Below are 72,089 nucleotides of genomic sequence, written 5' to 3'. Positions count from 1 at the left end.
AGTCAAATAGGCAGTGGCATTAAGTAGGTGTTGAGATTTAGAGAAATAAAAAGTTTTTTTTTAAGTTTATTTTTTCAGTAATCTCTACACCCAACGTGGAGCTTGATCTTCCAACCCCAAGATCAATAGCCACATGCTCCTCCAACTAAACCAGCCAGCTGCCCCAAGAGAAATAAATAGGTTAATAGATGACTTTCATGTGTGGTACATAACCCCTCACAAAGGTATAGAGAGATTTTTTTTTAAAGCATCTGATTTGATTATCTATATTTTATTAAATTGACTTGTGCCTATATTACTAGTTTGGGACTTCCTTCTTTAATTATAAAATAAATTTCAATATCTATGATGATCATCATAATCAGATGATCAGGACCTAAACTATTATTTTTCCCTCTCCTCAGAGAATAATCTACTGACCTTGGCTTAAATGGATTTGGCCTTGGAAGACTTTATGAGACCCTAGGATTTTGGAATCTTGATAGTACAACTAGCCTACTTCAAGCAAAATCGCAGCTGTTGTAGCTGCCTCTGATGCCAGGGGTTACTTATCTCCAAGTATCAGGGAGCAAACAGAACAGATGGTCTAATATATCTCCAACAAAATCTTTTGGAAACAACTGCTAAATTTTGCTTATGGGCATCAGAAATAAGATACCTACACTGAGGTTAAAAAAAAAAAACTTCTATTTTATCCTCATCACTGAAACAAAAGTAAACTGTTTTACATGCAAATCTATGAAAGACTTAGACCATGTTAAAGTTTATGTAATCCTAAAACAATTACCAGAAGCAACTGTCCTTGTATGAGAATATTATTATTAAACATTACATTATCAATAAAAACAGTAAAAAATAAAACCATGCCCATTTTTAGAAGTTAAAAATGCACAGACCCTGAAATTCCATGCTTCACCAATTTTATTGTTGACCTTTCTATGGAGTTACATGATTGTGACTATATAATCTATTTGGGTTCTCAGTGTCTCTTAGGAGCACCTTCTGCCCAAAATCAATAGTATACAGCATTAACTTCATTGTGCTATATGGTCCTCAAATGTCTAAAACCTTGGATTCTTTGAGAAGAATATTGTGAAATCAAGTTCCCTAAAGTGTTCAGAAAAAAAAAGGAGAACTTTAATTTAGACTCAGTGTTTATTTACCCATTTATTAATACAATAAACATTTTTTGAACCCCTGCTATGTCAGTTGCTGGGATACAAACTTCTGTGTGTGTGTGTGTGTGTATTTTATAACTTTTAATGATGGTTATATTTTATGTGAATACAAGTGTTGATATTGAGTATATTAATTCTTGGTAGTTTATATTACAAATATAATTATTATTAGAGAGATAGAGGGCTGAATGGGACTAAACAGGGATTTTGACAACACATCATGTGCACTTATATCTATGCACTTATTATTTCATGTCCTCAGTGGATATCTGTTGTATCTATCTATCTATCTATCTATCATCTATCATCATCATTCTACCTTTGGAAAAGAGCATCCTATTTTCCCCAGAGAATTTCTTACTATACATGATCAGCTGATGTATGTTTTGGTGGTGATAGATATTGACCATTAAACTGTCACATCTCCTTTGGCTACAGGTTGAGCACTTCACTCAAACCTAGCCTCAGAGTCAAGAGGGTTGAGTTGCCATAAGGAATAAATGTAAGCCTAGAGTTCTGGCAGCCATTTTGTGCCATAAAAGAAGGCATACCTGAAAATGGAGTTGCTAGAAAAGAAAGCTGAGCTGAGAAAACGAAAGAATGAGACCATAATTTATGATATCATTTGAACCATTCAATTCAACCATGTCTAAAACATTTTGTACACTGAACATTTTTCAGTTAGGGCTTAAGATTATGTGCCAAAACCTACATTTGTGTCCTGGACTCTACCATTTAGTGGTTATAGAACATTCACAAAATACTATGTCTCAGTTCAGCATCTGTAAAATAGGAGTAATAATAGTTACCTCTTTGGGATCTTGAGACAATCACAGAACCTAGCACAAATCAAATTCTGATTTACTCCCTGTAAGCTGTCCAATTGAAAAATATAAGTAAATTATTATTCTATCCTTTTAGTTGTTATAGGGCAACACAAAGAATTGGAATACTTAAACTTACATTTGACATTTGACTTTTCTCTTTCATTCTTCACATGCAATTCAACAGTAAATCTCTCCAACTCTGTTTATTATATATTTAAACTCTGGTTACTTTTAAGCTCCTCTACTTTTACAAGCCTGATCCAAGCCATCATTGTCTTTTGCTTGGATCACTGCAGTAGACTCAGAACTGGTCTTCCTGTCTCCTGTCTTGTCTTACTATTCTCAACATAGTAGCCACAGCAGTGCATTTAAGATATGTCAGGTCAGACTAAAGTACGAATGTCCTTCAAGGCTCTATACCTTTGGCACTGCTCTTGAAGAGGTGTTCTGGAAAAGTGGGGGAAATTTTTATTATCACAAGAAATAGGGGTAGGATACTTCCACTGACATTTATTTAGCCAAATCTAAGGATCCTAGAAATTCTACAATATGTAGGGTGTAACCGGACAGTCCTGTCTCCCTCAATAGCTTTCAAATGGAATAACAATTTCATGAAAATGAAAACCTTGTTTATGTTTTTGAGTTTAGAAGTTGGTTTTATTTTACATATAGCCAAAGTATTTTCTTTTTTTTTTAATTTTTTTAACGTTTATTTATTTTTGAGACAGAGAGAGACAGAGCATGAACGGGGGAGGGCCAGAGAGAGGGAGACACAGAATCTGAAACAGGCTCCAGGCTCCGAGCTGTCAGCACAGAGCCTGACACGGGGCTCGAACTCATGGACCGCAAGATCATGACCTGAGCCGAAGTCGCCGCTCAACTGACTGAGCCACCCAGGCGCCCCTAGCCAAAGTATTTTTTAATAGTTTTCCTACATTGAATTTTCCAAGAACACCATGATTGGACTAAGATTATACTTAGTTCTGTTAGATAATTTAAGAAATAATGTTCACAACTTTAGAAGCTTGTATCACTGTAGTATCTCAGTTGCTAAAAAATGTGTTTGCATCTATAGCTATTATAAAGAAAGGAGTGTTGAATACAACAGGGTTGAGGACAGCTGCCTTATATGATCTTAACTTGTCCAACTTCATTCCTTGTATCTCCTTAGCATCAATTTCTGCTTCTCCCTCCTTCACTTCCTCTGCTCAGCTCGTTACGCAATCTTCCTTGAATATGCCAGATGTGGTACCTTTGCCTGGTATCCCTCATTATCCAATGTCTCACACTCTCTCACCTCCTTCAGGTCTTTGCTCAAATATCAACTTCTTGCTGTCTTATGTAAAATTACACTGTCCATCCCACTTCAGAATTTCCTATTCTCTTTGACAGCACTAGTTTTCTCTATAGCATTTTAACATATTTGTTCCATCATTTTTATCTTTTGCTCAGTTTCAATGAATAGAATGTAAACTTGACAAAAGTGGATGTGCAAACATTTATCTGTTTTGTTCACTGCTATACTCCAAACACATAATATTAACACTCCCTATAAATGTTATCACTTCAATAGATATTTGTTGAGTGAATAAGTAAATTAATGATTATTACTGCACAGAAAGCACTTATGGCAGTATCCAGTACTTAGGAAGGTCTCAAATAACATGCTATTATGAACAACAAATTTCATTTTGCTTAAGTCAGATTGCATCCATGTTGTCATTTCTACTTATATGATCCTAATAAAAAATCCAAAATCCAATATATATAACTAAAAATAATACTGTCTTATGACAACAAAGGAGCTATCAAGAAATCCTGTTGTAGATACTGTAGAATTGTGGGCTTCATTAAGTTCTACAGCTTAAATATATGAAGAAAAATCTGAGATAGTACTTGTTATTAAAAAATATTCTTAGTAAGAATTGGCACTACTGAAGTAAGATGTTTTAAACAATAGATAATTTATATGATATTGTGTCACAATTGGTAGAATACAAACCTAGTATGAAACAACAGAAGCAGTCATTCTGGAATAGAAAATTTTGTTTTGCCTATGATGAATTATTTGCAGGGATCTATCTCCATATCTATCTGTTATTCTATATTTCTAAAGGGAGTGTGGTAAAAAAGAATGAAAAATGTCACAGTAAGAAGACAGTCACAGCACAACAAATGATGCAGGTAAATAGTCTCTGCTAGCAGGTCAAAAACTTAGAGAAGCTTCAAATGAATTAGAAATATTGTATAAGGAAGAAGATAAGTGTTCAATAGTTATTCGGGGGATATATCAAAGAAGTATAAAAAATTACATTAGAATGGGTCAAACATCCTTAGATCACAAGAGGAAAGATAAAGAAATGATCAAAGAAAAGAATATAGGAATTAAGTGGCTTGAAAGTAGAAAGAGAAAAGGCATGAACATTTAACAATGACAAAAATGATCACAATACCTTTGAGGTACTGGATTTGAGGAAAGAGAGTTCTTTAAAGTAAGTGATAACTCTGATTATGGTTGAAAAAATGATTGCTTATTTCACTGCACAGATCTCAGACTTCAACTTTCTTATATCCCTCTTCTGAATGTATGTGTGTGTTTGTGTGTATGCTAGTTCTGAGATTTGTCACAAGTGTTTCTCGTCTATTACTTCCTCTTGCATCTTTGCAGTAATCTCTGTCACTTGGGATAACCTCAACATTGCTCTGATCTTTGATAATGACAGAGTCTAACAAACAGGGAAAATGTGGGGCTGTTCCCTAATGGAGGAAACTGAGACCGCTTATGATAAAGAAAGTGATAATAAAAGAAAGAACTGGTGGTAAACAGTACAGAAAGAACACTGTAGTGCCACAAGTTCTTTGTTGGTAGATCAAATGAGCAACTGAAGTTAACCATGTTAACTTCTTTATGTCATAAAGATGACATCCTAGATTTTCCAAGACCAACAAGTGAAGAATAGTATAAAGATTAGGCAAGATGGAAACTTGACTATAATTTTTATGGATGTGTAATTGGGATTATAGTACTTTTTTTTTTTTTTTACTTTGACCATTACTATAAGGACTTTGATACTTTGAGCAACAGTCCAGGTGACTCAGAAGTGAGCACATATGCAAAGACGAAAATAAACCAAGGAAACTTCTTAGTCTAGTACATTATACTGAATGCTCATTTAGGGTAGCATGCCCCATAACTAATGATAAATAGAGCGATTCCTAGAAAAAAGTACATTTCAAATGGGAAATTTGAAAAACTACATGGTTTCTTGATATCCATTACAACAAGAGTGTAAAGTTTTAAACACTGGAGTGATAACTTACAAGTGTTTAAACAGCAGGTTTAAGTGTCTTTTTAGAGCTCTATTCTTCTTAGCTTGAGTATACTTAAGGACAATGGAAACAAAGAGATGGCTTATTATCTCCCAGCAGCCATGGGAAAAGGACTTTAAAATTCAGAAATGGTAACACAACACAATATTGAGTAATGGCAGTGAGAACACGACAATATTTAGAAATATTTTCCCAGAGTGGGAAAAATAAAAATTATTTTATGGTAATGTAAAAAATATGTCTACTAATGGGAACATTAGACTGAGTTAAAAGATGTCACCTGGTAGATATCCTCTAGCAATGGAGAGTAGGTTATCCAAACACAGTAGAAACATATATCTATATATGTTTTAAATACTTATTCTCTTATCTGACCCATTTGGTAATTACGTATGCCCAAATATTATTCTATTCTCCCCTCAATATTTTTCAATATTATTATGAGTACATAGGTACGCTGACAGTCTATAAAAATTCCAAGTAATTACAGATTACATTGTTTAATGTTTTACATTTTACATTTTATTTTTTTATTCTGAGGTTCACCCCAGTTTCAGAAAATGGGCTTTCTTCTTAAGGAATGTATTTAGTATTTATGATAATAAATGAATAATGATAATTGTTTGAGCCAGGTGTTGTGGAAAGATACTGGAAATTAATCAAACAAAGAAGTCTACCAAGATCTATATACTTCTCAGGGCTCAGTTTCAGACTGCTTCTATTTCATCCTGGCTTCCTGTTTAATAGTGTCTAAAATTTGTGCCAAGACCTCAGAGAGATACCTTAAACTGTGATTAAAGGAAAAGATAATTTTAATCACTCCTTTAGGACATAAGGAATCTTCAAATTATTTTAGTAAAGTTCTCATTATTTAATATTTTGAACTTTTTTTCTTTTTTGGTGTCTTTCAATTTATAATTATTTCTTACCTTTTATATTTTACAAGATGGAAAGAATTGAAAACTAATGACTGCTTTGATCTATTATTTACTAATTGCTACTTGTCTTATCCAGGAATGGTAACATTTTTCAAGTTATTTTAAGATACTGAATCATATCAAGTTTTTACCATTTTATTGACATTTATATCATTTCACACTAATTCTTTTTTTTTTTTTTGAAAAACAAATTGGCTGAGATGCATGCATCATTTCTGGGCTGTCAGTCATAAGATAATTTCAATGTAAACATTGTTTCTAAGGCAGCTTGCAAACTCCTTCCTACTGTATCTCTGGCAATAAAATTAACTGCCTTCTTTCTATAAAGACTTTAGTGAGTATTTGGATTTTTAACAGGAACTATGTCACATTTTACTTATTGAGACTTACCTCTTTTTAAAATTAATCTTATGGGGTTTCCCTAATTATTTTCTATTGATTTATTTAAAGTTTTCTGAAAATCCAATAAATATCAAGATCTATCAATACAATTAACTGCAAGGGTCTCTAGTATGACTTGTTTGTTTTGCCATTTAACAAAGACCCTCTTTTAACCAAATCTGAGTCAGGCTCCTCTAAGTCCTCTTTCTGACTAGTCCCTGACCTTGGGCTTTGTTGTTATCCCTTTTACTCCATTTTTAGTAAGAATCCTGTTGGATCACTTTATTGATAAGCACCCATCTTTGATATCTATCTGATCATATTCCTTATCTCCACCCTCACATTCTTATCACCCTATCCTATCTTCAGCAAGAATCTTATTGAACTGGTTTACAAAGAATGCCCCTAGCCTTGATGTTTCCTCTTAGTAATTTTCTAGCCACTGACCCCCACACTTCTCCTTGGTTATAAATCTCCACTGTCCTTGTATTTGTAGTTAAGCCCGGTCCCTCTCCCATATTACAAAAACCCATTGTAATAATCTTGACAAAAGTCTGCCTTCCTGTCTTTAACAAGTGTCATAATAATTTTTTTCTTTAACATCTCAAAGGGATTTTGGGGAATTATAATTTAAATATTTGTTTGCTATACAATATCAGCAATTATTATTTAAAGTTTATCTCCATTTTCCTTCTGCCTCACTTTGACCACAGAATCTCTTCACTATTTACTATAAGTCTTTTTCTTAGTAACAAAACATAATTCATATTTCTCAGAAAAATTAAATTAAAACTTAGAACACTCAATAAAGTGTGAGAGCAATATGAAAATTATTTCAGACATTTAAGATTTGGCAAATAAACTTTCCACATGCTGTTGCTATGATTTTCTTGAATAATGACGCTAATAGGCTCCAGGAAACGGTAGCTCAAAGAGGGAAGGAATGGAAAGGCTATGCTGAGAACTCAGGAGTGACCAGATCTAGATCAGATCAGCAGCCCACTGAGAAAAAAAAAAAGGCAAATCCATAAAATAAATAATATAGTAAAAACAGCTGAAAAGTAAGGGGTTTCATAACATCCACAAAAAAGCAAAAAAAAAAAAAATCAAACAAAGCTCTTTATACGACAGTTCTAGTTCATATATAAAGCAGTGAGGTATGGCATGATTTCAAGTAACTGACTTATTAAAAGAGAAAAGACTACTCAACCTTGGTGTTGGGGTGCCTAGGTGGCTCAGTCGGTTAGGCATCTGACTTCAGCTCTATCTCACAATCTCACTATATCACAATTCAAACAAGCCCTGCATTGGGCTCTCTGCTGTCAGCACAGAGCCCACTTCAGATCCTCTGTCTCCCTCTCTCTCCACCCCTCCCCCACTTGTGCTTATGCGCGCTCTCTCTCTCTCTCAAAAATAAACTAAAAAAAAAAAAAGAAATATTGTTTAGGTGACATCAAGTTGTGTGTGACATCAGACTCACAGAGAAAAAATGTAATCCTAGAGTAAAATTTGGCCAGGTGGTGAATATTTACATAATTAAATAATAATGTATTACGTATATTAACTATTGGTTTTCAACTTATAAATTGTTGTGAAGGCATAGGTACAATGGAACAGAATGTAGGAGTAATAGGATACAGACAGAAGGGGCAAAGAAGAAGACATTATTCTATTCTGATATTATATGAGAAGTTGAGTATGAGTGGAATACTAGAGGTTTGAGAGGAGAATATAAAAATTTTTAAATAATAAATATAAATATAAATATAAAATATAAAATAATTATCAAATCTCTACCGAATTGTGGATATGTGATAGTAGATGTCTAATGTAAGGGAGTTAAGTGTTATTTTTTTTTAATTTTTTTAAACATTTATTCATTTTTGAGAGTGAGAGAGACACAGCATGAGCTGGGGAGGGGCAGAGAGAGAGGGAGACACAGAATCAGAAGCAGGCTCCAGGCTCCGAGCTGTCAGCACAGGGCCTGACGCAGGGCTCGAACTCACAAACTGTGAGATCATGACCTGAGCTGAAGTCGGACGCTCAGCTGACTGAGCCACCCAGGCACCCCAAGTGTTCTTCATAAAAAGACAAAAGTCATGTCTTTTGAAACCAACAAAGTAGACTAATTATGTATATAACTTAGAGTTTTAGGTATAACCACCAAAAATATTAACAAAGGACTAAAAGTCTTTACAAAGTGGGAATAGGACTGATAAGGAATGAGGTGATTTATTTTTCTATATCCTGACCCTTTGTGGATTATTTGATTGGTTATTGTGTTCGTTACTTTATTCTCAGAATACAAATTCAAAAAGTATTAATTTGGGGTGGTCCAAGATGGCTGCAAAGGAATACATGATTTTGTATATAAAAAAATCTCAAAACTCCACTGAAAAACTATTAGTACTAATAAGTGAATTCAGTAAAGGTGGAGGATACAAAACCAATATCCAAAAATCTGTTTTGTTTATAATAAACTAATCATGAAATAACAGAGAGATAAATTAAGAAAACAATCTCATTTAGAATTGCATCAAAAAGAATCAAATACCTATGAACAAATTTAACCAAGGAGGTGAAAGACCTGTACACTGAAAACTATAAGACATTGGTGAAAAAAATTAAAGAAGACACAAAAAGATATTCCATGGTCATGGATTGGAATAATTAATATTATTAAAATGTTAATTAATAGTCAATTAAGTTATGACAGAGGAGGCAAAAATATACAATTAATAAAGGACAATCTCTTCAATAAATGGTGTTGGGAAAACTCGGCAATCACATGCAAAAGAAAAAAAAACTAGACTACTATCCTACACATACATACAAATTAACTCAAAATGGGTTAAAGACATACAAATTAACTCAAAATGGAATGTAAGACCTGAAACCATAAAACTCCTAGAAAAAGTATAGGTGGTAAACAACTTGACATCAATCTTGACAATGATTTTTAAGATATGACTCCAAAATAAATATAAAAGCAAAAACAAACAACTGGGACTACATCAAACTAAAAAAATTCTGCACAGCAAAGGAATGGGAGAAATGGGAGAAAATATTTGCAAATCATTTATTGGGTAAGGAATTGATATCGAATGGGAGAAAATATTTGCAAATCATTTATTGGGTAAGGAACTGATATCAAAAGTATATAAAGAACTCAAGACAACTCAAAACAACAACAACAAAATCCCCCCAAATAATCGAATTAAAAAAAATCGGCACGGAATTTGAACACTTTTCCAAAGAAAACATGCAGATGGCCAACAAGCACATGAAAAGATGCTCAACATCACTAATCATCAGGGTAACACAAATCAAAATCACAATGAGATACCACCTCACATCTATTAGAATGCTTATTATAAAAAAGACAAGAAATAAGTGTTAGTGAAGATATGGAAAAGAGGGGACTCTTGTACAATGTTAGTGGGAATTTAAATTGGTGCAGCCACTGTGGAAAACAGTATGGAGATTCCTCAAAAAATTAAAAATAGAACTACCATATGATCCAGCAATTTCACTCTTGGGTATGTATCTGAGGAAACAAAAATACCAATTCAGAGAGATATGTGTACTCCTATGTTCACTGCAGCATTATTTACAATAGCCAAGTAAGGAAACAACCTAAATAACTATCAATGAATGAATGGATAAAGAAGTGGTACGTATATGAAGTGGAATACAATTCAGCTGTGAATAAGGAAAAAATCTTGCCATTTGTAACTACACAGATGGAATTTAAAGGTATTATGCTAAGGGAAATAAGTCAGACAGAAAAAGACAAATACAATGTCATTTTACTTATATGTGGACTCTAGAAACAAAACAAATAAACAAGCAAAACAAAACAAACCTCACAGATACAGAGAACAGAACAGTTGTTGTTTGAGGGGAGGGTGTTTGGGGGCGGGGGGGGGAAGGGAAAATAGATGAAAGGGTTAGGCAAGAGGTACAAACTTCCAATTATAAAATAAATCATGGGAATGTAATGCAAAAAAGTATGTATGAATTTGAAGATTTTAACAAGAATTTCTAAGATATACAAATAATTTCTTTGCTGGAGCCATTATTTTTGGTAGTCATTCTCTATCCAGTTTGTTCCTATATCTTTTTACTTTTCTTACTGTATTATATACAATTAACGTTCTGCCCCATACTATTAACTATTAGCAAAAATATGGTCATTTTTTTTATTTTGGATATTTATTATAGGCTAAAAATGTTATTTTTCATAATCCTCCAGGTATACAGTGCAATATAAAATGAATAATAATTAACTGAGTAGTTTCTGGTGAAGTATATCATGAACAATTTGAACAGTATCTTTATCATACCTTATTTGGATTTTAAATGGTTTGAACTCAAATGAGTAAGATCTGAATGTGGGGCAATTTCATCTTTAATAAGCCTTTAGATTAATTTTTAAGTACATTTTTGTGTCATGTAAAATAACATATCTAAAACAAGAAATAATTAGTAAACTTCAATTATCTGATTTACTGTTTTATGTAAATCAGTAGAAAAACTGATAATTCCATTTGCCATTTTAGTGGGCACTGGTATTATTAGCCAAAATTCTTTGCCTTAGACTATGCTATTAGTTACTACACCTTGCTATTAATCTTTTATTATGTGAATAGAATATATTAAGCATTACTGTAGGAAGGTTTTCTTAGGAAAACTTAATTTAATTAAGCCTGTAAGTTGAATGATGAAAATGAATAGTGGGAGAATATTAACTTCAGTTATAAGTAATTGGTATTTGACTCATAAGCTGCACTTATCCATCTCCTTTTAAGTTTATGTTTCTGCCAGTAAGAAGCTATAGTGGATACTTTCGGTTGCCCAAGATACAATGGACTTCCTCCTCTTCACAAAATTCTGTTGTTGTTTTTTCTTTCCAGATATCTGCCTTCCCATCAGTGCTATAGAGTCATCCTAATTAGTAAACCACCTCAGGCCTTGCATTCTCCTTGTGATCAGGGTGTTAAGCCTCAAATTAAGACGTAAGGGAAGGAATGTTAGTTCATTATTGGAAATGAAATTTCCTCTTCTTCTGTATACAAACAAGAAAGCGTGGAGCCTCCATTACCACTACCACTGGTAGGCACTTGTGACAATAGTTAACTAGCCTGAGCATGAAGTTGAGTTCACTGATGGTGACAGAAAGCGTTGACTGACAAGAAGATTCACAAGGATGGGACTAGAGTAAAGCAAGTGAAGCTCCGCATGCACAAATTTTAAGGAGATACTTCATACTTGCATGACTCTAGTTCAGGCCTTGACTCTTGGGACCCCAAATGACAATGTTTGCAAATCTGCATTTAATTGCAGAAAAAAGACACAATACAGAAACACTATTACAAATCTTTATCACAACCAAAGGCTGCCTCAAGGCCAGGAGTCAAGAGATACCAAGTTCAAACTCAAACTCTCTGCTCTCCAAGGGCCTTACTGATAGGCTTTCTCTCTTGGATTGAGAACCACCTGACATGTACATGGACAGAAGAAGGATGCCCAAAGTACTTCCAGCTGGGGTTTCTTATACTCTGCTGATCACCTAAGCATAGCCTTGCTCTATAACTGACTCAGTGGGAAAACCTTCCGGAAGTCTCAGGAAATGTCTTAAGTCTTTTTTTTTAAATGTTTATTTTTATTTTTGAGACAGAGAGAGACAGAGCATGAACGGGGGAGGGTCAGAGAGAGGGAGACACAGAATCCGAAGCAGGGTCCAGGCTCTGAGCTGTCAGCACAGAGCCCGACGCGGGGCTCGAACTCACAGACCGTGAGATCATGACCTGAGCCGAAGTCGGAAGCTCAACTGACTGAGCCACCCAGGCGCCCCAGAAATGTCTTAAGTCTTAAGACCAGGTGCATATCATAAATCTCACTGTTATCTATAAACAATGCTGACAAGCTTGTACAAATAATCTGAAATCATGATTACAAAGCTACACTCTTAATCAGTATGTTTCATGTCTTGACTAGAATTCACTCCCATGGAGGTACAATTCTTATGTAAGTAAAGCAACTGAGGCCAATTCCAGGTTTGCTGGAATGTCTACCCTAGGTAGACAGACATCTGATTGTGTGATGACATCACTAAGATGCTAAACAACCATCTCTGGTTAAAAGAGATATCTCTCTATCTCTATCTCTATCTCTATCTCTATCTCTATGTATTTTACTATTTAAACAGGTTGATAGGGAGCTTCTATTTTGACAGCTCAAAGTATCCTAGCTTATACAGGAGAACACTCCTTTAGCTGCAGTGATTTGAGGGAAAAATGGGTGAATGAAAAAATGGGCATAGTATCAACCAAGAGAAAGGCTCTAGTTAGGCAACCATTGACTCCAGTATAACCCAATACCTCTTTGGTACTCTTACCTAGGAGAAAAGTCTTTTTTAAAAATATTTATTTATTTGAAAGAGAGTGTGTGTGAGAGAGAGAGAGAGCGGGGGAGAGAGGGGAGAGAGAGAGAAACCCAAGCAGGTTCTGCACTGTCAGTACAGAGTCTAATGCAGAGCTTGATCTCACGGTTCGTGAGATCATGACCTGAGCTGAAATCAAGACTGGGACTCTTAACTGACAGAGCCACCCAGGTGCCCCGAGAAAAATCATTTCTTTTAGAGGGAGGTAGATGTACTTCAGAAACAATCCTACCACATGTAAAATGCATTAGTATCATACATTGTTTGGTTTTCCCTAAGCAGGTTTTGTGGAAGAACATCCTTTGCTTCCAATGATCTTAAATTTTTATCTCTACCTATTCCCCTTTCTCATACTTCTATTTTGAAAACAGTTTGCATTTGGTTTCACATTTACTAATTTCATAACTGCCTAGTCAAGTTTAATTTTTCCTACAGAAATTGATTATTAAATAATAGGTTAAGCTGTTCTTTGTGTTCAGCAGAGGTCTACAAAGGGGCATCTATACATTTAAATAAGAATTTGGTTGAGGAACTACATATTCATACACTTATGACCTCTAAAATCAAACTGTACTGTTTTGATTTTAGCCTTTAGTCAGTCAAACCAACTCAAATAATATTTTTAAATATTAAACAATAATTTTGCTAAAGCTGCAACTTACACATTTGTTATTTCTTATGATGTAAAATATTTCAAACTTTATGGTAAGCAAGAGCAAACTAACAACTATTTTAAAAAAACAAACCATCTACTCAAACTTTAGAAAAAAACATTTTATAAAAAGGTAATGTGGTAAGTTATGCAATGTCTGCCTGTTAGAACCAAGCAGCTGGTGGATTGGGCCTGTGCATACTTGGAAGCAGGGAGGTTTGCAATAACTCCACTGTCAGGGAATTTTAATTTCCCTTTGTGACCATGGTTTTGGTTGAAAAAAATTTCTGTCAAAATTCTCTTAATGGATCCAAAGTATAAAATAATATATAGAGATAGGGAAAGTGTTGGCACTAAATCCAGACTGGGTTTTAAAAAAATAAGATCTGTAAATTACACTGCCTCATGAATTTTGAACTTTCAGAACTTGCCTGAAAATTTGGCCCCAAATAAATGTCATGAATTAAATTTTACTTGGAGCTGTTTTTTATCAAGTTGATCTGATGCCACTGTTATAAACTGACCAAATGTTTCTCTTAAAAACACCAAATGTACATGAAATGAATAGAGATATTTGAAAAAAGCATAGTCCATAGAATGGACGGATATTAACAGAAGTAGTATGTAGGGCAATATATTATTAAAGTTTTCAAACTAGAGTTATAATTGAAGTCCAATTTCAATATGGGTGTATGTTATCCTATACATTCTGTGCTTTTCATTTAATGTTAAAACTGGAGTTTGATTATATTTAACTATGATATTCATATATTACATCTATGAAACTCTTAAATCTTTATTCAAAAAAATGGTGATACATAATAAAACATTCTTTTTACGTAGGAAAATAAATAACTGAAGACCTTCAAATCATGCTGAAAATAAAAATGTGTAAAAAATTACTTGGAAAGCATCATGGCATCATAAAATATGGCACTAAATTATATATCAAAAACCTGGCTTTTAGCCTAGCTTTTCCAGTGGCCATGAGATATTGGGCAAATTATATTATTTCCCTAGAATTCATGTTTCACATCACTCCCAAAAATGGATTGGACCATATACCTATTATCTCTTTCAGCTTTCTTTTTTTTTTTTTTAATTTTTTTTTTCAACGTTTATTTATTTTTGGGACAGAGAGAGACAGAGCATGAACGGGGGAGGGGGAGAGAGAGAGGGAGACACAGAATCGGAACCAGGCTCCAGGCTCTGAGCCATCAGCCCAGAGCCCGACGCGGGGCTCGAACTCGCGGACCGCGAGATGGTGACCTGGCTGAAGTCGGACGCTTAACCGACTGCGCCACCCAGGCGCCCCTCAGCTTTCTTTTTATTAAGCCTTACCTTTTATCATTTATAGATAGCTGAGATTATATATTCCACAAAGATTTCTATCATTAAACTATCCTCATGATTGCAATCACTTTATATGTACCAATTTCTCAATTATTTCATATCAAATGTTGTCGAATTACCCTGACCATCCAAGCCTAGCATCACAATAGAGGCTACTCCTACTATTCCTGCTAATGCGACCCCAACACTGATACTGTTGTTTCTGCAGTTATCCAATTCTACCCTAATGTTCTTGACTCTTTTTGTTTTGTTTTGTTTTGCTTTGTTTTGTTTTGTTTTGTTTAAATACTAGTAAATATATAGTGTAATAATGATTTCAGGAATAGAATTTAGTGATTCCCAACTTACATAAAACACCCAGTGCTCATCCCAACAAGTGTCCTCCTTAATGCCCCTCACCTATTTAGCCCATCTCTCCACCCAACACACCACCAGCAACCCTCAGTTGTTCTCTGTATTTTAAGAGCCTCTTATGGCTTGTCTCCCACTCCCTTTTTATATTTTTTTTGCTTCTCTTCCCTTATGTTCATCTGTTTTGTTTCTTAAATTCCACATACCAATGATTCATATATTTGTCTTTAACTGACTTATTTTGCTTAGCATAATACCCTCCAGTTCCATCTACGTTGTTGCAAATTGCAAGATTTCATTCTTTTTGATCACTGAATTTTATATACATATACAATGTATATATATTATATATATTGTATATGTATATGTGTATATATATTATGTATATATATGTATATCCTTGTATCCTTTGGATAAAAACTTAGAAGTGCAATTGCTGGGTCATAGCATAGTTCTATTTTTAATTGAAGAACCTCCATACTGTTTTCCAGAGTGGCTGTACCAGTTTGTATTCCCACCACCAGTGCAAAAGGGTTCTCTTTTCTCCGCATCCTTGCCAACATCTGTTGTTGCCTGACTTGTTAATTTTAGCCACTCTGACAGGTGTGAGATGGTATCTCATTGTGGTTTTTATTTGTATTTTCCTGATGATGACTGATATAGAGCATTTTTTCATGTGTCTGTTAGTCATCTGGATGTCTTCTTTGGAAAAGTGTATATTCATGTCTTTTGCTGTCATTCATTTTGTCATTCATTTCTTCAGTGGATTATTTGTTTTTTGGGGTCTTGAGTTTGATAAATTCTTTATATTTGGATACTAAACCTTTATCTGATATGTCATTTGCAAATATCTTCTCCTATTGCTGATTTTTTCCTCACTGTGCAGAAGATTTTCAACTTGATGAGGTCCCAATAGTTCAGTTTTACTTTTGTTTCCCTTGCCTTCAGAGACATGTCAAGTAAGAAGTTGCTGCAGCCTAGGTCAAAGAGATTGTTGCCTTCTTTCTCCTTTAGTATTTTGATGGCCACCTGTCTTGTATTTAGGTCTTTTGTCCATTTTGAGTTTATTTTTTGTGTATGGTGTAAGAGAGTGGTCTAGGTTCATTCTTCTGCATGTCACTGTCCAGTTTTCCCAACACCATTTTCTGAAGAGACTGTCTTTTTTCCATTGGATACTCTTTCCTGCTTTGTCAAAGATTAGTTGGCCACATGTTTGTGGGCCCATTTCTGGGTTCTCTATTTTGTTCTATTGATCTGTTTCTGTTTTTGTGCCAGTACCAAACTGCCTTGATGATTACAACTTTGTAGTACATCTTGAGGTTTGGAATTGTGATGCCTCCAGGTTCGGTTTGCTCTTTTCAGGATTGCTTTGGCTATTCAGGGTCTTTTGTTGTTCCATAAAATTTTAGGGTCATTTGTTCTAGCTCTGTGAAGAATGCTGGTGTTATTTTTATAGGGATTGCATTGAATATGTAGATTGCTTTGGGTAGGGTAGACATTTTAACAGTATTTGTTTTTCAAATCCATGCGCATGGAATGTTTTTCCATTTTTTTGTGTGTTCTTCAATTTCTTTAATAAGCTTTCTATGTTTTTAGCGTGCAGACTTTTCATCTCTTTGTTTAGGTTTATTCCTAGGTATTTTATAGTTTTGGTGCAACTGTAAATGGAATCAATTCTTTGATTTCTCTTTCTGCTGGTTCATTATTGGTGTATAGAAATGCAACTGATTCCTGTACATTGATTTTATATCCAGCGACTTTGCTGGATTCATGTATCAGTTCTAGCATTTTTTTTTTGGTGGAGTCTTTTGGATTTTCCACATAGAGTATCATGTCATCTGCAAAGAGTGAACATTTGACTTCCTCCTTGACAATTTGGATGTCTTTTATTTCTTTGTGTTGTCTGATTGCTGAGGCTAGGACTTCCAACACTATGTTTGATAACAGTGGTGAGAATAGACATCCTTGTTGTGTTCCTGATCTTAGGGGTAAAGCTCTCAGTTTTCCCCATTGAGCATGATATTAGCTGTGGGTTTTTCGTATATGGTCTTTATGATCTTGAGGTATGAAACTTCTATCTCTACTTTCTTGAGGGTTTTTATCAAGAAAGGATGATGTATTTTGTCAACTGCTTTTCCAGTGTTTGTTGAGAGTATCATGTGGTTCTTACCCTTTCTTTTATTAATGTGATGTATCACATTGATTGATTTGTGAATACTGAACCATCCCTGAATCCCAGGAATAACTCCTACTTGATTGTCGTGAATAACTTTTTCAATGTATTGTTTGATACGGTTTTCTAGCATCTTGTTAAGAATTTTTGCAACCATATTCATCAGATAAATCAGTCTACAGCTCTCCCTTTTAGTGGGGTCTTTGTCTGATTTGGAACTAAAGTAATGTTGGCCTCATAAAATGAGTTTGGAAGTTTTTCTTCCATTTCTATTTTTTGGAACAGCTTCAAAATAGGTGTTAACTCTTCTTTAAATGTTTAGTAGAATTCTCCTGGAAATCCATCGGTTCTGGACTCTTGTTTGTTGGGAGATTTTTGAGTACTGATTCAATTTCTTTACTGGATATGGGTCTGTTCAAATTTTCTATTTCTTCCTGTTTCAGTTTTGATAGTTTATGTTTCTAGGAATTTGTCCATTTCTTCCAAATTGTGTAATTTGTTGGCATATAATTGCTAATAATATTCTCTTATTGTTTGTATTTTTGCAGTGTTGGTTGTGATCTCTCCTCTTTCATTCATGATTTTATTTATTTGGGTCCTTTCCTTTTTATTTTTGATCAATATAGCTAAGGGTTTATTAATTTTGTTAATTCTTTCAAAGAACAAGTTCCTGGTTTCATTCATCTGTTCTACTGTTTTTTTATTTGTTTTGTTTTGATAGCATTGATTTCTGCTCTACTCTTTATTATTTCCCTTCTTCTGCTGATTTGGGGCTTTATTTGCTGTTCTTTTTCCAGATCTCTTGGGTAAAAGGTTAGGTTGTATATTTGAGACCTTTCTTCCTTTTTTAGGAAGGCCTGGATTGCTATACACTTCCCTCCGATGACCACCTTTACTGCATCCCAGAGGTTTGGGGCTGTCGTGTTTTCGTTTTCATTGACTTCCATGTACTTTTTCATTTCCTCTTTAATTTCTTGGTTAACCCATTCATTCTTTAGTAGGATGTTCTTTAATCTCCAAGTATTCATAATCTTTCAAAATTGTTCTTATGGATGATTTCAAGTTTCATAGTGTTGTGTTCTGAAAATATCCAAGGTATGATCTTGATTTTTTTGTACTCATTGAGAGCTGATTTGTGACCCAGTATGTGGTCTACTCAGGAGAATGTTCTATGTGAATTCAAGAAGAATATGTATTCTGCTGCTCTAGGATGAAATGTTCTGAATATATCTGTTAAGTCTATCTGGTCCAGTGTGTCATTCAAAGCCATTGTCTCCTTGTTGATTTTCTGTTTAGAATATCTGTCCATTGCTGTAAGGGAGGTGCTGAAGTCCCCTACTATTATGGTATTGTTATCAACGTGTTTATGTTTGTGATTAACTGATTTATAGATTTGTGTTCTTTCACGCTGGAGGCACAAATATTTACAATTGTGAGATCTTTATGGATAGACTCCTTAATTCTGATATAATGTCATTCTTCATCTCTTATTACATTCTTTATTTTAAAACCTAGTTTGTCTTATCTACGTATGGCTGCTCAAGCTTTCTTTGATGACCAAGATATGGCAAGATATGGTTCTCCATCCCCTTACTTTCAATCTGCAGGTGCCTTTAGGTCTAAAATGAGTCTCTTGTAAGCAGCATATAGATGTGTCTTGTTTTCTTATCCATTTTGATACCCTAGGTCTTTTGATTGGAACATTTAGTTCACTGACATTTAGAGTGAGTACTGAAAGATATTAATTTAGTGCAATTGCGTTGTCTGTAGAGTTGGTGTTTTTGGTGATGTTTTCTGGTCCTTTCTAGTCTTTGTTACTTTTGTTTTTGTTTTGTTTTGTTTTGTTTTGTCTTTTCTCTACTCAAAGAGTCCCCCTTAAAATTTCATGCAGGGCTGGTTTAGTGGTTATGAACTCCTTTAGTTTTTGTTTGGCTGGGAAACTCTTTATCTCTTTTATTTTATCCTTGCTGTTTAAAGAATTCTTGGCTGTATATTTTGCTGATTCAGCATGTTGAATATATATCCTGCCACTCCTTTCTGGTCTACCCAGTTTCTGTGGATAGTCTGCTGTGAACCTGATCTGTCTTCCCTTATAGATTAAGGACTTTTTTCCCCTTGCTGCTTTCACAATTCTTTCCTTGTCTGTGTATTTTGTGAATTTGACATGATATGCCTTGGTGATGGTCGGTTTTTGATGAACCTGATGGGAGTTCTCTGTGCTTCTTGGATATTGATATATGTGTCTTTCCCCAGGTTAGGAGAATTGTCTGCTATAATTTGTTCACAAGCAGGATAACTGCTTCTCCCTGTTTGGCACATGGACCCCTCAGACCCTGCTGCCTGCTCCCTCACCAGAGCACTGCCAGGCACTGAACTCTGAAACTTCAGACTCTGTGTTCCACTGTTTATAGAATCCTGGTGGTATTGAAACCCTCTCCTTTCTTCCCATCAATGGTTTTGGGGAACAGATTTCTTTTTCAGTCCCCTGGGAGTGTTATCACTCTTTCTCTTTCTCTCCAGCACTTTCAGGAGAGTGCTTTTCCTGCACTCCAGATGAGCCACACTCTCCCCCTTTCTCTTTCTCTGTCTTCTCTCTGCAAAATGGTTCCTTATCCTCTGCAGCTTTTCTCTCCCCCATTTCACTTCTCGGCACTGTGTACCTGCCTAGTTCTGTGGCTCAAGTTATGCAGATTGTGTTAATCCTCAGATCAATTTCCTAGGTGTTCAAAATGGTTTAGTGTGATCTAGCTGCATTTCAGGAATGAGACAACTCAGGGTCTCCATGCTCCTCTGCCATCTTAACTCTAAGACTTCGTGAAATTCAAATTTAATATCCAATTAATATCTGTGGCAATGCCCCTCTTGCTAAGCCCCATAAAATATAGTGGGAGAATAATTCCTCATAAGTATACCATAGAGTTCATGGAAATGGGGTCAAATACTGAGCGTCCAATACGCTCAAGAGTTTATTCTGTTGAATGTCAAATCTCTGTAATCTTAATATTAATGTATAGATTCCTGTTGTTTTGCAAGGATTACATTTGAAAGTAGGTTTGAATTCACATTTAGTATCCCAGAATTACGTATGTCTGACACATGACTCTACCATAGGGCAGAAGCTCCAAATGCAAATGAAGACAAACATGGAAAAGAAAACTACAAATGCTATGGGAGCACAAAAGAAGTGATGACCTCTGCTTTGGCAAATTAGAGAAGCTGTCCACAAAAGTGACATTGGGGTTAGAATTTTAATGAATTGTAGCAGTTCAACAGATAGACAAACATCAGGTAGGTCATTTACAGGCAGTGAGGACAGCTTGTGCTGAGGCTGAGGAATTTGACATTACTTGGTGAGCTTCAAAAAGGAAATTCAAAGTGTGTGGAAGCTGTAAAAGGGAAAATGTACAGGTAAAGAGCTTGGGAGTTAGAAAGGGATCAGGCTGTGATTGGGCCTTTTTTTTTTTTTTTTTTTTTTGCCATGTCAAGGAATCTGCACATCACCTTTTAAGGCGTGGAACGTTACCGAGACATTTTAGATGAAAGAAAACATGAGTTGCTTTGCAGTTCCCAAAAAAGCATGCAAGTATATGCCAGTTAAATCCTTCACAATGCCTGGAACATTCCTTAAACGTTTCCTACAAGGAATAAAAATCAAGTTGTAGATACCTTAGTGACAAAACATGATATGAACATTATGAGGTGGAAAATCTACATATTTCGAAAGATTCGGTGGATTTAGTTATACAGTTAATTCTCATTAGTTGCAGTAACTGTGCTCTAAAAAGTTGCTGTGCACAGGGAATCCGTGGACACTGAACCACTGCTCCTAGGCAAAGTACAGCGTTACGTTCCTGAAGCCTCTGGTCACATCAACCAATCAATTCATTACCTTGTTTTATATGTGTTTCTGTTTGAAGACACCTTATTTAATATATATCGTTGGTTCATTAACACTGAACTCACAGCCAACAGCACTATAACTCATGTCTGAACCTGAACAAAGCTTATCTGACACACACATTGTCTCTGTAAGGCACATCAGAGCTTTCTTGTGTTTAGGAACACTAGACAGCACTTCAGTACTATGCTTGAAGGAAATTTAAGCAGCAAAACCACTAACAAAAGCACAAAAATTAAAAAAAAATGCATGGCATGACTTAGACTGCACTTGTTTATTATATGAGAGCTGAAAAAAGAATGCAGAGCTTTGCCTTGTTTGACCTTAGTTGGAAATGTGTATACTACTGCTCTGCACATGTACCAGAATGGCTGCAAAAGCACTGCAAAAATCGATTTTGAGATTATAAATAAATTTCAGCAAGAATAAATTTTAGCGAGAATTCGCAAATATGGAATCTGTGAATAATGAGAACAGACTGTATATTTACAGTTGCTAATTTTAAGTAAACTCTATTTAAGAAAGACTTCTTTGAATTCAATAGGCAGACTATTAAAGGACATTCCTCAAACACTTGGTAGGCAAAAATTACTGTAAGTCTGCCAAAACTTAATGTAGAAAATATTGTGTTTGCATAGTATTGATTCATAGGAAAAGATACGTCTAATATAAATAATCCTGAAAAAATGAAGAATGAATTTTCACTCTTAAACACTGAATCCAATCAGTTTTCAAGATAAAACTTTACATAATCAACATTCAAATTCAATGATATATGACAGAATTTTATCCAAGTCTTCCGAAATTTTTGTCACATGTGGCATATAAAATAGACATAAAATATTATCACTGAACATTCTCTTTATATTTCCAAAGTTGAGAGAGAAAGAAAGAAAGACCGAACTAAAGTTTTTAGTAAAAAATTAAACATACGTCACTAATTGATAACTTGGTTACTTAAATTGATTCTCAGAAGAAAGTTAAATAGAAAGTGAACAATGGGTTCAATTAATGATGTTTCAGTCTCCTTTATCCTGCAAGGGCTTCTTGTTACTGTTAATATTTGCCACAATGGCTTAACTAAAATATGCTTGCTCAGAGTAATAGCTTACTTTTGTCAGCCAAGAAATCACAACAGTAGGAGTACTGATAATACATGTTATATATGCACTAGTATCAAGTACGCAGTGTTCCTAACTAGGGTACCTTCCCCTCAAATGCTGTAAAAGCATTTTAGCTGTCAAAAATATTGACACTTACTGAAGTAATTATTCAGCTTTGTAAAATTCAACTTACATTTTAGAAACAACGTAATTCATTTATATGAAAGACAAGGTTGTAATAATTTCTTCTTGGCAATCATTCCTTTACATGTTCATTTATAACTTATTCTTTTGATCTAATAATGATGTCAGTCCTCTCGCAATACTAGAAAATCAAGAATTGGGGAAGTGTGAACAATGCGTGGTTATGTTTTAAGATTATTGCTTTGATTGGATTTTATGTTTAGCTTTCAACTTAGGTCCAGAAAGGGAAACAGTAGTTATATCCCTCTTATTACTATAAAAGAGTGAGCATCCTGGTTCTTCAATAGATATAAATACCTTCTTGTAAGTAAATCTATAAAGGGATTTTTCCGGGGGTGCCTGACTGGCTCAGTTGGTGGAGCATGTGACTCTTTAATTCCAGGTCATGAGTTCAAGCTCCACCCTGGGCGTAGAGCTTTCTTTAAAAAAAAAAAAAGGTTAAAAGTCTATAAAAGGATTTCTCAATTGAGTTTTCTTATACAGGTCACTGAGTGTTCTCCATTAAGCATTTATTTATTTAAGAAATCATAAAAGCAGATTCCATATATTTATTGTACTAAACTTTTAAAAAATCCCAGGGCAATAGAAGAGACAACACATATTTACAGTTTGTCGTAAGTATTGTCATGAAATCATGATTTCATTCATTCTACTTCTCAACACAAAATTCTATTCCCCTAGCTCTTTTGTATTTTCATTTTATTCTCATCAGAAAATCGAATTCATAGACTCCCTTACTTTTTTTTTTTACTACCTATTGGCACTCAGATTGTTTTCATTTTCTGGGGCTGCATTCTGATCTGGGGGGTTTCATGCTTGTGAACTATTTGCTGGATCCTTTTTAAAAATAGTATAAAAATATAAATCACAAATACAAAATTGCCAGGGTTATTTGCAGGGCATTGGAAGCGACCTGTACAGGGGAGGGGGCCTGCAGCTTAAACTTCATTAGCTTTAAATCACCCTCTGTTTTTGCCCTTTTCTTTCTAGGTTAGAACTGGGAGTTACCATTCAACCACATTGTAAGGAATCCAACTCTCCATCTCTCTAGGACCCACCTCCAAGAAATGAAGCAAAGATGTAGCACATAATATGACCTCAGATATTGCCACCACCAAAGATTTATGGTCAGTAATCTGGTCTGAGTTCTCAATGCTAACAGAATTTTACAACATCCCCTTAGGACTTTCCTAGTCTTCAATGAAGGCTGTTTCAAGCATTCTCAATAATCTTCAAATCTTTGATCTTGCATTTCCCATCAGGCAGCAGAAAATCTTGTCTCTTACTTTTATTGGGGGAAAAACAAAAAGACAGTTTCTTTTTACCATCCCTACTTACAGGGTTGCATAGGCACTCACCCATTTTTCTTTCTTGTTACCATAGGGACTTGAAACCATAATCTGTTCTTTGGATCACTTTCCCTTCTGTCTTTAGGAGCTTCAGTTTCTCAATCATCTCTTCCCTTCCCTTCATTCTTAACTTTTCTTCTGGGTCTTTCCAATTTTATCCAGATATGGACCTGTTTGTATTCTTCCTTTTAAGATCAAGTTGTTGACTTCTTGAAAGACTTCTGGATCTTAACTATATTTACTTTTTGTCCAACTCTTTTAATATGCTATTACCACCTTGTTTTTGCTTTGACTACTATGCTAAAATAGAATTATTTAAGTACTTTTGTCACTAAATGCAATGAACACTTTATGTCCTAGTTACATTTTTGGAACTCTTTAGTTTGATATTTCCATTTAATATCTCTTTGCCTTTTGTCTATCACGCCTTTCCTCTTACCACTTTGTCTACTCTACTAAAGTATCTTCTGTTGAACCTACACCCATTTTAAAAGAAGAAACATATGGGGCGCCTGGGTGGCGCAGTCGGTTGAGCGTCCGACTTCAGCCAGGTCACGATCTCGCGGTCTGTGAGTTCGAGCCCCGTGTCAGGCTCTGGGCTGATGGCTCAGAGCCTGGAGCCTGTTTCCGATTCTGTGTCTCCCTCTCTCTCTGCCCCTCCCCCGTTCATGCTCTGTCTCTCTCTGCCCCAAAAATAAATAAAAAACGTTGAAAAAAATTTTTTTAAAAGAAGAAACATGTGTATGTGTATCTATGCATATTTATAATATATATTATTGAAATGTTTATGTAGCTAATGAGAAGAAAAAGACCTAACAGGGTAAACATTCTTTTTATAGTTATATATTATGGACAATTTGATCTCTGAAGTTAATTTTAAAAATTATTATGAAACTAATGAATATAGGTTCTGAATATTGTGTGAGATGAAAAGAGAATGTTTGTTCATTTCAAACAAAACTACTAAAATGCTTATTTTTAACAATATGATCCACACTAGACAAATATGACAATATTCTTCTAATATTGTCTCCTTATCCTATTCTTTAACACCTCTGTGATCCTGGAGTAACAATTATTTTTATTTCTTAAATATTCTAATATTGATCTAATAAGCAATTGAATTATAATTGCATCTTCAAATTATATATTTCATCTTGTGAGATTCTTTTAGATAATTTAATCATAGTTTAAGCTTTATCCAGGTCATGAACTATAGTGGTCAAAAGCAGATAGATATTTTATAGATAGAGATGCTTGGATTTAATTTCTAACTCTAGCACTCAGTCTTAGCTTTGAAGTCTTGTGCTCGTTACTCTTTTCAAATGTTAGAAAGGAACTACTTCCTTTTTCTGACCCTCCCCCGTTCATGCTCTGTCTCTCTGTCTCAAAAAAAATAAACGTTAAAAAAAATTTTTTTTAAATTTGTTTTCAATACAGAATAGTATATGTCAGTTATACCTCAATAATAAATAAATAAATAAATAAGTAAAATTGTTGATTTTGCTATTTTCCTAAGTTATAATTAACTTAAATTTAACAATCACAAAAATGTGTAAATCTGATACCAGGAGGGAATATTTTCTTGCATCATTCACCTCTTCTTGCACTCAAGGCACCTATTACCATTGATTGTGTCTGGGTTTACAATTCAAAATTTTAAACGCAGTGATTATTTACTGCATGGCTGTTTTGTACCAAGAATTGTACTCATTTGAGAGACTATCATTCTAGATCTAGACTTCATACAGATCTCACTGTAGTAATTTACAATATAAATGCAGTCTTAAAATTCACTCATATGCAGTGAAATTGAGGCATCGAGTAAAATGAATTGATTTATTAAGGGATTGTGATGTACTTATATTGTTTATATTTCTTATATTATTTAGTTTCTTTTACAACCATGACTTAAATATTAATAGCAACTTCCATATTTCAACTTCCATGAAATAGAACAAATTTGACTATGGTGGTGTCTAAAACTTAACACCTAAAACATATCAAGGTCTAAAAATGGTTTTTTTATATCCTCCAAATATTGATTATGCTCAAGGTAAACCTGTGCTTATGAAATGTTAAGCGAACGAGTGGCCACCAGGGTTCCACAGTGTTTTGGGAATCTATCATCTGGCATGCTCATTGAGAAAGGACATAAATCATTTATAATCCAACTTTAATTTGCAGCAAACCCTTGACTATCAAAAAGTTATTTCTGTGGTTTACATATGACATAGATTTCTAGACTCAAAAAGCTTTACATTTTATTTTCCTACTCCCAAATCTTCTCATAAAGAAATTAATTCCTAACAGATGTTTTTAATTTTAAAATTAAACAAAAGAAGCCAGTGTCTAATAATTTTGTCAAAACTTATAAAAGTCAAGAAAAATATGCAGGACTCCTTTGATGGCCTTTCCCATAAAAAGATGGGGGGAAATTGGAGAGATAAGATGGTTGGCTTTATTGGAGAATGTATTATTTATAAAAATAGGCATTATTTCTATTAGTTTCCCCTCCCAAAGCCAAGAGAAGCTGATAACAAAAGAATTACTCAAAATGTTTGGATGTGTTGGTAAGAAGGGAGATACTGTTCTTTATCAATGACAGGAATGCCAGCTTAACTTGTTAAGTTAACTTGATCCAGTTCTACCAGAAGACCAAAGAGCCTTGGAGAAGACAGTGTGGTAGAATCACAGGCTCCACTGGAACAACAACCACCTAAAATAGGAATCCTTCTCTTGTGCCTATGGTCCCCAGATCTGGGAACCCAAATAGCAGATAATAATGAGGGATGTAAACCCAGCCAGAGGTATTTACAGTTTTGGGGGGGAAAACCCTACTTATCCAAGTAATAAGGCTTGGGTTCCAAGTTGGGAGTCACCAGACACATAAGTCTCACCAGAGTTCAGTCTGGCTAGGTAAGGATCATAGTTCTTTTCTTTGTCTGTCCCTATGGGCTTCTGCCTACACTAAGCCTACAGAAAACAAAATAGATCATGGCAGTGGTAACCAAAAGAAAAGGGACTGCGACCTGCCACAGGCCATGACTGACATCAAAACCTATCTTCCCTCTCCCCTCCTTTCTCCAACACCAGAGGATAAGTATAGAGAAGTAGGAAATAAGAGAGCACACCCCAGCTCTCTTGCCTATCCTTCAAAGACCAGTCACCAGTCTAGCTTTCTCTGAGTAGTAGCAGACACTTCAATTAAATGAGATTTCACTTTAAAATGGAGAGAACGAATATTTAACTGAAAAGAGACTGGTTTTCTACAGAAAGTGGCCATAACATTTCAAAATTGGACATAATTGTCAAAAGAACCAGATATCTGGTTAAACAGAACATATTTGGTAGCAATTACTATAAAAAAAATGTGCATATTTCTCTCAAAATGGATTGATATTCCTAACTGGAGTTGTTAGAGAAATAATAACATGTTAAGGCTGTTTTTCTGTCTCATACTCTCTTTTTCCCTCTCTAGTGGTTATGGTGGTGTGATATACACCCAACGTATATATGTGTGCACGGGGGTAAGGAGAAAGAAAGAGAAAACCTTCTTGTAGTAGCAGCTACTTCACTCAAAAGATCTAGTGAACAAAAGAGCTCTTTATGTTTCTATCTAGCACAGAGTATTTTGAAGTGGCAGAGCAGATATGGGAAAAGCGCGTTTCTGTGGCACTGTGCCTGCCCTCTTCCTAGGGACTTTTAAGCAAGTTGCCTTATGGGTTTAATGTGGGTAGAAAACCAGCAGGATGCCTAATCCCTAGTGTGATCACAACTAGCACAATGCAGTTTGTAAGATATTATTTTGAATACTAATGTCGTAGATCTAAATCATACCTGTATGTATTCCTTTGCCTTTCTGTAATTAGAACAAGGTCATTTTGGAAAATCACCAGTAATACTATGCAATTACCTAAGAAATACATATATATGAATGATATATACATATTTTTTCCATTCACGTTAGACTTAAATTTCTGCTCTGATGTAATTTAAGTTAGTCTCTTATGTGCCTAGAAAGATTTCTTCAGTTTGTGCCTGAATTGACCTTCTCTGAACCAAATAACCATATCAACTTCAAAGCATGTTGAACTGCTGACACAATTACTGTGTCACAGCATTGAGCATTTACTTGGAATTGAAAACAGGATGCGATGCAGTTGGCTTTCAGTAATCCAACTGTGTGCAGAGTCTAAAGTGAGACGAATTGCCTATGCAGCTTAAATCTTTCTCACTGGAGATAACGGGCTATTTATCATAACTATATCAATTAACAAGAAATAGACAACAGTATCATAGAAATCATAATGATCAATTTTTAATTTCACAGCTTTTAATTATTTGGAGTCACTAACAACAAGTGAGAAGAAAACTTAAGTTCCTTTTATTAGGGTGGTTCAAACACAAGTGACACTAGGACTAAGTTAAAAGAATGAGTCACCTGTGCAGCAAAAGAACCAATTTCCATTTGCTAACGTGATGTCAGGAAAGTCTGTTGGCCAGCCTGAGTGCTGTCATACTTAGAGCCAGTTGTCAGGCTAAATTAACAGAACCATTTTTCTTTCCCTTCGATGAACTGTTTATAGCTCCCCAAGAAGAACAGCATTGAGATGCATTGTACTTTAATGGGAAGAGGTTAAAGGTTTAAACGTTGTGGAGCCAGCAATTTTGAATGTGTAGGATTTTTCTTTCCCCTTTTTAACACTACAACATAAAAATGACATGTATTATAAAGTAATATATATAATAAAAATAACAGCACATTTAAAGAATAATGGATATATAAACACGCACACACACATATACACACACGTTCCTCTTTTCCTATCATTTCCACATTGATCCAAAACTCTTCCTAGAAATAACTGATGTGATCAGATTATGGTACTGCATTCCTGTCATACTTTTTTGTCAATCTTTCATTTTAACATCTCTATAGCCTTTCATTCTATTAAGACCATATGGTAATTTACCTAACAAGTCCCTTATAGTCATTGACGTTGTTTCTAGTTTCCCACCATCACCCCTATACCCCCTAAAATGCCACACACACCAAAAAACATACTGATAGAAAAAAAAGTACCAGTTTGAATGTCAGTTTTGCCATCCCCTAGATATGTGACTTTGGGTGAGTTATTTAGTCTTTTGAAACCTCACTTTTCTTATTTGTAAAGCATGGAGAACATCCCGCTAATCAGTACTGTGGTAGGAACTAAATGAGATGATGCTAACATGACACCAGCTTGACGTTAGTGTGAATCCTGCCATATGTGTGTGTGTGTGTTTACATATATATATATATATATATATATATATATATTGACTTTATAAAAATGAGAAAACACACAAACACGCATTTTATGGAGAACAAAAGGTAATACAATACCATAGATTTTAGCGGAGAATTATGAACACAAATCATAATATGAATTGATAATTTTTGACCAGTCATTTTACAAATGAGATTTCTTGATCTTAATACTAATATATCTGAGCAAGGAGTCGTGGATGGCTAATATTCATGTATTTCTGAGGGAATGCTCTGATTATACTGATGTCTTTTCAAAATGTATGAAGAGACAAGTTTGAAGAAAAAAGGGCAAAAGCAATTTCCAAAATTAAGCTTAATAGTGGGACAAAGTAAAAAACAAAATACACTCTGCATAGTGTCAGCTCTCAGCTGATATAGATTGGAGACACCTCACAGAAACACATATAATCATCAGAATGTTATTTATAAAGCCTATTTCGCTCATTTTGAAAATGGAGATACCTTTGTAATTGGGGGGGTATAAGTCTTATTTGATAATCTATATAAAATTCTTATTTTACCTTGAATAATGAGAAATAAAATGCTTGAGATCTTCTTAGACTCATGGTAATATATCCAAACTGAAAAATATAGTTATATGGAATGTCTGGGTGGATGAGTCAGTTAAGTGTCTGACTTTGGCTTAGGTCATAATCTCGCAGTTTGGGAGTTTGAGCCCTGTGTTGGACTCTGTGTGGACAGCTTAGAGCCTGGAGGCTGTTTTGAATTTTGTGTCTCCTTCTTTCTCTGCCCTCCTCCACTCGCACTCTGTCTCTCGCTCTCTCAAGAATAAATAAAACATTAAAAAATACTATGGTTATAGATGTGAGCAACTCAAAAATCTTTTCAAAGATAATTTCTTTTTTTCTCTAGAATGATTATGAAATCTACTCAAAGAATCATGTGGCATAAAAATATTTTTATGTCTGAGGTAAATTAATAATCTGTATGCTGTTATTATGTATACAATATAGTCCTTAAAACATACAATTTAAGGATATTATGTATATTAATTAAATTTTAGAAATGAGGCTTTGCCTGAAATCTTGAGGTAAAAATATCATTTGAACAGAACACAATCATTATTATGCAGGCAACTAACTTTATTCTTTCCTATAGTGCAATAATCGAATACTTTAATAAGAAATTGGACTCCAATTGCAAGGAGTTAAAATGATTACTGTTCTTTTCTAGATGAAGAAAGAATGGGTTATATGGTGTGTTTACTACCCCACTACTTGGTGGCACTTAACTTTGCACACGTCTCTGATGCATGTAGCATTTTTGCTTCCATTTCTCTTCTGCTGAGTACCTTTGCCCCTCTTCCCTAGGATCCCACTCAGACGCCTTCACTTCCTATCCTCATATCATTTTCCCAAGAGCTTTTCTGTCTCTTCTCCCAGTGAGCTGAGCCTTTTGTGATCATGACCATGAAGCAGTTTGGGCATGTGTGCATGTTGGAGGCAAAAACATGGGAGGAAAGAAAGCAGATGCATCCTTAGAAAAGGCTTCCCACTGATTATTTCAAAAGTTCATATACATCTCTTGGTATGTCTTAAGAAGCTTAGATTTCCTTAGTATTTTACGTAAGATAACAATTTATCACACAAAGGTGGACACTTTTAGGGTGAAAGGAGGTACTAACCACAAGGAACACTGGGACAACAGGCATTAACCAGGGCTTTCTAAACAAACTATGACATATGTTCACCCTAATTTTAACTTTACATTTGCTTTTCAAAATTATTCAATTAAAACATATAAAGGAATAACCCTCAAACTCAAAGGGACTATTATAACTAATGGTAAAGTAATTTTGTGATAACATCAGTTTGCCTTCCTAGAAAATAAATAATCTTAGTTATTTAATTTCCTACAAGAAAACAATACATCTCATTATTAATAATAATACAAAAGGCATCTGAGTAAATTTAGTGTCCTAGGGAAACAGTAAATAATGTTGAAGCACTAAGGAAAAAATTATGATGTATTCCTTGATTTTGATTTAAGTAAAATTAAGCTAAATGTAATTTTTATGGGTCACTATTTTAAAGTCAAAATCTGTGAGCTACTATAGCAATTTTTGTTAGTTCTCTCAATTATAGTACAAAGTCCATGTTTTGACATACCACCACATTTTACTTGATGTATTTGAGACCAGAATATTTTATTCAACTAAAGGAAAAGTAGAAAAATGTTTAATAATACATATAGTGCAAACACTGCAATCTGTACTTGAAATATAGAGTAAAATATGATTACTTCTAAAATTAATCTTCAAACTTAGATGCATTTTATGACTGCCAATTTGGTCCATGTTTATTCATTGATTTTCCAAATTTTTCCTTTCTTTAAATTTTGTTTTTTAAATGTTGAATGATTAGCCTAATTTAGCACCAAGTGTATATCACGTTGTGACCCAACAGTGTATATGTAAAAGTAATTTTTGTTCATTCTTGACAAGTTCATTGCCTTGAATGGGCCTCTACACAACCCTACCAGCTTGTAGGGTGATGACATCAGCAGACCATGCACAGGGTCTTGGAGCTAACCCTAACTTTTCCAAGTCTTTCACCCAAGACCCTTCTGGTCATCTATTCACCACAGTAATGCTATACCCATGGGGCTCTGTATCCTGAAACAACCTCTTACTCTGAAATCTACCAAATTCTTCTCTTAATACCCTAAGACCACTGTTCAGTGATCAGCAAATTCCTTCATATGTTCACCTTGTACCTATTTCATCGCTCACTTCCCATCTAACTCAGGATCTGGAAATGTGCTTGATGGCTTCCAGCTGCCCACAGTTCTTTCTAGACCATTATTTTTCCCGTTTTTGAGGAAAAAGCCCCTTGTTCTTTCAGGCTAAGATCATCCTCATTCCTGTCTCCTTTCCTCATTACTGAAGTCTACTGACCACTTGATTAAATCTTGTGGTTGTGTAATAGTATCACATTTTGGATCAAAAATCCATGTTCCCAAAGCCTAATAATGAAGTACTTTTTATGTACATAGTGAGTATGTGTTTACATTCTTTGTGAAGTGTTAGTTCATGTCATTTACCCATTTTTAGTGAAGTGTTTGACTTTTTATCATTGATTGTGGGAGTTCTTTATGTATCACGAATACCAGCTTTTTCTTAAATATATGCATTGCATATATTTTCTCCCATCTATGTTTTACCTATTCATTTTCTTAATGATGTCTTTTGAGAAGCAGATTATTTTAATCTTGTAAAACCCTATGCACTTTTTTCCTTTAATGGTTATTACTTTCTGGGATCCAAATTGTGAAAAGTTTATTATGTTGTTTTTTTTCTAATAGCTTTATGTTTTAAATAATGATATTTTAATCTGTGATCCATCCTAACTTATTTTTTGTGTATTGTGTAAAATATGGGTCAAGATTCACTTTTTTTCTGTGCTGATGATATCTAGCATAGTTTGCTGAATAGAATTTCATTTTTCCATTGGCTCAGGACATGATCTCAGGGTTCTCTGTGTGGGGTTCTGTGCTGACAGTGCAGAGCCTGCTTGGGATTCTCCCTCTCTCTCTCTGCCTTTCCCCTGCTCCTGCATGCTGTCTCTCCCTCTCACTCAGTAAATAAACAAATAAAGCTTGAAAAAATTATTCTTCGAACACATAAACAAGATATATCTCTCCATTCATTTTGATACTCTAGAGTTTCTCTCATTTTATTTCTTCATTAGCCTAACAGATGTCTTATCAATTTTACTGATTTTTAAGGAACCAAATATTTGCTTTTTTATCTTTATTTTTTATCTGTTGCATATTTCATTTGTATCTGATCCAACCTTCATTTTTCCTTCCTACTACTTTTTCCAGCTTTTTTGGTGGTCATTGATTTTAGACACATGTATTTTTGTAATTTTTTTCTGAATTTTTCTATGTGTACTTTTCCCTCTGTTTGTACATCGCCCTCTAATACTGTTTAACCCAGATCCAACAACTTTTGCTATGTTGTCTTTTATCATCATTTGTTAGAAATATTTTGTCATTTTCACTGAGATTTCTTCTCTGATATATGGATTGTTTAGAAATAGACAGTTTAATTTTCCAAATATTGGAGAATCTACCAGTGTTTTATTGTTATTTTTCTACTTTAATATGAATGTGGTTTTAGAATGTATGATTTCAATCAACTGAAGTTTTTTGAAACTTATTTTATAGCTCAACATGGTGTTGAACATATGGTGTTCACAGGGAAAGAATGTATATTCTTCTATTTTGGTACATAGTGGTCTATAAATATCTGTAAAATCAAGGTTATTGATGGTGTTGTTCATATTATCTATTCCCTTATTTTTAGTATAACTGTTCGATCAATTGCTGAAACAGTTATATAAAATCTCCAACTATGATTATGAGGCTGTCTTTTTAACCTTTTAATTCTGCTTCTGTATGTATTTTAAATACTGTTTTTAGGAATACATGTATTTATTCTTATGTCTCTTAATGTATTAATTCCATTATGATTATGAAATACCCCTCCTTATCTTTTATATGTGCTGTGTTTAAAATTTATTTTATGTGATGGGGCACCTAGGTTGCTCAGTCAGTTGAATGTCCAACTTTGGCTTAGGTTGTGATCTTGCAATTTGTGGATTCAAATTGGGCTCTGTACTGATGGCTCAGAGCCTGGAGCCTGCTTCAGATTCTGTACCTCCTTCTCTCTCTGCCCCTCCCCCACTCATGCTCTGTCTCTCTCAAATATAAATAAACATACAAAATAAAAATAAAAACAAAAATAAAATTTATTGTATCTGATACTAAAATAGTCACTGTGTCCAGTGGAGGAATAGTGTGATATTCTGCAGAATATCAAAATGGTTGTGTCTTCTGTGCACTATATTGTGACGGAGCACCAGATTTAACTTTTCTTTGGGACATTTAATGTATACTTCTGTCCTTCCTATAGAAATTGAGCTTTTTTTGATGAATGTTCTCTTCACATTAATAGCTGAATACTAATTTCCAGGATTGGGTTGATCACTTTTATTATACAAAACTGGCTTGGCAGCTAAGTTTGAGGCTACCACAAAACTAAATCATAGAAACCCACAATTAGCCACCATAATCCATTTGGATGTTCCAAAGGTCAACAGGAATCAAACGGGGTGTGATTTGTACACCTATCGACCCTCACATTCACTATAACTTTGAGGGTGGCACAAATTTGTCCCATTCCATTGGTATACAATATTGTTTCATTTTAATGACACTGGTCTACAGGGCAGGTGGAGTAGTTTTAAATACTTTTGCTTAGCCTTTTCTACCTGAACAGCTTTTACTCCACAACTCAGAGAATGTGACAATGTGGAGAAAGCTTCTGCACTAGCTGCTATGATGTACGAATTAAGAGACCAGGGAAATAAATAATAATAATGATAATAATAATAATAATAATAATAAAGATAAGGTAAATCTGAAGACGTATTGTATTTTAGTGTGAGATGATCTTGGGTCAGGAGACCATTTATCAACTGACTTCTATCACTCCCATTCAAACAGGGTTCCAAGGTGGCATATGGATTCCCTGTTACTAGTGTCATCTTGGATTCTTTATCCAACATGTCATCAAATAGTCTGGATATTCTCCTTTCTTTTTTTTTTTAAATTTTTTAAGTATTTATTTATTTTTGAGAGACAGAGAGAGACAGCGTGAGCAGGGGAGGGGCAGAGAGAGAGAGTGAGACACAGAATCAGAAGCAGGCTCCAGGCTCTGAGCTGTCAGCACAGAGCCCCATGTGGGGCTTGAACCCACGAACCGTGAGATCATGACCCGAGCTGAAGTCAGAAGCTCAACTGACTGAGCCACCCAGGTGCCCCAGGATATTCTCCTTTCTTCAGTAAATGGAAAATGATCATGTATCTCTTTGAAGAAAGACTAGGGGGATGCTTATTTTATATTCTAATAGTGGAATTGCTGTGTCTTTCCCCAAGGGGACGCAGCATTCTCTTCAATCAATGGATATTGGATCTGGACAGTGACTTATGTCTGGAACTTGGATCAAAAACTGTAACTTTCCATTTTGGTGGACATCAGCCTTCTGCTTGCCAACATACTTTTTTCTTGTTATGCAAGTTACATAACACTCTACCAGCTGTGCTTGGAACAGCATGATCTCTCAATCATCCCACAGGTCCCTGAGGGCCAAGGCACCCCCCACTGCTACTCTGATCTTGCTGCCCATTATACTAATTACATCTAACTTGCTTTTGATGGTTAAGTACTGCCACCTGGCCTCTGACATTCCAGAATTCTGTGAAAGGGATGCCCAGAATTGGCATTCTGCTCCCACCAACCTGCACAGGAATTCACTACTAAGTTTCATAAAGATGTCTGTGCATTTCCTCTACCCTCCCCAACACCACAAAAACATTCTGTATTGACTTAAAAGGGAACATGCTACGGATGATCCTGAAGAAAAGTAGTGACAGTGATAGTGAGGTGATGGGTTTTCTGGTTTTCATAATAAATCCATCTTAACTTTTTCACCTCTTTGATCCTTCTGTCTTCCTCAATATGCTATCAAGGCAGTTCTTGAATCTTTACCTTATTCACTGTAGGCTATCATCTTTTACAAACATCAAGAGGATTATCCCAGCATAGTATTATAATTGGTTCCAGGTGTCCCTGCGAGTTTACTGAACCTTGCATCAAGAATGAGGGTTCTTTTATTAAATAGTTCTTTTTCAGTCTTATATTCTTCCTCTTCCAGCCAAATGTATGTTTTCTAGCTTTTACCTGTACATGTTGGCTAGGTCCTACAGTTCCTTTGGGGAGTTTGCTATTTACATCTAGACTTGGACACACATCTTTCTGCTCAGATTGTTTAATGCTCTATAGACATTACGTGTTGTGAAGAGACAGATATTGGGGAGGATAGGAGGCAATTTGTGAGGAATCTGCTTCAGGTGAAGTATCCACAGTGCTTCCAAACAAGGAAAACTATTCTCTGATTGTAGAGTAAGAAAATGCTCTGGCAGCCCAAAAAGTCTGGGGTTCCCTGAAATGCACAGTTCTAAGTTTCTCAGGATTGCCCACCTGAAGTCTCCACCCCAGATTTCAAGGTCTTCCTCTTTTCCTATGAAGACATGGACTTGAAAATTGGCAACCTACTGAAGAAATAAATGCCATATCCTTTGCAGCTCCTCCTCCCTTAGATTTAGAACCAAGCCTGATTTTCAGCAAAGTCTGACCTATGACATAAGGGTCTACCTAAATATCACTATCGAAACTTTATAATTCACAATATTCCTTGTGTTGATAGTGATTGATCTGTCCCTGCCACCACTTTCTTTTTTCAAAATTCTAAAGCAATTAAAAAGTTTTAATTACAATTGTCTCTATATTATTTATATTTCAAAGGTAGTATATACACTACAGCTTCACGTTGCATGGACATTTCATCTCATTTTCAGTGAGAATCTTAGTAATTGTCATGCTACTGCTCATCAGGGGTTAAAACTTTGGGTCGACATCAGAAATGGGATCGTTATGGCTTAATGACCTATCAGTGGTCTACCTCCAAAATCCCATCCTGGGGATTCAGTTTTTAACCCACTCCATCTCACTAGTTTAACTTAGATTCCTCAGAAGATAGAGCCTGACACAAAAGAAGACTGGAAGACACAGGGAGTGGAACAGGGGAAAAGGAAAAAGAAATGCGAAGGTATCAGAGGAGAGTAGTGCTCAATCACAACAGGACATTCTGAGGAGCCTTATGAAATGTATCTTATATCTATTTGCCTGGAGGTTCCCATTTGCAGTTGTTCAATGATGGTTCTGTGGACATTAACTCTTCTGTACTTGCAGCACTGGTGAAGTCTTATGCAGGGAAGCGAGCAGTCCACTCTAAGGGGTCAGGTCAAGGTACCATTCGAGTAAAGCATTGAGTAAACCTGAATTAAACTGGCTGAAGCCTGTTCATAGATAGTCATACAGCAAAGACTGGGATAAAAAGTGGACCTAAGATGGGGCGCCTGGGTGGCGTAGTCGGTTAAGCATCCGACTTCAGCCAGGTCACGATCTCGCGGTCCGGGAGTTCGAGCCCCGCGTCAGGCTCTGGGCTGATGGCTCGGAGCCTGGAGCCTGTTTCCGATTCTGTGTCTCCCTCTCTCTCTGGCCCTCCCCCGTTCATGCTCTGTCTCTCTCTGTCCCAAAAATAAATGTTGAAAAAAAAATTAAAAAAAAAAAAGTGGACCTAAGAGAACACGCAGCAGCGCCCGAGACATATTTGAAAAAGAAGCATATTTTTCCACATATTTTTAAACTTCTATAGAATCAATGTTTTTCATACATGCTTAAGAAGTGCTATTATAAAATAATACATATGTAAATGTATGTATTTTATTAAGCTGAGCTAATAACGCAAGTACATGATGTTTGACTTGCCCAGAAACGCATGATGATTCTTGTGAGGAAATTAGTGTAACTTCAAAGTTTTAAACAATTCCACACATTCTTTGTTGCTCTTTCACATGTTTTAACCATGGTTGTAAATTCCCTCTTTGTCAAATTTGAGACATCGTTTGTGTGTTAGTTTTCCTTTCCTTTCCTTTCCTTTCCTTTCCCTTTTAATTTTTCTGTTTTTGTTTGCATTTGCGTTAATAACTGTCTCAGTCAGATTAGTTGGAATATTCATATAAAACTCAGAATCAGGTATAACAGAGCATTAACAGACTAATTGTTTAACATTCAGCAACGAAATGTCTGAAGGAATAGGGTTCTATGCTTCATTTCACCCTCTTCTTTTCAGAAAAGACACTGCTAATAAGTCATGGTGTTTTCTTTCCCATTGACTCCAGTTATGGCCTTATTTTTTCTCAACGTAATATTTTGGGAAGTTTTAGTTGGAATATGGAATTAAATACAATTGCTATCTTTGAAATCATTTTTAGTAGAAAACTCTTACTTTCTTTTCCCTTCCTTGTCTTCTCCATGATTTCTAAGGATGGAAATAGCACACACTTCTCTCCAAAATATAATATGTAAGAGCTATAGCTTCTAATCAAATAAAATGTATTCTACATTTTATTAGCCATAATAAATTTATTTAGCAGTGTATTCTATACTTTCTCCATTCAAACATTTCTAAAATAGAAATCTTGTTGCATTCTTAAATTGAGCAAGAATAATTCAGAAACATTTTGTTTAATTATCTGTGAAATAATGTAACAGTATGGACTAAATATTAAATAGAGTGCGTTATTTAGGCTCAAATAAAATTTCAGTGAAGTACGGTATAGCAGTGCCTCTGAAAAATCTTGCTGAAATGCTAAATGGCAGATCCAGTTATCTTTTAGATGGAAATAAATCTTCTTAGAAATGGAGATTTGCCTTCAAGTTAGAAATAACTTTTTACATGAACCCTTGAGTTTTACTGTAGATATCATGAGAAGTTTTTGAAGCCTATAATACACTCAACAATGTTTTTAAAGTGGACAGACATACAAACTTGAAGTAGGTTGCATTTGAAGACATAATAGAACTCTGTGGGATCCAGGCCAGTAGACTAACAGGACGATACGTCAGGAATTTGGAAATCATTGTATTGGATTATGTATCCTTTTCAAAACTTTGGCACAGCTTCTTTATACATAAACTTTGCAGATATTTGGAATTTTTTCAAACTATTCTCAATTACATAAATTCAAGATGGGTAAGAGGCATGTTATGATTAATACTCATACTTAAAGTGATTTCCCCCCTTTTTTCCTAAATAAAATTATCAACAGAATAGCATACCAATGTGGAATGGTATTACTCTGAAAAACTTTCTTGTATAAATCATAAATTTTACTTTGTATCTATTGTCTGCCCACAATATTTAAGGTGCTATTTCTAAAGTCATTCAGGAAGAACAGAAATCCCTAATTTTATATTTAATGATCAAAATAAGGTTCAAAAGAAAGCACTGCATTTCATAAAACCCCAATAGATACCAATTTGGCTCTTAAGAGCCAAATGAACAAAGCAATGAACCAAATCTATGTTTTAATTTTTTTATGTTTATTTAATTTTGAGACAGAGAGAGACACACTCTCTCTGAGTGGGCAAGGGGTAGAGAGAGACGGAGACACAGAATCCTAAGCAGGCTCTAGGCTCTAAGCTGTCAGCACAGAACCCAATGCAGGGCTCAAACGCATGAACCGCGAGATCATGACCTGAGCCAAAGTTGGACGCTTAACCAACTGAGCCACCCAGGCACCCCCAAAATCTATTTTTTAAAACAAAATTGATGGGGCGCCTGAGTGGCTCAGTTTGTTGAGCATTCGACTCTTGCTTTCAGCTCAGGTTGTAATCCCAGGGCCATGGGATTGAGCCCCAGAACTGGCTCCACGCTGAGTGTGGAGACTGCTTGGGATTCTTTCTCTTCCTCTCTGCCCCTCCCCCCTCTCAAAAATAAATAAATAAACTTAAAAAATTGTTTCTATTCATTTCTGGCAACCATGTTATCAATATATAATTCTAATGCTCTTTATCTCTTAAAACAATGGCAATATATAAAAAAGCATTTGCTGGTAAATATTTTGACACATGCTTCTTAAAAGGCCTTATTTTTTAGTAAAAAGTAGATACCTAAGTAAAATCAAAACAGGATAATAAAGAAATCTGATGAATTATATTTAAACTTCACAGATATTGTTTTGATTTAGATACATATCATAACTTATTAGGGATACTTTTTGTAAATTAAAATTTTTTTCCAAGTTGACATAATGACTAGGTTTGGATATTTCTTAAATGCTTTCCTTTCCTTTTAACCAGAAATTAATTTTTTTTACCCTGTTCATAAGCCCTTAAAGCTGATTAAAAACCTTTATCACTGGGTCAGTGGGTTAGTTCAGAGAAAGTAACTTTCTTAAATGTCAACCCCTGGAATGCCTTAGATCAGTGAGTTTCAGGGCTTGTTTTACTTGGACTGAGCTTGGTATGTATCCCTATGTAATTAGGATGAGTGTGGTGACCCTTTTTGTGTCATTGTTGTTAAATCTAATTGGTTTATGTGTTCCCATCTCTTAATGAGAAATCAGTAAAAATTGGGGGAAGAATAGTTCTTGAAGAACCCGGGGAGGGGGTTGAATCTCCCTAATGCTTTAGGTAACAAAAGGGTACTGAGGGTAACAAAAGGTAACTAAGGCCAACCAAATAATGATCATATTCGTTATTAAGGAGCCAAGGAGTCTTTACAAGAACTGCTTCTCCAGATGCAAAACAGTGAAAAGAGGCACACTTGAGGCACATAACCATCCTTCCACATATTGTTTGAGATAATTTGAACTATAGGTATGTGGGATAGAAAACAGAAAAACTCCTGGTCTAGTGCCTCACTATTAGAAGAGATATGGAAGGGAGTGTCAAGACTTTACTGTAAATACTTAGAGGTATTTTTAAAGTCCTAAAAAACATTAGAGGTGTCATGAAAAAGCTATTTCAATAAATTAAGGTGGTCAACAAGATTCTAGGTTATCTAGAAAGTAAAAAATTAGAATGTTCCCCAAATATCCATTTGAGCTTCAAAAACTCCAATACATACCTTAGTACAGAGTAGTACAAATAACACTGTAAGAACAAAATTGTCAAATTAGGGAAAATACATGCCCTTTGGCTAGTGTTTGTGAAAGTACGAGGGAGAATCAAAACAAATACAGAGCTTAAAATTTTTAATGGAATTTGATTGTTACTTGAAGGTGTTAGCTAACACTTTTTGCTATCAATATGTAAGAGAAATGTTAAATCAACAGAGACTTTAATGGTTTGGACTAAGAACATGCAAAAATAGTCTGTAACGATTTTAGATTAAAGTATAAAGTTATTGAGGCACCTGTATGGCTCAGTCAGTTGAGGGTCTGACTCTTGATTTTGGTTCGGGTCATGATCCCAGGGTTGTGGAATCAAGCCCTGCATCGGGCTCCACACTGAGCGTGGAGCCTGCTTAGGATTCTCTCTCTCCTTCTGCCCCTCTCTGTCTGCCCCCTCTCCCCTGCATGTGCTCTCTCTAAAAAATAATAATAAAGTATAAAATTATCATAATAGCTACTGACGTCAACCAACAAATAGAAAAAGGAGGACTAATCTTTTTCTCTTTTCTTCTATTATTGAAGAACATAAAAAAGGTGGAGCCAAAACTACAGAAGTCATTAAATAATACAACTCACTATAACTGATGAGAATATTGGGCTCACTTGCTTTGTCTCGCACTGTATTATACAGACATTCTAATGATCTCAAATTTCTATATAATTGCCTGAATTGTGTTCATAAAACGATGGCTTATTTTCTTTGGCTTTTTTTGTTATTGTTTATACTCATTTTTAAGTCTTAAAAAGTACTAAGAATTTTATTTATAAAATAAGTTTTGGATAATATTCTGATGTTTCTCAGGATCCACATAAGAGTGAAAACATATGGTATCTGTCTTTCTCTGTATGACTTATTTGGGACGAGCATTGGGTATTGTATGGAAACCAATTTGACAATAAATTTCATATTTAAAAAAGAAAATGTGAGATATCTATACACACACACATGCATATAATAGAATACGACTCAGTGATGAGAAAGAATGAAATCTTGCCATTTGCAGCAACGTGGATGGAACTGGAGGGTATGATGCAAAGCGAAATAGTCAGAGAAAGACGGGTATCACAAGATTTCACTCAGATGTGGAATTTGAGAAATTTAACAGATGATCATAGAGGAAGGGAAGGAAGAATAAATAAAAACAGAGAAGGAGGCAAACCATAAGAGACTCTTAAATACAGAGACAAATTGAGGGTTGATTGGGGGGGGTGGAGAAATGGGTGATGGGCATTAAGGAGGGCACTTGTTGGGATGAGCCCAGGGTGTTATATGTAAGTGATGAATCACTGGATTCTACTGAAGCCAAAACTACACTGTATGTTAACTAACTTGAGAATAAATTAAATTAAATTAAATCAAATAAAGAAAGAAAAGAGAAAAGAAAAGAAAGGAAAGGAAAGGAAAGGAAAGGAAAAGAAAAGAAAAGAAAAGAAAAGAAAAGAAAAGAAAAGAAAAAAGAAAAGAACCATATGATCCTTTCAATAGATGCAGAAAAAGCATTTGACAAAATATAGCACCCATTCTTGATTAAAAACCCTGAACAAAGTAGGACTGGATGGGACATACCTCAATATCATAAAATCCATATATGAAAGACCCACAGTTAATAACATCCTCAATGGGGAAAAACTGAGAGCTTTTCCTCTATGATCAGGAATAAGACAGGGGTGTCCACTCTCACCATTACTATTTAACATAGTACTAGAAGTCTTAGCCTCAGCAATCTGACAACAAAAAGAAATAAAAGGCATACAATTTGGCAAGGAAGAAGTCATACTTTCATTATTTTCAAACAGCAGGATGCTCTATGTAGAAAACCAAAAAAAAAAAAAAACTCCACCAAAAAATTGCTAGAATTAATATATGAATTCAGCAAAGTTGTAGGATATAAAATCAACGTACAGAAATCTGTTACATTTAGGATTAAACTTTGTTCACCAGTAAAGTTTAGATAGATACAGTTTTATCTGGACAAATTCAGTGATAAATCATACAGATGAGTAAGAATCTATATAGTCTTGGCATAACATGTTATTCTTTGCTTGGATTAGTTACTTTGACAGCCTTATTCTTTTCAAGACTTCTTTCAAAGTTGAAAAGGTTTAATGGTTCATGTAAAGTGTGAAAATACTTGCATTAAAATTTGTGTCAGATACTTGGTGCATAGTACTCACTGATACTTGTATTTTGTGTCCTATGTATCTTACTAAACTTCTACAGTTGGTAAGCAAAACTAGGAAATCTGGGGCGTCTGAGTGACTCAGTTCATTAAGTGTTCAACTCTGGATTTCCACTCAGGACATGATGTCATGGTTGGTGAGAATGACACCCCCACCCCCCACCCCCAGTCAGGCTCCATGCTGACAGCAGGGAGCCTGCTTGGGATTCTTTCTCTTTCTCTCTTTCTCTCTCTTTCTCTCTCTCTCTCTCTCTCTCTCTCTCTCTCTCTCTCTCTCTCTCTCTCTCCCTCCCTCCCTCTCCCCCCCTCCCCTTGTGCCCCTCTCTCCCACTTGCTCTCTCTCTCTCAAAATAAATACAAAAATCTAAAAAAAGACTAAGATATCTGATTTTTATTAAAAGATTAAACATTGGTTACAAACCTAATTAAATCCATCTTAATTCAAATAAAAATTATATAGTTATATGACTGACTCATATAAACACACACATAAAACATAAAAATAGAGTAAATATATATTAAGAAACATACTAGAATTTTCAATATGATCAGTACAATTGGCTTATTTTATTTATTACTGGAAACTTGTTTTATACAATATTTATAGCAATTCTTATTTTGGCCAAACAATACTCTTATCAGACTGAAAGTAAAATAGCATATTATCACAGCATAAGCTAAAAATTTTGGATTTTTGACCAATAACTTTTTGGTAAAGGCATTTTATGTAATGTATCAAACTTGAGCTGTTGATCATCAGACTAACCCCATTTTTGTTGTATCTATGGATTTTTCCGTTCTCACTTTTTATTAAATGTTTATTTATTTTTGAGAGAGACAGACTGTAAGCAGGGGAGGGGCAGAGAGAAAGGCAGACACACAATCTGAAGCAGGCTCCAGGTTCTGAGATGTCAGCACAGAGCCCAACATGGGGCTCGAACCCACAAAGCACAAGATAATGACCTGAGCTGAAGTTGGATATTTAACTGACTGGGCCCCCCAGGTGCCCCAACACACTTCTTATATAGTAGCTGATTGAGTGAAGAGAAGAATTTCAGAAGGCAGGGGCCAAAACTATATAGTGGGTTTGTATGACAGGAGTGGTATAATCTGATTTCTGTGTTTAGACATTCATCCTAGCTGCTGGGTAAGAAGCAAAACAAAGGAGAATTACTTCACTTAGAAAAGAGTAGCCTCGGCAATCAAAAAGAATGAAATCTCGCCATTTGCAACTACGTGGATGGAACTGGAGGGTATTATGCTAAGTGAAATTAGTCAGTCAGAGAAAGACAAATATCATATAACTTGACTCATATGAGGACTTTAAGAGACAAAACAGATGAACATAAGGGAAGGGAAACAAAAATAATATAAAAACAGGGAGGCGGACAAAACGTAAGAGACTCATAAATATGGGGAACAAACAGAGGGTTACTGGAGGAGGTGTGGGAGGGGGGATGGGCTAAATGGGTAAGGGGCACTAAGGAATCTACTCCTGAAATCATTGTTGCACTATATGCTAACTAATTTGGATGTAAATTAAAAAAGAAAGAAAGAAAGAACAAGAAATAAAGAGAGAAAGAAGAAAGAAAAAAAAGAAAGAAAGAAAGAAAGAAAGAAAGAAAGAAAGAAAGAAAGAAAGAAAGAAAGAAAGAAAGGAAGAAGAGTAGCAATGGGGGGCCTGGGTGGCTCAGTTGGTTGAGCACCTAACTTCAGCTCACGTCATGATCTCACAGCTTGTGAGTTTGAGCCCTGTATTGGGCTCTGTGCTGACAGCTCCGAGCCTGGAGCTTACTTCTGATTCTTTGTCTTCCTCTCTCTCTGCCCCTCACCTGCTTGTGCTCTCTCTCTCTCTCTCTCTCTCTCTCTCAAAAATAAATAAACATTAAAAAAAAGAGTAGCAATGAAATAAAAGTAATGGTGGGCTGAAACCGCAGGAGCTCCACAAAGACTGGACTGGAGAAGATTTTTCAAGTTTTTAGAAAAAGAAGAGAATGATATAAGGATAAGAAAATTAAGGATAATTTGTAAGAAAAAGATAGCTAGCTAGAACAGAAATTTATAGTAATTATGACATTCATATCCCCTTTTGGCATTCTTTGAGAATTCTCTATAAAGATTTAACTGCTTTTCAAATATGTTCGCTTTCTGACTGGTATTCCTTAAAGTGACTTCAGGTTGATTCAAGCTACATGGAATTTGTACTTGGTACTTGGAGGTAACTGGCATGAGACCACAATATTTCATTCCTAAATAAATATTTTGGAAGATAATTTTAAATCAGTACAAATAAGTTCTCTCCATGTAATTCTCAATGGATCCATTGTTTGTATTAAGACTAGATAGTGAATATTTAGAAATTTATGTTAACAAATTACATAGACTATAAAAAATTTCAATAATAAATTTATTTCAAGTTTCACTACAAATTTTACTGTGACAATGTCAGCTGATAATTAAAAGCATAAGATGACGTCAGCATTAAGCTAGCTGACTAAAGAATGTTTCCAAACATAGGATACTTCCATAATTTGGCTATTGTAAATAATGCTGCAATAAACATAAGGGTGTATATCTCTTCAAAGTAGTGTTTTTGTATTTTTTGGGTAAATACTGAGTAGTGGAATTACTGGATCACATGGTAGTTCTATTTTTAATTTTTTGAGGAACTTCTATACTGATTTCTACAGTGGATGCACTATTTGCATTCCTACCAATAGTGCATAAGAGTTCCTTTTTCTCCACAAATACACAACACTTGTTTCTTGTTGATTTTTTTCCATTTATTTATTTTTGAGAGACAGATAGAGACAGAACATAGTGGGAGAGGGACAGAGAGAGAATGACACACAGAATCCAAAGCAGGCTCCAGGCTCTGAGGAGTCAGCACAGAGCCTGACACGGGGCTCGAACTCACAAATGGTGAGATCATGACCTGAGCCAAAGTTGGATGCTCAACCAACTCAGCCACCCAGGCATCCCTCTCATCTTTTTTTATTTTAGCCATTCACATAGCTGTGAGGTAATACCTCATTGTGTTTTTTCCAAAAAAATTTTTAGTGTTTATTTTTGAGAGTGAGAGACAGAGACAGAGCACGAGTGCAGGAGGGGCAGAGAGAGAGGGAGTCAGAATCCAAAGCAGGGTCCAGGCTCTGAGCTGTTAGCACAGAACCTGACATAGAGCTCGAACTCACAAACGGTGAGATCATGACCTGAGCTTAACTGACTGAGCCACCCAGGCACCCTACTTACACCTTAAGTTTTTATAGATATTTATCAAGTTAAGGATATTGACTTCTTATCACAACTTGTGTATGTGTAAGTGTAAATATATACACAGAATCCCTCCTTGTGTCTTCCTAGTTTCTGGTGGTTGTGGACACCCTTGGTGCTCCTTGCCCTGCAGCTACAGCACTTTCATCTCTGTCTCCATTGTCACGTGACTTTCTCCCATTGTGTATCTGTCTTCACAGGGCATCATGTCTCGTGTTTTTATTAAGACACAGACATATTTGATTAAAGGCCCATGTTACTCCCGTATGAACTCATTTATACTAATTACATCTGTAAAGACCTTATTTCCAAAGGTCATATCCGTAGGTACTAAGGATTAGGAATTTAACATATTTTAAGGAGACAGAATTCAATCCCTAACACCTGTTATTTTTTAGTCTTTTAATTTTTCATTTAAGTATGGTTGACATACAATATTATATTAGTTTCAGGTATACAATATAGTGATTTGAACATTTATATACATTATGAAATGATCACCATGATAAGTCTAAGTACCACGCGTCACCATAAATAATTATTACGGTATTATTGATTATATTCCCTATGCTGTCCCTTATATCTTCATGACTTATTTACTGGAATTTTTCCCCCTTATCTCCTTCACCTAATTCACTCCTTCTCCCACTCTCTTCCCCTCTGCAATTTTCTTATTTTTTGCATATATTTTAAGGTTTTCATTTAATGTACATATGAGTTTGCAGTCAAACAACCATACTGTCTGAATAAAAATGTTTTAACTCCATCTTGTATTTTCTCCTCTTAACTCATTAAATTGCCTAACACTGTAAAAACTTTATTTTCATGGTGATATCCATTTTTAATCTGACTTTTTAATAATCCTTCTTTATGTTAAAATACCAAGAAATTAGAGACATTTGAAAAATCAAAGAAAAAAATACCAGTTTGTTAAATGCATATACATATTTGTTTCTATGTAGGCTCACTGCATTTGGATAGAATGAATTTAGGAAAAGGTAAAAAATATTCAATAGCTCTATTTCTTTGAAATAGTGATATTATAGCTAATTTTCATTTCTTTTATTTTCAAAATTAATGTCTCTGACAGGAAAAAGGAAGTAAAAGTGGTAATACTCTTACCAAAGTAGTGGTAATACTGTTACCAAAGTTATATTATTTACTCCCTCTTCAATCATTAAATACAAATATGAAATATTCAACCCACTGCCTCATACAGGGTGTTCAAAATTTAGACTCCATTCCTTTTCCAAGTACCACCTTACTTCCTATTTAATCTAAGCAGACATTCTCCTTTTGTGGCTGTGGCTTGTCTTGCATCTGAGTAGCTGAAGATTCTTAAAAGGACTTTAAAAATGAAGTATCTCTGATCATTAATCCGTGACCTCAAATCACTTAACTTAGAATGCCGGCTTCCTCATTTTAAAATGAAGACAACAAAAGTTACCTCACGGTAATTTTTACTATCAAATGAAAGAAAATATATGATGCTTTATGGAAAGCACTCTGTCAGTATACTAAACAGTAAATAAAATGCAATTTAAAAATTACTTTAACTCTTTCAATATTAAGAGGTAATAATTCTGCTTTTTTTTTCTGTTAGCATGCTGTCAGATTTTCCATGTCCTTCTTTTGTTCAGCAAATCAGTAATCTCATTTTTATTTCAACTTAGACCATTAGAATGATTAATTTGCAGACTGGTGATGAGTTAAAAAAAAAAAAAAGAAGAGATTTGCACCTAATTAATTTACTACTCAAAATTAATTTTGTTCTTGCTAATTTTTTTCCTTACTGTTATGGTACCATTACTTTTATATTAGCCCCATTTTCCACACAAGAGAGTTGATGAAATAAATTCCTCTTGGGCAGAATATGATAATGATGCAAACATCCTGTTCATCAAACAGAATTTCTCAAGAGGCACTGGAAAAATTGATGATTGCATGGCAAAGTTTGTGACACCCTGGAGTATACATATTGTAAAAGGAGACACATTTGGAACTTTACATAAGGGTTATTTGAAGCACATCACTTGGGAAACTGATACTCATCATTAATTAACTGGATGAAATCTGGAAGGCTATTAAGTAACTGATGCAGGGGGAAAAGAGAGAGAGAGAGAGAGAGAGAGGGAGAGAGAGAGAGGAAGCAACCTAAGAGGAGTCAAGAGGTAGGTATTTATGAAAAAGAGACAGTGTTACACCATGTAAGGTTTAGGTACCAAAAAAATTTTTAGACCACATTAGCATGTTTTTTTTAAATGACCGAAAAAAGCATTAGAACACATTAACATTAACGATTTAAAGAAAATACACATGCTGATCTGTGTATAAGCAGTATCTACTCAAGTATATTCTCTCTTTCCACTCTCTTCTCTTCTCTCTTTCTCTCCTCTCTTTTCTCTTCTCTCCTCAGTCCTCTCTCCTCTCTTCTCTCTCCTCTCTCCCTCCCTCTCTCTATAATAATATGTACACATATATTATTGCTGTTTGGACCCAAAAACCACTATTCTCAGTTGTAATACTAACTACCAACAAATACTCTCCACATATAATTAATTTTATTGAGAGTAAAATCTCTAGGATACTAAAATATTAGTGTAAGAAAAGTGAGGTGTGACCAGGGCAAAATGTAAATGTAAAACGGAGTAAATTTTGCCTCCACCAATCAGAAGGCAAGCTATTATTTTTATGTGAATAATTTATTGGAGCATGTATTAGGGTTCTCCAGAGAAATAGAAGCAACAGGATGGGTATCTGTATATAGGTTGAGATATATAAATATATACATTAAGATATACAGATTGGGATGTGTCAGCCTCCATAATAGCATGAAAGAGATTTATTATAAGGAATTGGCTCATGCAATTTTGGAGGCTAATAAGTCCCAAAATCTGCAGTAGGCCAACTGGAAACCAGGAGAGCTGATGGTGTAGTTCTAGTCCAAAAACCAGCAGACTTGAGAACCAGGAAGAGCTGACATTTCAGTTCAAGTCCGAAGGCAAGAAAAGGATGATGTCCCAGCTCAAGGCAAGTCGGGCAGGAGAAGTTTCCATTTTTTTCTTGTTGCTGTTGTTAAACTTTTTTTTTTTAATTTAATTCCAAGTTAGTTAACATGTAGTATAATAATGATTTCAAAAATAGAATTTAGTGATTTATCATTTACATAAAATACCCAGTGCTCATTCCAATACATGACCTCCTTAATGCCCACCGTCCATTTACCCCATTCCCCACCCAAAACCCCTCCCTTGTATTTAAGAGTCTCTTATGGTTTGTCTTCTTCTGTTTTCATCTTACTTTCACTTCCCTTCCCCTATGTTCATCTGCTTTGTTTCTTAAATTCCACATATGAGTGAAATCATGTTTTTGTCTTTCTCCGACTTATTTTGCTCAGTACAATACACTCTAGTTCCATCCACATTGTTGCAAATGGCAAGATTCCATTCTTTTTGATTGCCAAGTAATATTCCATTGTATGCACATACCACATCTTCTTTATCCATTCATCAGTCGATGGACATTTAGAGAAGTTTCCCCTTACTTTCAAGGGCAGTCACTCTACTCTTCCTATTTAGGCCTTCAGCTAATTGGGTGAGATTCACTCACATTATGACAGGAAATCTGCTTTACTCAAAAGCCATTTTCAACCTCTACCTATTATCTAACCAGCGGTGTATCTTTTAAAGACTCATTACAAGTGTACATGCAACCCTACCTCAAAATCTCTTTCAAAGCAGAAAATAAAGGAGAATAAAAGAGATAAAATAAAGGAGATAAATAAATAAATAAATAAATAAATAAATAAATAAATACATACATACATAAATACATAAATAAAATAAAGGTGAATAAAAGACATTTTAGAAGTCTTCTGAGAATTTGGGTTTATGTGTTTGATGTGTCTGTAATTAATATGTAATGGACCTAAAGCCATTATATAGCAAAACCTCAGAAAACCCTTCCTAGCTGGAGAATGATAGCTCAGATGGATGGTATTTGAAAATGGAAGGTGATAGCAAAGACAAATGAATAATGTGGAAAACCTTCTGGGCAACAGACAGATACAGGTATTATTTTTCTCCATCAAAGCCAGAAAGGTCTGTAAATTCCCTTTTCCCCAAACTGAAGCAATAAACAACATTTTGTAGTAAGCATTTCAGACATGTGCTTTGGTTTTGCCAAAGAGTAAACCAAATGGGATGTCTAATAATTCTGTCACTGCATAGAGTACACAGTGCTCCGTGTGCACAAATGGAAAAACACACATAGTTAAACACTCATCGGTTAATTCTTTGTATCCGAGTTAGAAAGTTTCTGACTTTTTAAGGCTGATTTGTGAATTACTGAAGACAATGATTCTGAGAATTCTGTGCTTTCTGGTATCAAGGCTAATACAAAGAGACAAGGACAGGTGGATGAGCATGCGTATAATACAGAGGAATAACAGAACCATGAGGAGAAAAGAAAATGAAAATTAGTGCAAGGACAGAGCTTTATGAAAGCCAGTTTGCATTATACCACATTTACACTTGTCTTCTTTTTTAAATTTTTTTTTAATGTGCATTTATTTTTGAGACAGACAGAGATAGCGCACGAGCAGGGGAGGAGCAGAGAGAGAGGGAGACAGAATCCAAAGCAGGCTCCAGGATCTGAGCGGTCAGCGCAGAGCCTGACATGGGGCTCGATCTCACGAACCGCGATATCATGACCTGAGCTGAGGTCGGACGCTTAACTGACTGAGCCACCCAGGTGCCCCTACACTGGTCTTTTTAATAACTTATTTTCTTTCTTTCTTTCTTTACAAGTAAGAGTATACAGATCATTCTTTAGAACGAGTTTACAATTTTCTCCACCTATCAATAATTTTACAAAAAATTCTGAGTTAGAAATCCCACCTTAAGTTTTGCTAAGGAGAAGTAATTTTATTGAGTTATAAAAGTTAATACCTATAGGAGGATATAGCTTACTTTATAATCACCATGTTGGTTCCCAGCATTTTCAGTGTCAAAGGCAGCGCTCTTTAGAGAGCCAGGCACATTCAGGGACTGCTTCTATTCAGTTGAGTTAGCCTTTAACTCCATTTAACACAATAGACAACATTCCTAAAATTTGTAGCCCCTCTTAACTCAGTTACCCTGAGGCTTAAATTAAATATATTAATGTTGCTTTTTCTTAATCTTTAGATTATTTTTTTGGTTTTTTTTTTTTTTCAAATTGAGAACCCTCATTTAATGCTTCATTGTGCAATGGGATTTTTCATTTATTGCATGTACTTTGTTATTTATGATAGCGATATACTACAGTGTTCCAAAAAATGCAATTTATGGACTGCAAGAAATTCACAGGTGTTTTCTCTAGAGTCTACATGTCTTGAATGTTAAAAAACATAGGTTGTAATATGCATGCCACAGATTTGAAAATTTGATCATACTTACATTTGACAATCTATTACATAGCCTCGTGTCAATTTTAATTAACTCTTGAATTGAAACAGTATGCTACACAGGAATGTATTCAATAGTGAAACATAACAGATTATCTTTTAAATATATATATATATTTATATATATATTTATTTATATTTATATATAAATATATATATATTATTGAATGTATTGTTTTATTTTGTAGGCCTATCTCCTGATGAGGGTTTTGAAATGCCATAATAGTTTCATAAAGAAGGTATGAAATGGGATGACTAGTCAATGAAAATGAAAGCGCATAGGATCTGTTAAATCATGTTAGAATACTTGGTACAGTTCCTTGGAATTGCAAACAGATTTTTAAAAACAAGCGAAACTTGGAATGTATCCTAAATGCAGTATTTTTTAAATATGTAAGTATAGAATGATACCCAATTATTTGATTTGTCATTCATTTTACCAGGTGTACAGCTCTTCATGACCGAACAAGTGTTTTTCCTGGTTGGCAAAAAAGTAAGTTATTAACAGTAATTACGATGATTCACAAAAATTGCACTTGTGCATTTTTATAAAGCAGAGAGATGGCATTGGAGAATAATTGTATGTAGAAGTACAGAAGTCACATATTTTGGCACAAGACACTGTGAAGGGAACACTTCTCTAATGACATCCCTTGTAAAGTGAAATTCACAGTAAGTCATGAGCAACTTCTCATGGTGCCATTTGAAGAGGCTTAGGTTGTATGTAAGCCAATTTGATAGTAAATTATATTTAAAAAATAAAATAAATTCAATTAAAACATAAAATAAAATAAATTTAAAAAAAAGAAGAGGCTTAGAGACTGAAATATTAAAAGGCCATGAAAAAGGGTGCATTGACAATTCAGTGCATAGCAAGAGAAATTCAAATTATACTGAGACAAAAATTTCTCAGTTGAGTGGTTCTTTAAAAAATCATGACAATTTAGAGCAGAGGTGTGAAGCTCTTCTACCAGAGGCCAGAGGCTGAGTACGGTCACAATGTGCAGAAGGGTGTTTAATTTCTAAAACATTTCAGAATCTGAATGTCTTTCATGGTACGGTGAAAACAATGGTCACAAAATTTTAAGTTCTTTCCATCAAGATTTATAATTTACTTGTTTTAGGCAATGGGACAGTAGCAAACATGAAGCTGCTTTTGGAGCCCACATGAACAAGCAGTGATCTGCTTAATATTTAGGAAAAAAGCATAACCCATGTTTGTGACAGTGAACACTATACATGTCTGAGGCCGAGTGAGGACAATCAGCTCCCAAGCACCTTCAGGAGTAGTATGCGTGTGAACACAGGACACGGCAACAGAAGAACTAACCAGATGAGCTCAGACTAACCTGACAAACTACAGAACCATGATCAGTTAAAGTAATTGTTTACCCCACTAAGTTTTGGGATGGTCTATTATAGAGTTATAATATGGCATGCCCACTATAAGCTGACACTAGTCTTGCCATTTTTATTACACTACACAGATTCACACATTGTGTTATCTACCTGCCTCCTGAACATATTTCATTTCTAGGCCTGTGCTCTAACTCACTGAAAATCTACTCTTTAAAGAAAGAAGCACTGAATATCTATTATGTGTTTATAAATACAACGAGACACTGAGAGTACAAATATGAATGAATCTTATTAACCCTCTTCAAGGAATCACTATCTAGTGGGACAGATAATTAATTATGGATGCAATTAGCACGGGGCAGGCATCAGATGCCTAAGGGTACAAAGTCAGTCACTTCTGATTACAAATTTCAGATCCCCATCTGTGATATCAGCAGGCTATTTGGTCTTCTCCTATGGTTCTCTATTATTCGTATCCACAAGAATTCCAAAGTGCACATATGTGTATTCCAAAACCTTCTTGGAGTTTTTGGCTTTTGCTGGATGATAGGGAAGTCCTTTGGTCCTGGATTCCATCCCCATTGCCATGAGCACTAGTAAGAGCACTTTGCAGCCACAGCTATTTTTAGTAAAGCTTGAGGTTAGCACTCCCTAAGTCAGTGATTGAACTATTGCTATTGTGCCCAGTGCAGCAATCATTCCTAAATAAGAGGTGGGGCTGTTTCTGTGCTGTCCTGGGTTGTGAAATGGAGGAAAACTTCAAAGGAAATTTATTCAGGTGACCAGTTGTGTTAAAAAGCAGCATTCTCCTTCATTACTATGGCTAACAAGGCCCAAAGCCTTGGAAAGTTCTAAGGAAATTAAGGTACAAACCGCCTGCTTCTTTTAAACAGTTTTTTTAATGTTTATTTATTTTTGAGAGACATAGCACCAGCAGGAGAGGAGCAGAGGGAGAGGCTCCAGGCTCTGAGCTGTCTGCACAGAGCCCGACATGGGGCTCGGACTCATGACCACGAGATCATGACCTGAGCAGAAGTCAGATGCTTAACGTACTGAGCCACCCAGGTATCCCCACCTGCTTCTTCTGATGGCAATGCAGAGCCGGTAGCCTGTGGCATTGGCTGCTGCTGATCTGAGGGTTACATCACACAGGGAGGTGCAAGTTACAAAAGACTTACCTTGTCAGATGTCACAATTAGCTGTGTTGAAACACTTATTCTATAGACCATGTGATTCTTCAAATCCTAACCACTGCTACAATTTCTCCAGTATAACTCTCTATTAATTTTTCCACACCATGATGGCTTCTTGTTCATCAATGGAAATCTTTTTTTTCCTCTACCATTTAAGAGTAAAATGATCCAGTATCTCCAAATGTTACAGTTCATTTAATTCAATCCCTCTTTCTCTCTCTCCTTTTTTTATTTCTATCTCTCTTCCCTCTCTCTCTCTCTCTCTCTCTCTCACACACACACACACACCTCCATATATGTACAGAATTCATAAGAAAATGTTTATTTTAATTTTTTAAACACATTAATGCTGTATTTTCTACTAATAGAATCACGGGGTAGACATAAACTCTGTATCTTCTAAGATCCAGAATCAAGAAGTCTTGATCTTCATTCGGGTGACTGATACATGCCCCTTCTACCTGTTGACTACACTCATAAACTTCATTATCCACTCCTTTAATCCTTCCTCTGTGGCAGACCAGGGCCAGACCTGCTGTGCTCAGTCCTATCTAAGGCCTTGAGCCAGAGACAACCAATAGCATATATCGATTAATGGACACTGCATAGTTGCAATTATATTGCATAAGCTGTGAAACTTAGAGCAAAAGATTGTACTCAGAAGAGACAAGTAGATTCAGAAGATATGGGCTCTGAAAGGCAGTTTGAGAAATATGAAGGCAATTAAAGTTTTGGAACATAAAGGCCTGCTGCAACCTGGAAAGATCTCACCCCAAACAAACCAAACACCATAACTACCACGGCCTGTGTGAAGAAACTAGGGAGACCTCGCCTGACTTTTGCTGAGTTACTAGTATCAATTTTGGTAGAAGAAGCCAAAAGTAGAAAATATGAGGAAATCTATTTTGAGGCCAAATGTAAAGAATTGATTAGTGGGAGTGTGTGCTCTGGAAGCTATAGTTATTTTCTAAGGGAATCGTATAATTAGCAGCAATCTTTGGTGAAGAGGCTGTGAAGGGAAGAGAGAAGGGAGCTCTAGGAAGGATAACGATTCATTTTCAAACAGTGTTAATATTTGCATAATATTTCATCTTAAGATTGCCCTATTTTTAACTAGTCTGCTATTATTTGACATTTAGGTTTACATTATTAGACATAAAACTGTAGCAAACCTCTTATGGCATAAGTCACTTATTGCACATCTGATAATTTCCTGGAAATAAATTCTCAGAAATGGAATTGATGGACAAAAAAATTTTTTTAATATATTGCTATTTTGTTTAAAACAATTTACATAAGTTTGTGTCTTTTACAGGACAATCACCAGCTTTGAATCAATGTCTTCCTTCCTTCCTTCCTTCCTTCCTTCCTTCCTCTCTTTTTGTTTTGGTAATTGTTGTATTTCTATCTTCTGATAATAAGAATTTCATTCTCTGTTTCATGGTTAGTTTCTTCTCTTTCTTTCTTTTTTTTTTAATTTTCTTATTTGACTTCAAGTTGCTTAAGGGCAGAAGCCATGATATACGTTATGGACAGTATTTGTTTTTCTTCCTCAGCACTGAGCACATAACAGGCTCAGCAAATTCTTCTCAAGTGATATATTAATACTAATTACTTTTACTGTTGCATGTTGGCAGCTAACTAATTCAGATATCAGCTAATAAAGAATTTATATTTGCATTTGATAGTTCATATATTCAATTCAAATGTCTGATATTTGTAAGGAATTTAAGAAATTGCAAATATGCTTCTAAGGTGGTTAGGGCTGCTGTTTCTGAAAGGAATTGTAAGATACTATACCCTTTATTTGTGACCATTGGAGATTTCCTACTCTTTTAGAATCAGTTCCCCAAATCATGTTTCTACAGTCATCCAGCATGCTCACCGTTTTAAAAATACTGCTGTACCTAACGGGGAATCCAAACACTTCAACCTCAATTAACATTTTAAAGAGATGTATTTGGCCTTGTTGAGAAGCAGTTGTTACCTAGCAGTTTCTCATTTCAGCTATGACTTGACAAATACTCCAAAAGCAAATTTTGGTTCACTTCAAAGAACATGGCACTTATTTAAAATTTAATTAAGTTTTATTTTGTTTTGTTTTGTTTTTGTTTGTTTGGTTTTTTTGTTTGTTTTCTAGAAATGTGTTGTACTAACAGGCTAGTTTTAAATTTAAGTTAAGAGTTATATTAATTGTCTAAAGCACCTTTGGCCATTTGACAGCATACTACAAGTATTTAAAAATAACTGATGAAACTTTGACTTATTTCTCATTTCACATTATTTGACTTAAAGTGACTTTATTTTTCAGTTTAAATTATTTTATGTTTCCAAAGACTATAAATTATAGAAGCTTAATTTAGTTCTGAAGTATACAAACGTATATATATATATCTTTTATTTATAATAACAAATTGGGAAGCACATATTATTAAAAGTATTCAGGGCACCTTGTCGGTTAAGCGTTGGACTTGAGCTTAGGTCATGGTCTCACGGTTTGCAGGTTCAAGCCCCGCATTGGGCTCTGTGCTGACAGCTTGGAGCCTGGAGTCTGCTTCATATACTCTGTCTTCCTCTCTCTCTGCCTTTCCCCAGCTGATGCTCTTTCTCCCTCTCTCAAAAATAAATAAACATTAAAAAATTAAAAAAAATAAAAAACATTATTTTTTTTAATTTAGAAGTATTCAATGTTGTGCTGCTTGTACACACAACCCTCTGTTGTTAGTTTGCTTTTATTTTGCTGTTTAATTAATCTTATAACTGGATATCTAGATATCAAGTAAGAGACTTTAAATATAGAATATATTCATTAATCCCATAAATTATATTTATAATTATTATGAAGTTAATGCTCTGAGTTATGTTAAATGCTGAGAATATGATATAAAATCAATCTGATAAAAAATAAAAGATGATCGGTATGCTTTTTATGTTATATGTAGAACTACATAAAAAGCAGGGACCTAATGCATATGTATTAATGATTATTATGAAAACATGATCTCTAAACATAGTGAGTTGTTTTACTGAAAAACATGACTGAGGTAAAATATAATTATATGTAAACAGTGATCAGAATACTTGTAGTGAAATTACAGAACATGTGGTGAATTAAATACTTTATGTTTTTAAATACTTTTTAAATACTTTATGCAGTGAAATTTATTTTGGCTAAACATGTAGTTTTCCCCCTTTCTACAGTCTATAGTAATTGGTGATTTTCCTAATATGCTCCACTTCAGACTTTTGATCAGCACAGCATAACTCAAAATTTTATGTCTTCAATTGGTTGTAGGGGTGGGGGTTGAAGCTGAATAGCTATTACAATGAATAATAAAAGCCTTTCATGAATTTTCTTTAAATTGCTTTTGTAAAGCAGGGTGGCATGCTCATCTGTCAAAGACGGTTAAGTATTATTTAACTGAATCCAAGAAAATACAGCAATACTATCTCACTAGCTTATAATCATTAGCCTATGTCTTTTAGAGAGTAGATTTAAAAATACAAACAAAAATACTAAAAGATTATTACATTAAATTTTAGTTTGGTAGCTATTTTATAAGGAAAATTCTGTATTATGATCCTTAAACTTTGTTCTAGTATTATTTAGTTAATATTGTCAAACAACAAATTATTTAGACTTTGGGGTTGCAGTTTCCTTAAATGAAATATGTAAAATTAACGTTCAGTAAGAAAAATCCTTAAAAAAATGAACTGTCATTCAACTACATTTCTTTAGCCTAAGAATGAGCTATAAATTGTTGGCAGGTGTCTTTGCTGTTTTTCCAGCTTTGTAGTTCTCTTGAAAGTCATCTTTTCTTCTCCCTCTGATGGAAGGAAGTGCTGAAGTTATGACATTTCATTGTAATGCTTCATGCCCAACCCCAGCAGCAATTATTCAAAGACGTTAAGGTTTAGTTATTTCATACTCACAAGCTTTGAAATGAGTATGCTCAAGCTGCATTGCTGAAAAATGAAACTGTCCAAAAGTCAGTGGGTGAATGTGAATCGGTAATTGCACACATGTATGAGTCGTGGATTTATTACTTTAATGTAGATAATAGCAGAAGGCTGTCCTGTAAACATGCCCAGATTTAGAGTGAGAAAAAGCCTCAATGAAATATTCACTGAATTTTTTTCTTCAGAAATAAAGACATAGGGAAAAATAGTTAGAATTGAGAACAACAGACACAGTTCACATGTCTACAGGTTAGGTCAGGAGGTAGGAGAAACAGTGCGAATCACCAAGAAAGTTTTGCAAAAACTACAGATGCCTATGCCTCCTCTCCTTATGATTATCTGATAGATGATCACTATGTACCTTACCAGGCCTACTGACATGCCCTGAAAGACTGATAGAGACTAGGAAACAGGATTTCTGTGCTTTCTAGCTTTTTTTTAAGTCAACCTTTACCTGGTTGTGAGAGTTCTGTGTTGCATGTCCTTGCTTATTTAGCAAGTTACGGCACTGTATAAATTTGCAAAGAATGATATACATCTACTCTTTTAAGAAGGAACCGTCATTGTATTGTACTTGCAAATGTCTGAAAGCTATTTGTTCTTTGAAGGCAAACTCTGGGATTGACCTCCCAGTCATATAGATTTCTATGTAAGTGGATTGCTAGAAATTATGAATTTGGTCAGCCATCTGGTTTCAAATGTGCATGAGCTCTTCAAAGAGTAGTTTTATTCTTCATTCTGTGATGGTACTTAATTTTTATTGCACGCTTTCTCATACAAGGTGGCCTCTTCTAAATATAACATTTAAAAAATAAGGGAAAAAAAGGGTTAACCTTTCATTGCAACTTCTCTCAAGTTGAAGTGCTTTCCTCTGATCTAAAAGAAAAGGCAAGAGTCTTCAAAGCTTCTATACTTGTTAAGGATCAAAGACAATGCTTCTAAATGAAAGGTATAGGGATAAAATGAAAGTTATTGGTAGACTCCTGTCCCAGTGTTTCAGTATCTTAGAGTCATTATTTTTTCATGGTAATTTCTAATGATTGGTGCTCTTCAAAAATGAAAGAGCTTATCTTTTAAAGTACAGTCTAGAGATGACAGACATAAGTGTTATGCTAGGACTTCTGCCCTGGGGGAATCTGAATCATGTTGGTGGATGGAATGCATATCTGCCACCCACCAGATTGGGAATTATGAAATCTTTAAGACAGAAAGCAGACAGAATTGGACTTGTGGAATAGACTAGAAAATAAGGAAAGTCTCAGCTCAAAACAAATAAAGAGAATGGCCAGCAAAGGAAGGAGTAGTTTCAGGTGGAAAGAATGTCAACAAAGTGAAGAGCAGGGTAGTCATCAGAATAATCTAAGTGTGGTCTTTAGAATAATTACATCAGGAGACCTGTCCCACTATCTATCTATACTAAATGAATGGCATCAGAAGAATTTTGTCCTTGACTAATCCTCAAACACTACTTTGTAAAAAATGTGACTGATGTGCCCAGAGACAATGCTTAGCCTGGATATTGGAAAAGAATGAGAAGCAGATTAGACATTATGGAAGCTCCATATCTCAACAAAAAAAAAGAGTAAAGAGGAAAATGAAGAGGTGGGGGGAATAAAATACCAGTTTTTGTAACTGCATCAAGGATAAAGCTGTACTTACAGCTTTGTCCAGAGGAAGACTGCATCAAAGAGATACCTGAAGTGGGTACAGGAATTGTTCCAGACAGGGACGGAGATGGCAACCCGCATAACATAAGTTTATCACACCCATATGGCCACCTACGTCAACCTTTCTCTGAAAAGCCTGAAGCAAGTCTTCCATAATTAACACTTGTTTTCACAAGTCAAAGAAGAATTTTTGGCCTGAGAAAATATACTCTTCATATAAGACCTCTACAAGAAAAATAGACAACTATGAATTAGCAGGTATTTGTGTTAAATCCAGACCATGGAATGAAGGCAATGATGTTAATAAACAGAATGAAATGGTGAAGAAATAGTTAATGGGGGAAACAATATAATTTAATATAATAATTACAGTTGTTATACTTACAGAATAAGAAAAGATAGTGCATTTTGGAAAATATGGGAATTAAAAAAATAAACATTCAAAATTCTTGATATGTATGAAAACACAGATATGTGTATCTATGCTGCAAACAGAATGGGCACAGTTGAGAGTAGCAAGCTAGAAGACTCAGAAAGAAAAATTTCCTAGAAATCAGAGAAAATAATGAACAAAAGTGAGAGAATATAGTTACTAATACACATATATGTACATACAGATAATGTGTATATATTATATATAATATAATACAAATACATATTACACCCAGAAATGCTAATAGACATCTAGTAGGGGCACTGGGTTCCAACCAACAAAACAACAGAGAGAGATTAGTCAAATAATAATCAACCAATCAAATGAAAAGGTCCGAAGTCTGAAATGAACAGCTGAGACCTAAAGTAGATGAATAAAAATAGACTAAAAAGCAGTTATATCTTAGTGATATTTAAGGACTGCATAGTTAAGGTAGAATTGTCAACATTTTCAGACAGTGAAATGTTACATGTATAGGAAAGAATCAAATGAACGTCAAACTTCAGCTTTAGGATGCCTGGGTGGTTCGGTCAGTTGAGCTTCCAACTCTTGATTTGGGCTCAGGTCATGATTCTGGGGTCATAGGATTTAGCCCCATGTCAGGCTCCACACTAAATATGAAGCCTGCTTGAGAGTCTCTCCCTCTCCCTCTACTCCCCTCTCCTCTGCTCTCTCTCTCTGTCTTCAGAAAGAAAAAAACAAACAAACAAACAAACAAAAACCCACAATCTTCAAAAAAAAAAAAACCTTCATCAGAGAAATATTTAAATAAATCAAGCAAAGGCTCCGAAGTTATGACAGAAAAGTGATGTTAAATCTAGACCTCTGTAGCTAATTAAATGTGCATTCACATATGAAAGCAAAATAAACTTAATTTTAGATATTCAAGAGCTCAAAGTCTGTTGGAGACAGATCTTTTTTTGAAAAAGAGAATGCTTACTGAACAAAGGAAAAAAAGGAAAAAGTGAGAGAGAGACAAACCAAGAAATATACTCTTAACTATAGAGAAAAAACTAGTGATAACCAGAGAGGAGGTGGGTGGGGGATGGATGAAATAGGTGATAGGGATTAAGAGCACACTTGTCATGATGAGCACCGAGTAATGTATAGATTTGTTGAATCACTGTATTGTACACCTGAAACTAGTATAACACTGTATATTAACTACACTGGAATCAAAATTAAAAGCTTAATAAAATTTTAAAAAGTGGCTTATTGCAACAAAACTAATATCATATAAACCAAATCTAAGAGAAGAGGGTGAGATAAAGGAATCACTGGTCTATGATAATAGCAATTAAAATTAGGCATAATTCTAAATCAATTTTATAAATAAGGTAATAGTAATTAGACTTTTTATTTTGAAATGTAGAGGGCAGGGAAAGAGAAAAGTGCTGCTAATTAACTGAATTTAAAACCTGGATCAATTCAATGAAAGTAAGGAAAATAATAAAAAAATAAAAGAACACAATAAAGGAAATCAGAATAGTAGAAATTCAGTAATTATTACAGACTTTGCATACATTAATATCCCATTTAAAACGACTTTCAGACTCTAGTCCAAACATTTATGGAAGGAGTGCAGGATACACAATTATAGAAAAGTTTGCAAATAAAAGGAGAGACACATACGCTTGGCAGATGCCATTAAAATGAAAGCAAATGAGTCAATATTACTATCAGAAAGAGGACAAATTATAAATTAATGGACAGAGGACTATTAACAACTGATAAAAATTAATCATCCAAAACGACATAATAGAAAGTATTCATTAGGTACCCAACAGGACCATTGTGAAGCAGAGAGAGAATTCTGTAAGATATCCAAAGAGAATCTGGCAAATCTATCACCATCTGTGGAGACTTCAATATCCCTGTCTTAAAAATAAACAGATCAAATTAGTGGAAAAAAGGATCCAAAGATTTGGGAGGTGTGTGAGAATAATTTTTCTATCTGGGTACACGCATACATAGACACATATGTTGTGTGTGTGTTTTACATGTGTGTGAATGTGTACGTACATATACATATAATCATATATGTAAATTCTTACTCAGAAACAAAAATTTAAGTTCTTGTTGTTGTTCAAATAGTCGTGAAATATTTTAAATATTGATTCCATTTGAAGTGTAAAGGAAGTCCCAAATTTTTCCAGCTAGAAATCTTTAAAGCCACATTATGTGTCCCCAAGACTAAAATTAATTTAGGAATTAACAAGAAAAAATAGTTAAAATAATTACTTCACATTCTGCTATATCACAGAAAGTTCCAGTAATCAGTAGTTCACAACTGGACATAGGTCCTTTCTTGGATTTCGCTGAGAACCAGATCATGTAACCTCGAAATCTCTTATAACCTAGGATTAAACTTTCAATATATTAGGAAATATATTTTTTTTCTTCCTCACAAAGGCTTTGGTAAAAACAAATAGGAGATAGCTCATTTCTCCAGGCTAGACTTTATAGTATGACTATTTTAATACCCATGAGACTGAATTTCCCTATACCAAATGATAGAACATTCGAGTCCAATTACATAGTCATTTCTAATTATAATCATCCTCACCTTCCTACTTACTGAGAGGAACAAATCTATCTCTAATAGAAATATTCAAGTGCAAGCAAGAATAACTTCTGATCCAAAGGGAGCTTCTTCAAGGGCTTCTTCACGTGTTAATATCCTCCTTTCTTGTTGCAATAACACACACACACACACACACACACACACACACACATTTCTAGCAAGATATTTTGATTCAAAGTCATGTTTCTCATTCATAAGGATATAGGAATTGCAAATACTAATTTGAAAATGACAGTGGCCTAAATGCAACATATAGACCTTTAACTACGAGTTTATATTTTCTTTGCAAATGTAGTAAAGAAAAAATAGTTTCTTAAAAGCATGGGGTGGGAGTAGGGAGAAGTACACACACAAAAAAACAGAAAGACAAAATCTTGATAGAGAAAGGGAAAAAAAGGAAATACTGAGATATACTGAGAAAACCAAACTTTCGGGGCACCTGGGTGGCTCAGTTGGTTGAGCATCCAACTTCAGCTCAGGTCATGATCTCACAGTTCGTGAGTTTGAGCCCCACATCAGGCTTACTGCTGTCAGCGCAGCCCATTTTGGATCTTCTGTCCCTCTCTCTCTCTGCCACTCCTCTGCTTGTGTTCTCTCTCTCAAAAATAAATAAACACTAAAAAAAAGAATAAAAGAAAAAGAAAAGAAAACCAAACTTTCCTTGCTTTCTGACTCTCTAAAGGGGATCAAATCTCACAATTAACTTAGTAAAAATGCAAAAACATCATTTGGACCTCTACCAAATGCAAGATAATATACCTGAAGACTTTCAGGGTGTGGGGGGAAAAATCCAGTAAAGCCAGGGAAATTGTAGGCAAACAGAAAACTATAAGCCATATATTGAAAAAATAAATGAAAAATCAGAAATTATGTCTCTCTTTATAAAGTTATCAGATACAATGAAATAAAAATTAAGAAGCAACTTATTTAAACTTTTTTTTTCAGTCTCAGTGCAGTACATTAAATTGTTGCCCCAGAATATTTATAACGGCTTGTGATATATAATACTCATCTAATATATTAAGTGTAGATGAAAGTACAAATATGGATTGGGTGGCATTTTTCTATGCTTTTTTCCCCCATGGATTGTGCCTCTTCTAAGTTTCCTGAATATCTATGACCTAAGAAAATAAGAGCCTCCTCACACCTGTCTAAAAGTTGTCTACATCACTTTTAAATATTAGAAATATCAAACACTGTATCTAGGTAGACTTTAGGTTTGTGAAATATATTTTTAATATTTACATGAAGTCAAAACATATGCCCAGTTTAGGAGAAAATAATGAGTCATAAACTTTGCCTGATATCAATCCCTTGTGATGTAAATAAATGCTGAGTGAACACATTAGTTTATTTTTCCCTTTTCCTTTTTCTTTTTGTTTTAACAATAAAGTTTTGATGAAGTAATTATTTACTTTGTGTTTTAAAAACTTTGAAAACAATCACCTACATGTATAGTAAAACCATAAAAGCATATATAGCAATGACCACCACTTAATTCAGATTGTTCACTCTAGAGAAAGAAAGAAAAATAATGAAGGATTGAGAGGAACCTCAGAAGTATTCCAACTAAAATTTTATTGCTTAAAATAATATGTTAAGTAAATATAATAAAATGTTTAAATTAGCAAAACTAAGTTATAGGTAGCTGAGTATTAATTCTATATTCTCTGTATGTTTTAAATATGTCATTTAAAAAAATAAAGAAAATAAGATATCCCTTGCTTGGCAACAAAATCCATAAAGCATCTTGATTTTACTTAGCAAAGAATGCAAAAGATATTTATATAGAAATGTTATATTTATACTGAGATATAGTAAAGCTCTGAATAAGTGGAAAGAGTATATTTCTGAATAATGTAACTTTTTAAGCTCCACAGTTTCTCTCCAATATATCTATAAAATCATTGCATTCCCCCACCCACACCCCACCAAAATCTAATCATAACACTATGGCAATTTAATATCTAACAAAGCTGTTAAGGACAAATCATTGGGGAAATTGTTAGGGGAAAGAGTATATCTAATGGAGAAATAGAACTTGAAGGCTTTCATGAAATCACTTATATAAACACATTCTAAATGACAGCTTAAGTAACCACATCTCTGAGTAGCAAAATATCTAATAATACAGTTTTGGCAAAGCTGTGGGGGCAACAACCCTCTCACTCTTCTGGGAGGAGTAAATTGTTACATTCATTCCAAAATCCAATCTAGTTGCACTATGAAACAAAGTGTTAATGTACTTTATGACTTATCAAAAACACTTTTGGGTATATACTGTATTCTCATATAGGTCAATATGGAAACACAGGTGAATACATGCCTAATTTAGCAGTTTCTGTCTCTCTCCATCTTAATAAAAATGTAATATATAGGGGACTCATACACTGGAATTCAGCACTTAGAAGCAGTCAATGAACTACTGTTATACAGAATAACACTGATGTATCTCAAAAATACAGTGTTGAGGGAAAATTGTAAGAAACTGCATAAAATACTGGTTCATGGAAATAATTTTCGGGGAACTACATACACATGTATGAACATAGAGTTTAACATATCTCAGTATCTTAAAAGCCATATGCAAAAGGCTCACAACTAATAATATCCTCAATGGGGAAAAACTGAGAGCCTTTCACCTATGACCAGGAACAAGACAAGGATGACCACTCTCACCATTACTATTAACACAGCACTGGTAGCCTTAGACTCAGCAATCAGATGATAAATAGAAATAAAAGGAATCTAAATTGGCAAGGAAAAAGTCAAACTTTCACAATTTTCAGATGACATGATACTCTATATAGAAAACCTGGAGTTGCGGCAAGATGGCGGCTTAGGAGGACGCTGGGCTCACCGCACGTCCTGCTGATCACTTAGATTCCATCTACACCTGCCTAAATAACCCAGAAAACCGCCAGAGGATTAGCAGAACAGAGTCGCCGGAGCCAAACGCATACGAGAGGCCCACGGAAGAGGGTAGGAAGGGCTGCGAGGCGGTGCGCGCTCCACGGACTGGCGGGAGGGAGCCGGGGCGGAGGGGCGGCTGGCCGGCCAAGCAGAGCCCCCGAGTCGGGCTTGCAAAAGCGGAGGGGCCGGGCGGACTGTGTTCCGACAGCAAGCGCGACTTAGCGTCTGGGAGGTCAGAAATTAACAGCTCTGCTCGGAAAGCGGGAAGGCTGGAGGACAAAGGGAGGGAGAGCTGCTGAGCCCCCTGACGACAGAGCTCAGTTTGGTGGGGAACAAAGGCGCTCGCCAGCGCCATCTCCCCTGCCCATCCCCCAGCCGAAATCCCAAAGGGAACCGGTTCCTGCCAGGGAACTTGCTCGCTCCCCGCAAACACCCAACTCTGCGCTTCTGCGGAGCCAAACCTCCGGCAGCGGATCTGACTCCCTCCCGCTGCCACAGGGCCCCTCCTGAAGTGGATCACCTAAGGAGAAGCGATCTAAGCCTGCCCCTCCTGCCCCCGAGCACCTTGCCTACCCACCCCAGCTAATACGCCAGATCCCCAGCATCACAAGCCTGGCAGAGTGCAAGTAGCCCAGACGAGCCACACCACCCCACAGTGAATCCCACCCATAGGAGAGGGGAAGAGAAGGCACACACCAGTCTGACTGTGGCCCCAGAGGTGGGCTGGGGGCAGACATCAGGTCTGACTGCGGCCCCGCCCACCAACTCCAGGTATACACCACAGCACAGGGGAAGTGCCCTGCAGGTCCTCACCACGCCAGGGACTATCCAAAATGACCAAGCGGAAGAACTCCCCTCAGAAGAATCTCCAGGAAATAACAACAGCTAATGAGCTGATCAAAAAGGATTTAAATAATATAACAGAAAGTGAATTTAGAATAATAGTCATAAAATTAATCGCTGGGCTTGAAAACAGTATACAGGACAGCAGAGAATCTCTTGCTACAGAGATCAAGGGACTAAGGAACAGTCACGAGGAGCTGAAAAACGCTTTAAACGAAATGCATAACAAAATGGAAACCACCACAGCTCGGCTTGAAGAGGCAGAGGAGAGAATAGGTGAACTAGAAGATAAAGTTAGGGAAAAAGAGGAAGCTGAGAAAAAGAGAGATAAAAAAATCCAGGAGTATGAGGGGAAAATTAGAGAATTAAGTGATACACTAAAAAGAAATAATATACGCATAATTGGTATCCCAGAGGAGGAAGAGAGAGGGAAAGGTGCTGAAGGGGTACTTGAAGAAATCATAGCTGAGAACTTCCCTGAACTGGGGAAGGAAAAAGGCATTGAAATCCAAGAGGCACAGAGAACTCCCTTCAGACGTAACTTGAATCGATCTTCTGCACGACATATCATAGTGAAACTGGCAAAATACAAGGATAAAGAGAAAATTCTGAAAGCAGCAAGGGGTAAACGTGCCCTCACATATAAAGGGAGACCTATAAGACTCGTGACTGATCTCTCTTTTGAAACTTGGCAGGCCAGAAAGAATTGGCAAGAGATTTTCAGGGTGCTAGACAGAAAAAATATGCAGCCAAGAATCCTTTATCCAGCAAGTCTGTCATTTAGAATAGAAGGAGAGATAAAGGTCTTCCCAAACAAACAAAAACTGAAGGAATTTGTCACCACTAAACCAGCCCTACAAGAGATCCTAAGGGGGACCCTGTGAGACAAAGTCCCAGAGACATCACTATAAGCATAAAACATACAGACATCACAATGACTCTAAACCCGTATCTTTCTATAATAACACTGAATGTAAATGGATTAAATGCGCCAACCAAAAGACATAGGGTATCAGAATGGATAAAAAAACAAGACCCATCTATTTGCTGTCTACAAGAGACTCATTTTAGACCTGAGGACACCTTTAGATTGAGAGTGAGGGGATGGAGAACTATTTATCATGCGACTGGAAGCCAAAAGAAAGCTGGAGTAGCCATACTTATATCAGACAAACTAGACTTTAAATTAAAGGCTGTAACAAGAGATGAAGAAGGACATTATATAATAGTTACAGGGTCTATCCATCAGGAAGAGCTAACAATTATCAATGTCTATGCACCGAATACCGGAGCCCCCAAATATATAAAACAATTACTCATAAACATAAGCAACCTTATAGATAAGAATGTGGTAATTGCAGGGGACTTTAATACACCACTTACAGAAATGGATAGATCATCTAGACACATGGTCAATAAAGAAACAAGGGCCCTGAATGAGACATTGGATCAGATGGACTTGACAGATATATTTAGAACTCTGCATCCCAAAGCAACAGAATATACTTTCTTCTCGAGTGCACATGGAACATTCTCCAAGATAGATCATATACTGGGTCACAAAACAGCCCTTCATAAGTTTACAAGAATTGAAATTATACCATGCTTACTTTCAGACCACAATGCTATGAAGCTTGAAATCAACCACAGGAAAAAGTCTGGAAAACCTCCAAAAGCATGGAGGTTAAAGAACACCCTACTAACGAATGAGTGGGTCAACCAGGCAATTAGAGAAGAAATTAAAAAATATATGGAAACAAACGAAAATGAAAATACAACAATCCAAACGCTTTGGGACGCAGCAAAGGCAGTCCTGAGAGGAAAATACATTGCAATCCAGGCCTATCTCAAGAAACAAGAAAAATCCCAAATACAAAATCTAACAGCACACCTAAAGGAACTAGAAGCAGAACAGCAAAGGCAGCCTAAGCCCAGCAGAAGAAGAGAAATAATAAAGATCAGAGCAGAAATAAACAATATAGAAACTAAAAAAACTGTAGAGCAGATCAACGAAACCAAGAGTTGGTTTTTTGAAAAAATAAACAAAATTGACAAACCTCTAGCCAGGCTTCTCAAAAAGAAAAGGGAGATGACCCAAATAGATAAAATCATGAATGAAAATGGAATGATTACAACCAATCCCTCAGAGATACAAACAATTATCAGGGAATACTATGAAAACTTATATGCCAACAAATTGGACAACCTGGAAGAAATGGACAAATTCCTGAACACCCACACTCTTCCAAAACTCAATCAGGAGGAAAGAGAAAGCTTGAACAGACCCATAACCAGCGAAGAAATTGAATCGGTTATCAAAAATCTCCCAACAAATAAGAGTCCAGGACCAGATGGCTTCCCAGGGGAGTTCTACCAGACGTTTAAAGCAGAGATAATACCTATCCTTCTCAAGCTATTCCAAGAAATAGAAAGGGAAGGAAAACTTCCAGACTCATTCTATGAAGCCAGTATTACTTTGATTCCTAAACCAGACAGAGACCCAGTAAAAAAAGAGAACTACAGGCCAATATCCCTGATGAATATGGATGCAAAAATTCTCAATAAGATACTAGCAAATCGAATTAAATGGCATATAAAAAGAATTATTCACCATGATCAAGTGGGATTCATTCCTGGGATGCAGGGCTGGTTCAACATTCGCAAATCAATCAACGTGATACATCACATTAACAAAAAAAGAGAGAAGAACCATATGATCCTGTCAATCGATGCAGAAAAGGCCTTCGACAAAATCCAGCACCCTTTCTTAATAAAAACCCTTGAGAAAGTCGGGATAGAAGGAACATACTTAAAGATCATAAAAGCCATTTATGAAAAGCCCACAGCTAACATCATCCTCAACGGGGAAAAACTGAAAGCTTTTTCCCTGAGATCAGGAACACGACAAGGATGCCCACTCTCACCGCTGCTGTTTAACATAGTGCTGGAAGTTCTAGCATCAGCAATCAGACAACAAAAGGAAATCAAAGGCATCAAAATTGGCAAAGATGAAGTCAAGCTTTCGCTTTTTGCAGATGACATGATATTATACATGGAAAATCCGATAGACTCCACCAAAAGTCTGCTAGAACTGATACAGGAATTCAGCAAAGTTGCAGGATACAAAATCAATGTACAGAAATCAGTTGCATTCTTATACACTAACAATGAAGCAACAGAAAGACAAATAAAGAAACTGATCCCATTCACAATTGCACCAAGAAGCATAAAATACCTAGGAATAAATCTAACCAAAGATGTAAAGGATCTGTATGCTGAAAACTATAGAAAGCTTCTGAAGGAAATTGAAGACGATTTAAAGAAATGGAAAGACATTCCCTGCTCATGGATTGGAAAAATAAATATTGTCAAAATGTCAATACTACCCAAAGCTATCTACACATTCAATGCAATCCCAATCAAAATTGCACCAGCATTCTTCTCGAAACTAGAACAAGCAATCCTAAAATTCATATGGAACCACAAAAGGCCCCGAATAGCCAAAGGAATTTTGAAGAAGAAGACCAAAGCAGGAGGCATCACAATCCCAGACTTTAGCCTCTACTACAAAGCTGTCATCATCAAGACAGCATGGTATTGGCACCAAAACAGACACATAGACCAATGGAATAGAATAGAAACCCCAGAACTAGACCCACAAACGTATGGCCAACTCATCTTTGACAAAGCAGGAAAGAACATCCAATGGAAAAAAGACAGCCTCTTTAACAAATGGTGCTGGGAGAACTGGACAGCAACATGCAGAAGGTTGAAACTAGACCACTTTCTCACACCATTCACAAAAATAAACTCAAAATGGATAAAGGACCTAAATGTGAGACAGGAAACCATCAAAACCTTAGAGGAGAAAGCAGGAAAAGACCTCTCTGACCTCAGCCGTAGCAATCTCTTACTCGACACATCCCCAAAGGCAAGGGAATTAAAAGCAAAAGTGAATTACTGGGACCTTATGAAGATAAAAAGCTTCTGCACAGCAAAGGAAACAACCAACAAAACTAAAAGGCAACCAACGGAATGGGAAAAGATATTCGCAAATGACATATCGGACAAAGGGCTAGTATCCAAAATCTATAAAGAGCTCACCAAACTCCACACCCAAAAAACAAATAACCCAGTGAAGAAATGGGCAGAAAACATGAATAGACACTTCTCTAAAGAAGACATCCGGATGGCCAACAGGCACATGAAAAGATGTTCAGCGTCGCTCCTTATCAGGGAAATACAAATCAAAACCACACTCAGGTATCACCTCACGCCAGTCAGAGTGGCCAAAATGAACAAATCAGGAGACTCTAGATGCTGGAGAGGATGTGGAGAAACGGGAACCCTCTTGCACTGTTGGTGGGAATGCAAATTGGTGCAGCCGCTCTGGAAAGCAGTGTGGAGGTTCCTCAGAAAATTAAAAATAGACCTACCCTATGACCCAGCAATAGCACTGCTAGGAATTTATCCAAGGGATACAGGAGCACTGATGCATAGGGCCACTTGTACCCCAATGTTCATAGCAGCACTCTCAACAATAGCCAAATTATGGAAAGAGCCTAAATGTCCATCAACTGATGAATGGATAAAGAAATTGTGGTTTATATACACAATGGAATATTACATGGCAATGAGAAAAAATGAAATATGGCCTTTTGTAGCAACGTGGATGGAACTGGAGAGTGTGATGCTAAGTGAAATACGCCATACAGAGAAAGACAGATACCATATGGTTTCACTCTTATGTGGATCCTGAGAAACTTCACAGGAACCCATGGGGGAGGGGAAGAAAAAAAAAAAGAGGTTAGAATGGGAGAGAATCAAAGCATAAGAGACTTAAAAACTGAGAACAAACTGAGGGTTGATGGGGGGTGGGAGGGAGGAGAGGGTGGGTGATGGGTATTGAGGAGGGCACCTTTTGGGATGAGCACTGGGTGTTGTATGGAAACCAATTTGTCAATAAATTTCAGAAAAAAAAAAAAAAAGAAAACCTGAAAGACTCCACCAAAAAATTGCTAGAACTAATACATGAATTCAGCAAGTCCCAGAATATAAAATCAAGATGCAGAAATCTATAACATTTCTATATACCTACAATAACAATTCTATACAATTACAAAGCAGCAGAA

The sequence above is a fragment of the Prionailurus bengalensis genome, chromosome C1 (assembly GCF_016509475.1).
Source record: "Prionailurus bengalensis isolate Pbe53 chromosome C1, Fcat_Pben_1.1_paternal_pri, whole genome shotgun sequence".
NCBI lineage: Eukaryota > Metazoa > Chordata > Mammalia > Carnivora > Felidae > Prionailurus > Prionailurus bengalensis.
Note: the sequence above shows the minus strand (reverse complement) of the source record.